General features: G+C 40.3%; 1 protein-coding gene across 1 annotated transcript; it reads left to right on the forward strand.

Annotated features, from left to right (window-relative positions):
* Positions 1-2,960: 2,960 nt before the first annotated feature.
* Positions 2,961-56,681, forward strand: LOC104409472 (metastasis-associated protein MTA3-like; the record flags this gene model as incomplete). Its single annotated transcript, XM_010019349.1, has 10 exons — positions 2,961-3,019; positions 5,604-5,728; positions 6,800-6,951; positions 7,737-7,959; positions 15,842-15,928; positions 21,226-21,372; positions 32,395-32,426; positions 39,346-39,500; positions 43,975-44,002; positions 56,660-56,681. Coding segments are annotated over 10 exons (1,020 nt in total), but the record flags the coding sequence as incomplete, so codon positions are not given.
* Positions 56,682-72,089: the final 15,408 nt, after the last annotated feature.

Raw genomic sequence — 72,089 nt, forward strand, 5'->3', positions numbered from 1 at the left:
TTGCTTGTTAATTATCTTTATTTCTTTGTGTTAATTAGCTGCGCTGTGTCAGGTATAAGAAAGGTTTCTTTGTCATAATTGCTACTAAATGTACCTATAGCTAAAGGTGATGATTTAATGGCAGTGGAGGTGCCGCCTTGACTTCAGAGAATGTTCCCTTCAAGGCAAGGTGAAGGGAAATAGATGTGTTAATGTTCTCGGTGCTGAACCTCTCTAATTCATGCCTTGGGTGCCACTCTTGGTGATACAGCACTTACCGTGAGCACTACATGAGATATTATGAGGAAGGCCAGGTGGCAAATTCCACTGAATGTGATGTCCTCCTTACAATATTCAATGCTAAAAGACTTTTCAACAGGAAAAGGGAAGAACTTAGGTAAGGATAACTACATTACTGTACAGCAACCCTGTGTTCCATTTCCCTCTCATTTATTGATTTCCACTGTTGAAAACAGTACTATCAAAGGGAAATGTTAATTTCTTGGGATGTTTGTCAGTTGATAGTCATCACAGAAGTTCTTAAAAAGAAACAGCATTCAGTTTCAAGGGTAATTGATTCAAAGTGGTAGCACCCGGGTGAAAAGCTGGATTAGTGTAGCTTGACCTCCCCTACAGTGCAGTCTGTAAGACTTGTTTGAAATAGTGACTGTTTAAGATCAGCTCAGCTTCCAGCCTTTACACTTTACCTGTTTTCATCCTCTGATTTTCAACAGGCAGAGGTTTAATCTCAGAAATGGCACCTGTTTGTTGATAGTTTTGTTTCTGCATCCTTTCTTCTCTTTCGGTACTTAAAAGTTGATAGGTCAGTGTGAATTCAAGCTGTAACGTTCTTTTTTGCTTGTAGAGAGCAATGTTAACCACAGTTTTAATGCAAAAAATAGAGCTTACACTGAAAGAGCGTTGTGTGATTGTTTTGTAGAAGGCAGTATATCATTTGTTTCGGTGTAAATAAAGGAGGAAAGCAATTGCCAAAATTGCATTCCTTACAAGCCCCATGCCAGTGCTAAAATGTAATTAATGTGTATAGTCATTTCTCACTGACATAACTTCTTACATTTTGACAGTGCTTCAGGGCCACTTCCCCCATTTATTTCTCTTCATGGAGTTTTTCACATTGCTCTGGTGATCTCGATAGGTGTGCAGGGAGATTTATTCATCCTGTTGGAGAATGGGACCAGTCTGTTACGAACCTCAGTGGAGCACATTACCTGCTGACCCGCAGTCTCGGGTGCTTTTTCATTTGGAAAACAAAGAAAAAGGAGAGGGTTGTGGAAAGCCTGTGGTCTAAAGCTTTCCACTTGAGTGGAAAGAGTTCACTGTTGAGACCTCTTCCGCTGGGGCTGTGAAATGTTCTCAGGTTGAAAACTCAGGTTATGAGACTCGGTGCATGCTGCTGCTGCTGCTCCTTCTGTAAAAACTGACTTAGAGCATATCACCTCTGTGATTTTGCTATGGGCCTCTTGAAGGTAGTGCAGTGGTGCTGGGGAAAGACTGCAACTGCACTGAACGTAGAAGTTGCTTCTGTAGCTCTGAACACAACGAGGCATCTGTGAACAGCAGAAACCTGAATGGAAAAGGGCTCTTGTACTGCGTTCGAGGTGGCATGGACTGCTTAGGAGTCTGTTTGTCATGAATTGCTCCTCAAAGCTTGAAGTGTTTATAAATGTGAGAGTTATGGTGATGGATGGCACAGAGGCAGCTTTCTGAAATGGGAAAGAGATGCTGTTTCCATGAGGAGGCTTACCTGGGGCTGCACAAGGGAAACTGGTACCTGCCCCTCGCCTCAAGGCTCAGGCAAGAGGCTCTGGGAACAGAGTCTTTTGCTGATGACTTTTCTCAAGGTGGGGAATATCTTCCTGGATTGTGAACCTTGCAAAGACTGGATATCAGAAAATAAAGAGAATAGCAGAGGAGAGAACTGGCTGTTGTAGGAGAAACGGAGGACTGACTTTTAGACACCTGATAAAGAAAGAGGAGATCTTGACAGGCAGGCAGGTAGTGTTGATTTCCTACCACTGGATATCAACATCCCTCTAATTTTCCCCCCTCTGTAATAAAACTGCCCTTGTTTAAACTCCTTTTCTTCGATCTTTTTTTTTCCCCTCCTTTTTTTTTTTTTAAGCAAGTGAACAGAAGTAATGATGTCTTGAGTATGGGTAGAGCAGGGAAATAGTGGGTTTTCCTTCATCTTTTATATACAGACAGATGTTTCAGATAACCAGTGGACATCTGAACTCCATATATATTGTGCCCATTGCTGAAATACTTGTCTTCTTAGTTACTTGTATAATATAATGGTGATAACTAGACCTCAGCATTTTGGAAGTTAGCAATACTACCTTGAGTGCAACATGTGTTGAGTTTGTTGCAAGTATGAAGAATGTAGTAATTTAGGAAACTCACAGACTGTCTTGATAGTAGCGTAGCTGTCCTGCTGCTGCTGTTCCTGAGCTACAGTTTTAATGGCACTTAATGGAAGTAGATGTTTAGTTACTTCTGACAGACAGTGGTCTTGACTGTTCTACTTCCTTCTACTGCTTGTAAAACACTAGCCTCAGGTTGGATGTAGCATGCAAGACGTATTGAGTTACATGACTGATGAGAAACTCATCGTGTGCACTTCCATTCATTTATTTTCTACTTACTCTGCAATGAAGGTTGGCCACAATGTTTATGTAGGTGTAATCTGCGTATATTGTCATTGTTGGGTTTACAGTTTTGTTGTTGTATCTGAGGCCTGGGAGTTTCACTGGGGAGGACAGTGTATTACAATTTCAGACTAACAATAAAAATAGAGAACCCATTTTGCATGGTTTTCATCTTGTAGAGTTCTGCACTTGCTCTGGAGGCTCTTGTGGAATCATAAATTAGAAGTAGTTTCACGATGGATTGTGTGCAGTTTTATGAAATCTTGTATTTGAATGTAATAAACTATTCTAATGTGTTAATTTTTCAACTAGAAACGCCTGAAAGCAGCTGAAGCAGAAAGCAAATTGAAACAAGTATACATCCCCACCTAGTGAGTATAATAATAAAGTCTTCTTGTGGAAGGATATACAGGTAAAATTGAACCAGTTACATGCAATTATGTGCATGATATTTTCTTAGTTGTCTTTTTAATTGTTACTTTCTTAGTATTTGTTACGTACAAGCAATATATAGAGATACAGTCAGAAAATGACAAGCTCTTACCGTGAGTGAAACCACTGTACTTCACTGAGCCCTTTGTCTTTGACCTACAAACTGCCTGGTCTGGAATGGTGAGAAGTTCTACAAAGATGATCAAGTGCTGTGAGGGCTGCTGATGTGCAAGAAGGGCCTTACCAGTTAAAAAGCAGGTTTTCCAGAACAGTTGCTTTCAAATCCATGTAGCACAATAGCTCCTATTTGTGTAAATGCAATATTTCAGAATAGAAGCAGTTGTTAACGTAGTTACGTCAAGTAAAATGAGATACTTTCCCCTTACAGTTTTATCTTGCTGATACAGTCTGTTCATCAGCTAGAGACAGGAGATGTTCTGGCTGTAAATTAAAGGTAGCTAGTACACAGCCTCAAATGTTTTATCTTTGACCAAGTCTTATCAGTGAAATTTGTTTTCTTCTGAGGGGGTTTTTGGATTTAAACTCGAAGCTATACTTGCTTTTGTTAACGTGTACTTCACAGAAACAATATATTTCTCTTTCATATTCGTAATTTCCTCAAGATTACGAGAAAAGGTTACAGATGATGTTCTTTTAAGCTTTCTGTGGGTATATTCAGTTTACATATATGTGAATTTACCATTGTTAGGAGTGTTCGTATCGTGGAATACTAGGATACCAAATGAGAGACTTGAAAAATCCACTGTTGTTTTTCAATGACTTGTAGAAAATGCATACAATAGAACTTCATTTCCATATTTCATGCAGACTTTTCTCTCTTAAACAGATTTAATAACATAAACAGCAGACTTATTAAATTCATTCTTTTAATCTCATCTCTGGAGAAATGTGAGTTTGGAAGCTCAGGTCTCTAATAAATGATGCCATTCAAAAAGAGCTGAAGCATCTAGTTATGAGTGTTCCCTCATTACCTCAGGGAAGTGGCTGCTTTAGGAAAACTGAAAGATGCTCAGTCTTTACAGAATGCTTTTTCAATATAATTTCTTTAGTCCATGTGGGCAGTTCAGGACTTCTGCCAATACTTTTTCAGTAGGGACTGGTTGCACAGGATGGCAAAACCTGTTTGGAAAATGTAGGATTTTTTATCTTTCTTATTGTCTTTTGTCCCCTCAAGACAAAATCCCCAGTTAATGGTATGAGGGTGGTAGGACTTGTCAAGTCTTTGGTAACTGTGCAATCTGGGGCACTGGTAGGCAAATGGATTGCTGCCGCTCTGCTTCAGGACTGCTTTATTGTATTTGAAATCTGAGTAGAATTGATTCTCAGAGCTCAATACCTTTCTGAACTTGATCGTGAGGTATTTACTGTAGAAGTAATGTTCTGTCTGCATTTCCGGTGAGTCCCTTTTAATTCATAGCTTCTCTGGAAGGCAGCCAAGCAACAAATCATAATGTGAGAGATGTAATCGTGTCTTGATCCGTTCTCTTGTACCTTGAGTCCAAGGTACTTGATAAAAGGGTATCTGGAAATTGTGTCTCTCACTGGATGTAGTGAAAAAGGAGATGGTAGGAGGCAGGCTTACTGGCATTTGGAGCAGAGACTTGGCACGCCAAAGGTTTCTTCAATTACTCATTTTAACTAATCTTGAATATATTTTAAGGCCACCTAAAGTAATGAATAATTTTGGGGTCAAAATGTATCCAGCCATGCATTGTATTGAGAATGAAGTTTGTCAGAGGGTAACTAACACCCAGAAAGTTGGAGTTTGGAAATATTGTACTTAACCTAGTGAGGAGTATATTGATTCTCTCTGAATTAAATGGCCTGTAAAGTCCTTCTTCACTGAAGTACTAGTAGGTAAAATAATACAATATAACTAAAAGAAGAAAATAATAAAAAGGCAAATCCAGTTCTTCAGCCTGCTCTGAAAGTAGTTTAGGACAGAACCCAGGCAGAACAGCCTGATGTTACACTGGTGAGCTTTGCCAGGGTTATAGACATGCAGCTGGTGGAAGTATGTGCTGCTGCTTGAAATACGAGGTATCAGAAGTCCTAACCATCTCATGCCATTTTCTAGGATGGACAGCCTTGTAGTATTGCAGGCAGTGTTACTACTCCTAGTTGTTACACTTCACCCAATGTCCATCCAGCTTCACCTTGTAACGACTTATTTCTTGACTGGAACCCCCTTCTTAAACTGTGCGCTATGTCAGGTATTGTTAATGCTTGACCTGACGCTTGAGCTTTCACTGGCTTGCCAAGTAGCTCAGACCATGAGAGAGCATTTCAGAAAGATCTAGGAATTTGAGCATCAAAACAGCTCTTCACATAGTAAGTCTTTGACAGTGCTGAAAATACAAGAGGAGTATAAAAACCAGCCATGTGGTTTAGAGCAGATTTTACAGATATTGTTACCACACATCAGAATTCCAGAATTAGATTGTTTGTTTTCATGTTGACTAAAAGATTGGTAAAAATCAATTTTATTCTTTTTTATTAAAGCAATAAACCAAATCCTAATCAAATATCCAACAACAATGGGAAACCTGCTGCAGTCAACGGAGCAATGGGAGCCTCATATCAGGCACAGGCGTCACTAATAGGTCGGGCTTGTGAAAGCTGCTATAGTAAGTAAAGTTTTCTTTCTTCTTTGATTGTAATAATTCAGTGGGGTTGGCTAATATTAATCTGCACTGGTTTTAACAACTTTGTGTGCTACAGAGGATAATTTTCAGTGACTTCAGTAGCAGAAATAGCTTTTAAGTTAGAGCCATTTTCAATATAGTGATGAAATGTCAATATTCAAATGCGCTTTATGATTTATTCTTTTTTAACAATTAAGAAAGCTGAAGCAGTAGAATATGATGGCCCTGATAAGTTATTCCTTTCCCTTCAGAGTACTAAATTCAGTGTTAATTTTGGTTCTCCTTCGAGGCTGCAGGGGTTTCAAGTTGGTTTGCGTGACCCTGTTGGACTTCTTGAAATAACAGCCTTCAGCATAGGTTATATGAGAGTGGATATTAAAAAATCCAGGAATGGCCAGACTGAAAAAGCCTTCACATTCCATTGCTGTGGCTGTGGCTGCCTGTCTCTCAAACAGGAATTAAATTAAAACCTTTGTTTTTCAAATCACATTTTTTTCAAGAAGAGTTTTCTTATGAAAGATGACAAAAACAAAAGACAAAAGGTTAAATTGTCTCCTGCAGAGTCTTTGCATGAGATAAAAGTACATCTTCCATAGACTTCAATAGGAGATGTGCTTGTCCTTTTCATATGGAGATCTTGACATATAAGTACTCTATATGACTTGAGCAAAAAAACAGATCTTAGTTAATTCTAGTAACAAGCAACGTAATAAACCTGGGTAAGATTAGAACTAGTAGAGGATTTACAGGACATTTTTGGTAGTCTGCTGGAGGAAAATGTCTTGGCAATATAAAGTCCTTGGTTCAAAATTAAATAGGGAAGCACTTTTGAAATTTCCATTGCAGTTGACTTCTGGGGTGCCTTTGTAAAACATAAATAAACAAAAAATTCAAGTTCTACTTCCTCCATGTCAAATGTATTAAATACCTATGTTATAATGCTTTCCTAATGCCATATATTATGGCCATATACACCCATCTATTACATCATTTGGCTTTATTATGTTGAATGTAGCATGCACCAATTTACCTGTGCTGTTTTCTTCTCCTTAGCTCCACAGTCTCACCAGTGGTATTCTTGGGGTCCTCCTAATATGCAATGTAGGTTGTGTGCATCTTGCTGGATTTATTGGAAGAAATATGGTGGCCTGAAAATGCCCACACAGACAGATGAAGATAAATTGTCTTCCAGCCAGCCTACAGAGGTAGGATTGTGTAGATAAACATTCCTAGAACGAAATGCAGGGTTTTCATGAGACTGCTGTGGTTTTAATATTTAATGATATGAATTTTTTATGTATGTGTTCAACTTCGATATTACAACGCTCAGTTTCTTAATCCTTTTCCTGTCTTTATTTCCCCTTGTCTTTATTTGACTATTAGATCAACAAACATTCATTTCGAAAAATTGGTGGACAAATGTCATCTTGTCAGTCAGATGGTGTGTTCCCTCTAAAATGCCATCTAGAATGGCATTATATATCCACCCACAATAGAATCATAGAATCACAGACAGGTTGGAAAGGACCTTAAGATCATCCAGTTCCAACTCCTGCCACGGGCAGGGACACCTCACACTAGACAATGTCGCCCAAGCCCCTGTGTCCAACCTGGCCTTGAACACTGCCAGGGATGGGGCAGCCACAGCTTCTCTGGGCACCCTGTGCCAGCGCCTCAGCACCCTCACAGGGAAGAGCTTCTGCCTTAGATCTAACCTGAGCTTCCCCTGGTTCAGTTTGAACCCATCACCCCTTGTCCTGTTGCTCCAGTCCCTGATGCAGAGTCCCTCTCCAGCATCCTTGTAAAGAAGAGTTCTCTTTTTTACAGCTTCATACATAAGCCCCAGTGCTTACACACGCTACATTATACATGCTTATACACGCGATGGTGTATATATATTCAGCCTTGTGAATTGATCCAAGTTGTGTCATTTTTAAAGTTGCAATTCAGTGTATGTGTTCTGATTTGTTGTTTGGTGTTTTCTTTGTAGGAATCCCACGTTCGGACTCACCTGTCCCGGCAGGCCACGCAGGGAACTCCAGTTCGTAACACTGGGAGCCCAAAGTCGGCGGTGAAAACACGTCAGGCTTTCTTCCTTCACACAACGTGTTGGACAAAACTGGCCCGTCAGGTCTGCAAAAACACCCTGCGGCTGCGGCAGGCAGCGAGACGTCCCTTTGTCCCTATTAACTGTGCTGCCATTAAGGCAGAATGTAAGATGTTTTTTTAACTCTTAGTTCTGTGTGCTGTGCTTCCCACCCATTTTTTTTTTTGCCTTTTAATTTTATTTTCTTTTTCAATAAACATTTCTTGTCTATACACTTTTGCTTTTTATTTTTCTTTTTTCATTTGTCCAGCATATCACCAGTTCATTGAATCAAGTCTGGCTGCCTCCAACAGATTTCAGGCTGGGGCAAAATTCAGATGAATTAAAAAGGGGATAACTATTACCTCATTCACTTACAAAGAATTCTCATTTATAACAAATCCGGGGCAGTGAAGGGAAATCAGTGCTGTGACATAAAAACCGTGCTTCCTACTAGGCAGTGTGAAAGTAGTTTGCTTTCATATTGTGTGTTGATTCTTTCGCTGAGCAGAAAGCATAAATCTGTACATGTTTTACTTTTCCTCAGTGGGGTTGGTGAAGGATTAAGGAGTTGAGGATGCAGAAGAGTTTAAATCTGGCCTGTAATCCAGCCCTTACTTGCTGTGGTGATCAGATGGTGGTGATAGCCATGATTATTATGACATCATAGTTGCATCTTTGTTTCTTTTTGCCTGTTGCAGTTTTAACTTTCAGTTTTAAATAAAACTCTATATTATGTTTGTTCTTTTTGTAGCCAAAATAGAACTGATAAGTTCACTAGTTACGGATTGTTCTCTTTATGTGCATATGTGTGTAAGTTCTGCTGCGAAGTCACTGCCTATTTCAGCAGGTTTTGTGTCTATGCTGAGAGCGTTGTTTTACTGCTTGTGCTGTCTGGTTGTGTTTCCCAGACTTTCATAGATGCAGTTCTTGGAGCAGACACTTGGTATTCCAAGATGAGCTGTGCTGGCTCATCATACTGTGAATTGTGTTAGAATTGAAGAGACCTTTTTAGAATATTAGATGATGGGTTTATAACCATGTTTACTAGATTAAGGCTAAATATTTTCCCAGCATATTTAACTGGGATGCAGATGATGTCAGTGTTGATTTAAAGAAATTTACTCCATGGAGGCTTAAGATCTGGTTTTGGGTAATTATTTTCCCCTTATGTACTTTAACACCAGGCATCCTTCACATGCAAACTCTTGACCTACTTCTGCAGTCATCCAGAACATGGGGACTATTTCTGTTTGTTGTCCTGGTCTTCAGTTGTCCTGTTGGCCATTTTCTTTCTTCTTTCGAAGCTATGTAAGTCATGAGCAGCTTTTAGATATAAGGAAATCATATGTCCAAGTGGGTTGTACTTTATGGAAGAAGTGTGTCTAAGGCTGGACAAGGATTATATTTTAAATCCTTAATACAAAATAGGAGGAGAGGTATTTTCTGAAAGAATTGCACCATTTAATGTGTGTAATTGGCACTGATTTCTGCTGAATCATGGAGTTCCCTTGAACCTTAAATCTTTTTTTTATCCTTATCCCTGTTTTTTCTTCCTCACTGCACTAACTCAGTTTGAAAGAAGACGAAGCTTTAAGGAAGAGAAAAAATAGAAGGAAAAAACCAGTTATAAATATATAAATAGCAGAAACCAAATGATACCTAATTTAACTTGTGTTTGTGTGTACATATACATACGCACACACACTCTGTTGCTGGCATTGTCTCTCTTTGTGGAATTGTATAGTGCTCTTTGTTGTTGGCATATCCTTACTCTAGGAAGGACTAGGAAGTAAGTAAATTTAAAGATAAAACTAAAGGTTTTCTAGTTTTGTTCTTGTACTTGTATCTGCTGACCTATGTTGAGTGCACACTGTAGTTTTAATGTTAGAACTAAATAGGCACTCTCCTCCTGAGAACACCTGGATCCTTTCCTAAGGAGAGCTTGATGCAAGTCATTCTTAAATCATTTCATATTTAAATCTTTTCATTTTAAAATCTTTTCATTTTAAAATCTTTTCATTTTAAAATCTTTTCATTTTTTGTTGAGCTGCTTCATTAATGGTGATAATTTCAGATGTTGAATACCACTGAATAATTACAGTATTGAATGAATGGCTGTTGGTGTTCCGGAAGTGACAGCCATTCTTAGGTAATAACCTGACCAGAGTGACAGGTCACCCATGATGTGACATGGCATGAGGTGGTTACAACATCCAAGAACTGATTGGGGATTTCTTTTCCATGTTGGTGTGCTGAAACTTGAATCTAATGACTGCTTAGCTGCTTTGTCAGACTCGCCTAACCCTGTGTGTACCAAACCAGTGCTTCAAAACGTAGCTCTATATTGCAGTAGGCACCAGACCAACACTCAGAAGCCTTAAAATCTAAAGACAAGGGGTGGTAGCGCATACCAGGTTTTATGTTGTCTTAGTCTTACGCAGTTTGTTGTAGTGCCAGGTTGTAAATGAAACTCATTCCCAGCTCTGAGAAAGTTGGGAAAAGCCAAGTGAGCTGGCTCGTAAAGCAAACTGATGTTTGCATTCCACCCAAATTCTGCAGGTACTTCTTTTGTCTTGGAAGAGCATGGAAGAGAATCATAGGGATAGAATGCTCATCTCAGGCTCAACTATCCTTTAGGCAAAACGAGATTTCAGAAAGAAAACATCTTTATTATTGTAATTCCACCCACAACAGCTCTTTCAGCCCATTATATCCACTGGCAGAAAACAAGGCCCTTTCTATGTTCTTTAGTCATTCAGTTAGTGCAGATACTTAGATTTTTCTCCTTAATGAGCCACGTAGCATGACCCCTGCTCTGATGCCAGCAGGAGCTAGAGGAGATGATGCATTGAATCTGGGGATGGCCACCAGGAGGTTGAGAGGGCATGGTGTTTCCTGCTTAAGAGCACAACCTATCATGGAAACTTCAAACCTTGTTCTGCCTGGAGATAATAGACTCGCCGTAGGTGTTGGCAATAAACTTGTCTGATGGATTGTTAGAAATAGTTAGAATTGGTGAACTGTTTCAGTAAGAGGAAATTCTCATGCTCTAATTTAGGCAAAATACCTTCTTTTTAGTTTCAAAGTTAAGCAAAACTACCCTGACTGTGGAAGGTCTCTGAATTAGAGGAAGCCAAAGTGGGCATTCTTCTCCAGGCAGTCGCTGGGAAGATTGGGTCTGTTTCCAGCTTATGAGCATGTTGATGCACGTGAACCTTCTTACTTCAGCACTGGAAGGTTTTTGAGGGATCTTTTTCCCTTGCTCAGATACAGTTTTACCATTATAACTCTTACATATTAATTATAGTAATTTAAATTTGGGTAACTGCACTCCATCTGTGTAGACGTGATTGTCCAAATGTTTTCAGTGGATGCTAATATATGATCTGTCTAATACGGCTATCTGGAAATGGGTATACCAGTCACAATCAAAACTAAACATACCTTTCAACCTGCAGATTTAATAACAAGTTGGGTGCAGCACTTGCTTCTTACAGGCTGGATTGATAAAGACAAGTGAAAATTAAGTAGAATATGCAAAATCTTACTGATCTGTCTTGTAAGCACACAGCCTGTGTTTTACTGACATCAAACTACCCATTCATCTGAGGTGAGTAACATTTACGGGTATTAGTTCACAAGCACTGTTTTCCATCCTTGATTTTGATAGCTACAGAAGATGTTTTGGCTGCCACTGGGATGAAAATATTTTCTCTGCTGTTGTCTTTGTATACAGTTTATGAATACATTTTATTAGCCAGTAAAATAATTAAAAGACTCTTTCTTTCACACTCTTGCTCTCTCGAAGTTGTAAGAAAAATACAATTTGGGGAATACATAGAGCACAGTATGTTTATTATCTGAATTTTGATAAAGAGATGATGGAATGTCAAAGAGGAATAACTCTTCACATCGGTCTAAGCCTTAGAGACCTATAAACCTAGTTTTTTAAAACCGGGAAATCATTAAAACCCCCTTTCAAATCTAAAAGAACAAGCCTCATTCACTGTCATCTTCTCTACAACATTCCTGACTTCATTGACCTCTAATACCCACAACAGTCATCCCTTTTCTAGGTTAAGAACTTGGTCTGTTTAGAACTATGTGAAGAATCTGTTTCCCACTGTGGTTTGTAATGTTGTTCCCTGGAGTTTTTCTAGTTGTACTGTATCCTCTCTAGGGTTGTAGTACCCCAGGTTACAAGCACTTCAAGAGACAGGTCTTTCATAATTTTAGTCTCACATGTTTTCTATTTTTCTATCACAATTTGTAATACTCTTGATTTTACTCTCAAGTGACCACCCTTCAGTATTGTCTTGATGTTTTTAGAACGCTGTTAACACTGACTCCATGGATTTTCTTCTGCATGGTAGTGGTATAGAACTCATCATTCCATCTGTACATTAGCCTTTTAGCCCTTTTTGCTGGTGCTGCTGATGTACTTTGCCATCAGTTTTAGCTTATTTATGCTCAGGGATTTCTTATCAGGAAACTTTAGCTCTCTGATCACCTCTTTTCCTGATCTTTTAAATGTTGAGCAGCACAGATCCTCTGGGGATGACACAGACAATTAATTCTAATCCCTGAAGAAAACCCTTCTCTTTTACCTTGGGACACCTCGACAGTCTGGTGACACCATTTGTTAAGAGTCATTTGAAATGCCATGTTGGATGCCGGATCAGCTGCATGTGTACATGTCACAATTCCTTCAGAGGGTCCTGGAAGATCTGTGGCACTTGCAGTTACTGGTTTACAAGACATATAGGTAGGAAGGGACCTCTGGAGGTCTCTAATCCTATCCCCTTCATGTTCGTGTGCTCATGGGCCTTTTGTGCAGGTGAGATCTGTGTATCTCCCAAGGATGGAGACTCCACAGCTTCCCTAGGCACCTCTTCCAGTGTTGGGTCAACCTCACAGTAAATAATCTTGTCCTTACATCTAACAGTGATTTTCCATCTGCCAGCTTGTGTCTGTTGCCACAGACAGAAATAGTGTGTTGTCCTATCACTGCATACCTCAGAGAAGGGTCTGGCTGGGTCTTCTCTGTGCTCTGCTGCTCTGTTGTTACCGATGGCCATCAGGTCCCCCGTTTGGGCTTCTCAAGGCTGACCAGACCCACTTCCCTCAGTCTCTCTGTGTGTCCTTGCACTCCAGACACCAGCTTGGTGTCTCCGATAGCTGGACTTGTTCCAAAAGCATCTCTTGTAGTGGGGATCCCAGAACTTGACACAGGGTCTGGACATGGTTTCCTGCAGTTGTCCCTCTTGTTGCAAGGTCACACCACTGAATAATGTGAGAGCATTAAACATGTTTTCCCTTTACAAGGTCTTTGTTGGCTCCCTTCGTGTTTCTACATTTAACTGTATGCCTCTATAAATAGCTCAACTGTTTTGCCAGTCTGCAGACCTACTTACTGAAGAATGTTATCACACTTGTCATGTTTTTGTTCTCTTGAAACAAGACCAGCTTAAGCACTAGTTAAACACCAGTAGAGTACATGCTCAGTGATTCCCATTTGAATGAATTACACCTTGTCTGGGTAATCTGTTTTTATTCATTAACCAGTTTGTTTTGTGGTACTTCCTGTGGACACTTTGATGTGACACAGTTCTCATCCTTCCCTCACCAAGGCGTGTTGGAACTGAGCTGCTTTATGTTCTTCTGCAGTGAACACTGATGTAAAGAATGTACTCAGCTTTTTTTGCCATGACTTTGTCTTGCATGTTGTCCTCACACCTTGATCATCTCCTATTGCTACAGCACTAGCATACTTTCTGCTTTTGATATCTTTGAAAAGATACATTATCAAATATTATACTCCTTTATTTTAGGGTTGGGTTTTTTTCTCATAGCTTCCACTATTTCCCTGACCTTCCTGAGGTTTTCGTTGTTCCTGTGGGAGCCCATATTTGATTTTAGGACTTGGTTTTCATTTTGTTTTTCACAGCTTCTACCTAAATTTTATGCTGTGGTTTTACACTTGAGAGTGATACACAATCCAGCTTTGATGGTTCTCCTTACATAGTGCGTAGCGAGCATAAACTGTGCGACATCTTCTATGGCAGTACCATATTGTGGGTTAAAGTTTGCTGCTGATAAATGTATTCAGCTGTTTTAATAGGTAGGTGTGCTTTGGGATACCCACCCAGTACCTTTGGTGAACGTGCTTTGCCTCCAGCATGGAACTTGTGCTCCCTTTGCAGTCTGTACTCTCAGTCAGCACATTAATACCTCATCATGATTCAGTGGCTTTTTTTAGAGCACAGACATGTAGATGGAAAATTTTCTTGCTAATTACTTCTTAAGCGATGCTTTACTGCTCCCAAAGTAACTCTAAAGTAGTTACTGCTTAGTCTGTGCTTATTTTACTAAGAGAGACAGTGGAGACACATCATTCTACTCTGTCACTTAAAACATTTCAAGTGTTGTGGAATATTACATCTATTCCAGGCACCAGGTTCAGTGTAGTTTTTGATACTGAGAACAGTATATTTTGTTATTAAGCTAAAATAATCGAGTACTTCATGTACTCAGCATTGGGGCTCTGGAGCCTTTGGGCTGCCCAGACACCAGCTAGTGTTTCCAGAATTTCAAGTAAATCCCTTAATATACTGAAATGAGCTTTGCATTGTCTGCTGCATTGGAAACATCTGTGAACATACTGAAGTACTTATTTCAGTCATTGCTGTGGTTTTGTGACCAGTATGCTTTTTGCACAGAGCTAGATAGAATGTACAGAGAGATTGCAAATTGTCCTGTATAGTGTCTTCCCCTCTTCATGTAAACGTGTACTCCCATCTCGTGTGCTGGAATGAAGCAAACAGGAACATTTTGGTAAGACACAAGGCAGAGACAATGTGGATTTACAATTGCCATCATCTATTTAGAATATCTAGTTCCTGTAAATCTTGTTAGAAAATGCAGTTCTGCATGTGCTTGTGTGAAACCTGTACAAAGGTGAACATTCAGGTATGTATATGTGGGAAGCAATCCATGTGAGAGAATTCGAGAGCTACAGAGGCAAACCTAGGAATGCAGTTTTGTACATAACAGAATACCTCTGTTCTAGGGATACTGGAAGCTCTGCATGGGGATTACTTAAGTGCTTTTGGAAGACATGTAATGCAATCATTCTGAGCAGTTTAAAGAGAGAGAGCATAGTTCCAGGAGTCTTGAAACTATTTACTGAAGCCTAGTGAATTGTGAATTTTTGCCTTACGTTGATTGACTCCGCTGTGTAAGCGAGAACTTCTTCATAGTAACACTTACATGTTTGGGGCATTTAGACAGATTCTCTACTTATGTATCTGCAGTGCCTTCAAAGGTGTGAGCTTCTAGTTGCAGCAGCACATTTAAGGCAGTTACTGAACTACTTATTTTCGTTGACTGTCTTTGAGACCTTTTTGCTTTGTGAGACTTGGTTACAACTGACCACTTTGTTCAAAAGTTGATAGTAAAGGGTCTTTTTTGGTTGTTTGTGTGTTGGGGTTGTTCTCGTTAAGCTTCATCTTGCTGTGATAGCCCCTGTGTTCTCTTTTACTCAGGATTACATGAATCGCCACACCAGGTGAATAAGACATGACCAAAATCAGTAGGCTCAGCTTTAAATTCTTACATCTGTATTACTCCATTTATAGCCAGGCAAGCTTGTAGAAAACAAGGAAGAATTCAATGTAAATTATGTTTAATTTACTGCTTTTATGAGCTGATTTTATTTTAATACTCATGTTTTCATGTTCCATTTGCCTGGCTGACTGTCTCCAAAAAGACTTTGTAAGCAAAAATTGCCATCACATTTGTGTTACAACTTAAATTAACTTGAAACCAAAAAAATAACATCAGTTGCATGAATGAGGACCTGGCCTGCCTTTAAATATCCATCATTATGAGCATTGATGGAGGAAAAAGAACATGTGCTAAAAGGAAAAAAGAGATTTGTGGTGTGTCCTAATTCTATTTGTGATGTTGAAATATTGAAACTGGGTTTTATTCTTTAAACTCCTCAGATGCAGATCGACATTGTGAACTTGCTGGAAATCCTCTGAAGATAAAAAGCACCAGAAAACCACTGTCATGTATTATTGGGTATTTAGGTGCGTATCTGCCTTCAGAGAACACTCAGTATATACTGAGACTTGAAAATCTTATACACATAGAAGGGGAGATTAATGCTTTTAGTAACAAGCAAACTATAAAGTTAATAAATGAATGAAAGTTCTGGTCCTCTCTCAGTTGCAGAACTTGGGGGATGGAGGCAGAAGCCCTTCTGCTGCTGGCTTAAAATGACAGAGTAAAACCTGGTGTAATTTAGAATGTGAACATTAGTCTTGCAATCTAAATGAGTGGAAATAAGCATTCAAATTAGGGAGAGACTCGGTATGCTCAGTGCTGCTGTGCTGTGCCCCTTGAATCCACTTGCTACTAGTATTCCTGCGTGCTTAAAAGGAGGAGACCTCAGTCACGCTAAGGCACTGATCTTTTAATCTGATGATGTGATTTTAAAAGATGTAATGAAATCAGTGCTGAGATCACAGCCAACAGGACAAGGAACTCGTGTAAGACAATGGGGAGAGGAGAAATCCTAGGAATTTGTGGTTCCTTATTAAAACAAAAGTGAAAATTGTCCTTTTTGCAAGGAACTACCACTGACTATAAACATTCACACAGGCATGTAAGAGGTGAGATACCCCAGAGGCTTTCTGTTAATCCTCAAATAGAGATCAATCCATTGATAGGGAAGCAGTGAAGTGTATTAATCCCAGTGTACATCAGTGAAGCTGAGAGTAGAGCTCAGTCTAGATGTTTTGCTTGAGATTTCAATCAACAAGAGGGGTTTTTGTAGTAGAATAAAGGGAACAGCAACAGTCTCTTGACTTGTTGAAATAGAAATGAGCTGTTGATGTGGTGGTAACTGTTGTTCCAAAACATCGGTTTTAACAAAATCCAAACTTCAGAAAACTGGATAATGAAAAATTGATGCCAGCTCTCACTGAATGTTGATTCTTCCTGCCCTGGAGTTTGAGAGAACAGCTGGTGATAATTCCTACAGGCATCCCAGCTGTGTGCATTGCATATGTTGTCATTGGGCCAATGCCAACCTCATGAAGTTCAACCAAGCCAAGTGCAAGGTCCTACCCCTGGGTCAGGGCAATCCCAGGCACAGCTAAAGGTTGGGCAGAGAAGAGATTCAGAGCAGCCTGAGGAGAAGGACTTGGGGGGTGTTAGTTGTTGAGAAACTGAACATGAACCACTTCAGTGTGTGCTTGAGCCCAGAAACACCCGTGTGCTGGGCTGCATCAACAGGAGTGTGAGCAGCAGGTGGAAGGAGGTGATCCTGCCCCTCTGCTCTGCTTTGGTGAGACCCCTCTTGCAGCACTGTGTGCGGTGCTGGTGTCCTCAGCGTAAGAGGGACATGGAGCTGCTGGAGCAAAGCCAGAGGAGGCCATGAGGATGATCAGGGGCTGGAGCACCTCCCGTATGGAGACAGGGTGAGAACATTGGGGCTGTTCAGCCTGGAGAAGAGAAGCTGCGTGGAGACCTCAGAGCAGCTTCCAGTGTCTGAAGGGGGCTACAAGGATGCTGCAGAGGGACTCTGCATCAGGGACTGGAGCGACAGGACAAGGGGTGATGGGTTCAAACTGAACCAGGGGAAGTTCAGGTTAGATCTAAGGCAGAAGCTCTTCCCTGTGAGGGTGCTGAGGCGCTGGCACAGGGTGCCCAGAGAAGCTGTTTCTGCCCCATCCCTGGCAGTGTTCAAGGCCAGGTTGGACACAGGGGCTTGGAGCAACCTGCTCTAGTGGAAGGTGTTCCTGCCCGTGGCAGGGGTTGGAACTGGATGGTCCTTTGGGTTTGGGTTGGTCCTTTCCACCCCAAACCAGTCTGGGATTCTATGATTCTATGTGTATGTGGGTGAAGGTTCTGTAGATTAACAGTGCAAAAATATACCAGGTACCTGTGGAGTCTGCTTAGCATTTGACTATGGGAAGTTAAGGGATCCTACTACAGTTGAAGGCAAATAACGCATGTTCCAGGGGTATGAAGTGTGCTCAGTGGAGTTAAATAGATGCATCTGAATTAGTTGTATGAAGTTGACTTGTTTGCCATTTAGCTTGGGTTTGGTTTTTTGTTGTTTGCTTATTTATTTGGGATTTTGGCCTGTTGCAGTGAATAATTGATGCTGGCGTGATCCTCCTCACAGAATCTGGTGTCGTAGATTACGCAGGAGTCATTTGTTTTCCTTTTTCAAATGCCTTCCATGCCATTCCCACAGACATTTATTAGCAGACAGTTAACCTTGTGTCTCAGGGAAGCGCTGCTTCCAGCCCTACTGGTAAGGCAGGATTTCAGTGCCCTGCACACCCTGGGTCACTGCTTCCCTTTATCCCTGTTTTGCTTCCTAGCTGCCAGTTCCACAGCTGAGGTAGGTTGAGCATTAAGAGTAGGCTCTGTCCAGTTGAGAGCTGGGGGTAATCCCCTGTAATCTCTGCAGTCATTGCTGTGCTTTACTAAGCAAACCCCCTAAGGTGCAAGCCCTTGCTGATTGAATGTCCTATATTACCTCTGAAGTATGAGGAAACCAGACTAATGTTTCCAGCTGGGATGCATACTGAGGAGATGAGATGAGAGAGGGAGGTGCAGCTGCTGAAGCACCTCTGGAATCCAGGATGCTTATTTAAGTGGCTAATAGGAGACTTCAGCTTCCCTTTGTTTGCTTTGGACTTTTGATTCATTAGTGGAAATGGGAGCTTTTAGAGTTGTTCCTGCATTTGCTTGTTTGAGGCTGCAACCTGGTCTTACTGAAAGGGTTCCTAATGTGTTGTTCAAGTGTTGCTTCTTATCTGTATTTCAGAAGTGCTCATGCAGTCTGAATCTGGCCAACTGGTTATTTGTTGTGCAGGTAAAGGGGTAATATGGGTTATTTGGAGTTCTCTGAGTAAGCAGTGAGGAGATTTTCAGTGAAGTACTAGACAATAGAACAAGGATCAGAGCAGCAGCAGGAACTAAAAGAACCCTAATTACTATTATTCCATAATACAATAATACGATAGGATAATATAATTCAAGCAAAACCCTCTGGGGTGTGATGAAGCAACTATTAGAAAGTGCTAATCTAAAGCATGCAGTCTGGATGTGGAGGACAAGTGAGTGTAAGGGTTAAAGATCCCCACAGGAACGGCTCAATCCATTGGAAAGTGGTCTTGGCTTGTTTCAGTTTGTTTCTAGAACCTTTACAGGAGAGCTTGGGGTGGCTACTTTCCTCTAGAGCAGAGGAGAAAGGACAGGCGTTGTGGTTAACTGATGGAGGACTAGTGACCTCCAGCTGAAGGAAAGTCCAAGTAAGGAAATGCTGATTTTTAAACTGTTTGCTCACCCTAACAATATAAAATCACATCTCCTGTTCGCTGTGGACAGAAGGATTTATGAATTCTTATATGTTCATGCAGCTACTGGGATGATTGTGATTGCTGCTGGAGCTCTTTGGCAAATAAGATCATATCTTAGTGGTGTTAGCCCTGAAAATTAACCATTTCCATCAGAAAATGGGAAAAGATTGCCAGATGAGCGTCTTAGAATCCTAATTCCAGTCATCTTTAGCAAACAGTGCAAAACCTTTCTATTTCAGTTTCAAGTTTTGCTTCAGCAATCAGTGTTCATAACATTAAGCACTGCCTCTGATCCCATTTTAGTAAGAAAGCGAAGTAGAACTTGTTCTCTACAGCATGGAAAATGGGTGAGTGCCTGGTGTTCCTAAATTGTATTGCATGAAAAGCAGATGAGTAATGTGGTGAATGGCAGTAAAAAGCTCTCATCAAAGTAAGTGGTGAGAGGATGGGCGACCTCAAACTTGCCCTCACACGCACACCCAATACTGTACCATAGCTCTGCACTCTTTTAATACCTGCCTGTGTATTATCCTAATCTATTTGTTCTTACCTGACCCTCTTGAAGCATCTTGGATGAGGGTGTTCATGCTTTAAGAGCATGACTCTGAGCTCTGACCAGATCAGTGGTTAACAATTAAGCAAAGTCTCTTAAAATGTGTAGATTGTTGGTGTTGTATCCTCCTGGCTTGCTGTTCCCAGTACAGCCAGCCAAGCCACTGTGGCCATCCTACTTAATCATGGAATCACAATGGTTTGGGTTTGAAAGGACCTTAAGATCACCCAGTTCCAACCCCCTGCCATGGGCAGGGACACCTCACGCTAAACCATGTCTCCCCTTTAAAGGTTATCACGACTTCCTATGGCAGCCCCAGCCAGTTGCTAGTCAGGGTGGGTGGGCTGGTACCTGCAGGCTGCCTGTGAAGGCTTGCCATGGGGGAGCCTTGGGTCTCCGACTTCCTTGTCATTTCTGAAAGAGGAAAAATCTACTGTTGTGGTGGATTCTGATGGCATGCAATGGTTTCTGTTTCTCTTGCTTGATAGCTGTGAATGGCAGAGGCTGGAGGGCTTCCTCACTGGATCATCACCTGGCATCGCTTCAGATTTTGCATATTCCCAACTTCTGTGCTATATTTTATAAACAGAAAAGCAGAAGGAAGCACTCTTCAGGAGGTGGAAACCTGCGCTACGCATGGGAAAGTGCTTCAGTTCTGCCTTCTGATCTTACTCCCCTTGGGCAGCTGAACCTCCTGATCCCCCCCCACCTCTGCCCTTATGTTCTCAGCTCAAGGGTCTCCTGCTCTGCCCTGGGGAGAGACTGGGCAGTGAGGCTGCCAGTGCCTCACAGCCTGCGTCAGAGGGAAGGGACCTGCCTTAGGTCTCTGACTTCCCTCCAAAGCTTGGGTCTGTCTGAAGTCACCTGCAGTGGTGGCATTTTGAACCTGAATGTGTGATAGGAATAAGTTAATGGGTTCCGCAGATCCCTGGTGCAGCACAAGTAGACTCTACTGAGGCTTCCAATTGCCACTTTTATCTGGCAGATGACAGAAATTTCCATACAGCTCCATCAGCTTTTGGCAAACAAAGCAGCTGCCACCCTGACGTGTGCTGGCCAGATGCACTTCACTGCCTTTACTATAGCAAAATGCTTTGATTTGCTTGCTAAAACAACGTGTAGGTGTGTAGCTCCAATACAAACCTCAAAGGTGTAGGAAAATGTAAACAGAAACCTATTCCAGATTGATCTGTATTATCTCTTCAGCCTCTGAAATCCTCACGCATCTACACCATAGTGCTAACTTGTGCAATCTAAAGTGAAATAGATCTTCCTTGCTTGGAGGTATGAAGAATTGTTATTTAAGGTCCTGTAAACACACTCATGCAGAAGAGCGTGTTTCTTTGCTTTCACTGGAAATTGAAATGTAAATTTAGTATGTTGGATAGATGGGTTTTATCTATTTTTTAAATAAATATGTCTCATTTCTCTCTCTGTCTTTTGTCTCAAATAGAGATTCATCCTGCAGTGAAACCAAATGTAATCAGGTCAACACCAAGCCTTCAGAGTCCAAGTGCAAAACGACTGCTTGCACCCTCCAGTCACTCTTCATTAAGTATTTTGGGGAAAAGAAACTACAGCCATCATAATGGCCTTGATGGTATGTGAAGAAATAGCAAAGAAATATTCTTTAAGTCTCTGAACTCTGGGCCTGAGATGCCATTAAGTAAGGTGGTACAGACCAACAGTAATGTAAGATAGGGACAGCATGCCTATAGCGTTGATTCTTACTGCAGTGAATGGTGGTGCTTATTCATTGAATGTGGGTATATTAATGCCATCTCTTAAAAAAAACCCCTCCTTTTAGCATTTTTCTTACTAATCTTGATATAAAAGGACAAGAAACGAATAAATTTGGTGAAGACAGTGATGCGACGTGTTTTATTTTGGTTTGTTGCATTGCATTTTGATGTGAAGAAGAATTTTGCAGATATATGCAAGACTTTTGGCATTACTCCATGTGGAATTGCTTGGTATGTACTGGACCTCCTATTTACAGCCAATCTCTTTGCTAGCATGTGAGTTCTAAACTTAGTCTGAATTCTCAACAGTGAGATTGGCAATAGAGGGAAAATAGCTGCTAACATCCAACGACCTTTGTCACAGACTCAGGTAATAAGGACTGGTGGAAGGCAGAGCTCCATAGACAGCAACTGTCCCTGCATTTCTACCACTCGTGGAGGAGAAAGCAAAAGGGTGTCACAGAAGTAGAGGAGAGGCTTTTCCTGTACTCTGTGCAGCACCAGAGATGATGTTTAAGTCTCGTGTATTCAGCCATTTCATTAGACTGTGCTGCAGAGGGAGAGCAAATATGAAGCTGTGCAAAAGCATGATGGAAATTTGTGGGTAAAGCTAACTTTTCTCAAATAGCCTTTGTTTTTTGTTCTGAACAATGACCGTGTTTTACTGATTCTTTCATTAGTTTTTATTTTAATCGTTACCCAAACTAAAGATTTTCAACTGTGAACAGTTTTACCTCATGTTCCAATAAGAGGAGAATCCAGCAGGACATACTTTGTTTGCACTGAAAAGAAATGCATGCATTGCTGAACTGTCTTCCTGTAAGATGTAACTTCTATAAGCTATTACCTTATTTGTTCCGTAATTGAATGAGGTTGTTGAGATTAGAAATCTCAAAGAAGTTAGGCTCTGAAACAGACTGTTCAGGGCACAATCAGCACAAAAGAGGTTTCATGCTTCACAGGATGTGGAAATGAGGTAGGAATGAGAGGGACTTGCCTTTTAGACAAGTGAATAGTAATTATATTGCAAGTAGAGGAAGAAAAACTCAATCCATTACCCATCATCTTCTCATAACGATTCTGTCCTTGCCAACACTCTTTGTATTTTGGAGTGAAATTGCCTCCTGTACGTTTAATAACACCTAGATAGAAATCACCACATACTTTGACAAAAGGCAGGCATTAAGAAGACAGGATTTCTTGGACCTCTGATCAGAGATGCAGTAGGCAAATCACATGCATGGGTGGCCACACAAGCTATTTGGTGGACCAAGATGACATCCATATAACTTGTACTTGGAAGAAAGTGATGACATTAATAGGCATAGCCATAAATGTTGAATTTCTACTGCAATCGTGGAGTGTGAAGTCCTGCATGGATGGTCTGGTACTTGCTGCATGGGAATGTGAACAAAGGCTGCTTCCCCCCTCCACCAGTGCTGGCTGTTAGCCTGAACTCTCCATATGAGCTTTAAGTGATGAATGACTTCCACCTGGAAATAAAGATGATCTATTTCTTCTGCAGAGAAGGCTGTAGCAATACGCTCGATGTAAAGGTTATGATGATGTCCCTGTAAAGGAGAGAAGCTTGAAAGTCTTGAAAACTTTCTCCTACTTAGTACAGATTTTATCTTCAAAGTATAAAACCAGCCATTAGCCACACTGATTAGATTGGATCAAACAGCAAACTGTGCTAAGGCAATTTGCACAAAGTAAAATCTAATTTGATAAATCAGTATTGATAACTGTAATTCATTGCTTCGGGAGGTAACGATTGCTGCTTATCTCTTTCCTGTGAAAACATAACTTACTGGAAAGCATCTATCCTAAGTAACTGAAATCTGTATTTTGTTAGCATAAAATAACTATTTTAGTATTTAAAAGTGGCTGTTTGGGTTCTTATCCTGGCTGCTCTCTTTAATTAAAAGCCTTCAAAGTGTAAATAAAATGCAAAGAAAAAGCAACACACCGGTAGTAATGATACTCAACAGCACAGGTCTTCTGTTCCTTTTGACTTAAACCCAGTTATTTTTAATATTTACCATTTAACTTCTCCTCTGGTTATTGGTAAATATAAACTATTTTCTCTCTTTTTGGTTTTGTTTTGTTTTGTTTCTTTCTTCTGTGATTTATCAGCTTCTCTTCAGAACATAGCAAAAACTCGGTGAGCAGCTCGACTTGGGGAATGGTGGTTTCTGTGTAGTTGCACTGACCATGGTGCACTGTTTGTGCAGTGAGAGGTTTTGCCAACTTCTACAGGTGTCTGTGTTATACTGGAAAGCCTTTTTTTTGTTCCAAAATGCTATTGATTGTTTCAGGGTGTATTGCATAGTATCAATCAACAGGACCCGGAAAACTATGCTATGGAGATGATGATATATTCTGTCTTTACAACACATGCTTCAATGCAGTGAGCAAACAAGAGGGAGCACAGTGGGCTTAGATTAAGTCTTATCTCTTGTTATTTTCATAATCTTAATGTTATTGCCATAGAAATGTCTGAATGTTCAGGTTTGCTTTTTTCCAACAGTGTTAGAAATTTGTTGTAAAGAAGCCATATAAATATGTTTAAGATAGATACACAATAATTGACAGCATTCAAGTAAATGTCATTTCGGCTTGTGCAAATGGATATTTAGATTGGCATATTTAAAATCAGCCTTCCTGCCTAGGTGAGCTGAGTGCCATGTGTTGTTGTTAAAAGGCAGAAATTTGTTATTAACAAAATAGTAATTACTGGCTCATAAATAACCCAGTGCAATGTGGAAATGGCACTTCTTTGCGCCTGTATGGGGGAGTGGGAGGAGATTATGACAAGTTAATATTTGTTGTAATGCTTATAAGAGTGATAAACAAAAACATTGTTAGCATTTCTTAGAGAAGCCTTGTGTTGGCTTGAGTCTTGATTTTTGGCCAGTGCAGCAGAAGCTTCCCTTTCATTTTATTATGGATGCATGTCCAGCAAAAGTCTGGTGCAACTGATTGATAGTGTTGAGGGAGTCTGTCATTTTAGACTGCTGTTGCTCCTCCCAATTCCTCCTTTTATCTCACCAGAAACGGTGGGATTTGTGCCCTGATATCTTGCTTATTAACTCATCTGCGTGTCAGTCTCTTGTGGCTGAGACACGTAGTTGTACTTGTATGCATGAACCCATGTGTAAGTCAATAGAGAGAAGTAAAATTGCACTGCTTAAGCATTGCCTATTGTAACTAGATAGATAGAGGAGCCTGTAGTCTGTGTCTTTTACTGTAGGAGGAAGACTTTTTCTGGCTGGTCTTAGAGAACTGTTTTTCCTTTGTATTTTCAAACAACAGCAAATCTGTCCTTCTGTAGAACGGGATGAAAAATGCCAGAAAGCTTTTCTCTTTCACAGTACTTCAGGGAGGTGTTGTGTAATATGCATGCTGGTGCTTTTAACTACTCTGAGCTGTGGTTATGTAGTATACACAAAAGACGGGATTGCTTGGGCCTCTGCTCACTCTTTAAAATAAAGTCAGCACAAGATACTTAATTGGTTCTCATCAGTGAAGACAGTCTCCTTCGAATGGAAATATTCCATCTACAGAAAATCACGACGTTGTGAAATGTTTCGTGTATCCCATTTTATGACTGGAGTTGATGGGAAGTTTTAGGTGTGACTGTAAAGTGCTTTGTAGGTACTTTGAATCTGAGCTTTAAACTACAGTGTCTGAAATTATTCCAAGCAATTACTTTCACCCACAAAGCTGCTTAACTGTGAGCAACAGTACATCCGAGTAGTCAAGTTTCACATCAGGCTATTGTTTTGGCAGGGTGAGTAATGATAATTTTCCTTATGCTATTTGGAAACATCAGGTAGGGGGATTTTACATGAGTATAATCTCTGTCAGCTGGCAGGGATTTCCGTACTTTTACATGCACCAGAACCAGAATATCCACAGGATATTCAAGATATTAGTGTCGTTAATGAGGGACAGAAATCAGTCTGTGCCTGTTGATACCATTTTCATGACTTGTGGGCAGAAATAAAAGAGCAAGTTGTTCATGGCTGAAGAGACTTTAATCAGCAGCCCTGATCCTCCTCCTCTCTTTACCTGCTCAGACCTTTAATGCTGTATTTCAGGCTGAGATGTCCTGATGTCTTCAAGAGGACTCTTTCAACAGTCAACTCTCTGTTCATGAATATACTGAAGTATGCAGCTGTATCTAAGAATGAGACAGCAATTTTGGGGTCTGTTTTCCTAGGAACCTGCACATCTCTGGCACAGCAAGAAGAGAAGGTGACAGGAGCAACTGGCAAAGGGAGAAAGACCTCAAAAACATGTACCTTTTTTCTCAGATGCTATTTTGGTCAATCCTTCTTTCTCTGCTTACGACTAATAGTATTGGCTATTGAGGAGGTAAGCAAGGAAGGCTGGCTTATATTTCACTCCTATTTTTCCATGGGGAATTTGAGACTCTCTGTTGACATACACGCAGCTTAACTGACAAGTAGGGAGACTGGAGCCTTTCCTGTCCCAGGTTTTCTTTGAACAGAGAAAACCCCCATGGCAGGAGGTTGGAACTGGATGATCTTAAGGTCCTTTCCAACCCAAACCATTCTGTGATTCTATGTGGTTCATCATAATTATTTTCATATTACCCTCTGTGGAAGTACATTGGAGGGAAGGAGTTTTCACTGTAGGATGGAATTTCTCAGCAGAGGGAGTTGTTTGTTCTAGCTTTGTTCCTTGGTATAGCCAGCGAATGCTTTTATATACTTGGCTGTACATCTCCTACTGAAAAGTGTGCCCTAGTATCGATGGAAATTTGGTCATGGAAAAAATGGTGTTGTGTTACTGTCATTTACTGGAGGAGCAGTGAACTATGAAAAGGGTCTTTATGACTCCCAGTTATTTCTAACATATATCACTTGGAGCCTTTATGTCATAAGATGAAATGCTTTATGCTAAGTCTTGTCACGCCTTTTTATACAAAGCCATTAAATCCGTCTCTGACCCTTCAGTGAGTGACCTAACAGTGTTTTACCTTTGAGTTTTGAAGTGTGCACTAGTATCGATGGAAATTTGGTTATGGAAAAAATGGTGTTGTGTTACTGTCATTTACTGGAGGAGCAGTGAACTATGAAAAGGGTCTTTATGACTCCCGGTTATTTCTAACATATATCACTTGGAGCCTTTATGTCATAAGATGAAATGCTTTATGCTAAGTCTTGTCACGCCTTTTTATACAAAGCCATTAAATCCGTCTCTGACCCTTCAGTGAGTGACCTAACAGTGTTTTACCTTTGAGTTTTGAAATTTGCACAGAGTAGCCAGTTTGTGGCTATTTTCAGTGTACAATTGGAAGCAAGCATTTGAAATATTTAGCAGAAAACTAAAACGCTTGCATTTCTGTGGTCAGGATGTTCACTTGCTTTTGCACAGGTACAAATGATGATATGGAGATGATGAACTAATGACAACTTCCAGAGCCCAAATTATGTACCTGGAAAAAGACATGGGCCTGAATTACCTCATAGTGTTACTGCTGACATTGTCAGTCATTTGTAGAACTGGGCTACTACATCTCATGTTTGTACGTCTCAAGCATCTCAAGCCATTATTTTTCTATTTTAAATTCTGTTTTGTAAAACAATGTTTTCCTTCAGTTCATTTACAATGAGTTGTCTTGCAGTGACAGACAGTGTGTGGCCATTGTTTGCCTACATTGGATTCACATTATAGTTATCTCCCAAATATTTGAGGTTGTTTGATTGCAAAGAAGAGTCTTCCATTCTGTGTCCAAAGACTGCTCAGACTGCAGAGTGTATTTCAGTGGGCAGAGGTACACAGTGTGACTTCTCTGTGGTGAATTTGGTGACAGGAGGACCTGGGAGGAGCCAGCCCATCACCATAGCACAGCACTTGGTGTGGGCTTTTCAAATAGAGACAGCAATTGCTTTGATTTTGCCAAAGTCAAAACACAGTTTCCATTCAACTCTACTTTCCAGGCTTCCTGCATCTAAGGGTGCAAGTACACTAGAAATTGAATAGGTTTTTTTTCTTTTCTTTTATTTCCTTTCTCTCAAAAATGTATCTAGATTGTATTTAGGTTTTTCAGGCTTCTTTGCTTACACTTATTCACAAACCCCACAAAACCATGAGTTTGTGCACCACCTTGAGCGTCATGCACAGGTAATGTGTGTGCATGAAGCGTGCATGAAGTTGCAGTAACACTGGCTTTTCTGATTGGCAGAATAAATCAGCTTTTAAACCAGCAAACAATACCACCACCACTATAATTAAGTTAACGTTTAAAACACAGTACAGATAACCAGAACCCAATTCCTGGAATCACTGCTTTTCCCTAGTATTATTCTAAAGAATTAAAGCTGCAGAAAGAGAATCCTGTTTGTTGGGTAAAAGGATTAGCAGCGTATTACCTCAGGAATTATGTGTTCTGGATTTGAGATCTGGCGTTCATACTTTAAAGTGCTTCTGTGTGTGATTACTGTCTTGTAGGTTGATTATTTTTTGTAAGCTGTGATTACAGAGCAATAGTTCTTAATAATTTCAATGCATAATGCAATAGGGAAGCCAACTTCAGCAAGTGCTTGGGCAGTGGAGCCAGAAAGATTCCTGTGTCTGGGGAAAATGCTTTGTGATCATTTTGAACATTTGAATTTTGAACATTTTTGTGCTTTTTCTTTTTCCCATCTGTGTATTGTTTCTCCAGTGTTTCAAATTTCTGTCTTGGAAGACTAAGGGTCTCTCTCAAATTAAGCCAAAGTCATTCTTAGTATGGTCATAAGATACACACACATATAAAACTATTTTTTTAAATAATATTTTGTAGCACTTGTTCTGTTGCTACAAACTGGTAGGAAAAAACCCAGTTATGTTTGGTTATGTAAAATATTCATAATGCAGATGGAGAAGGCATAATGAAAGTCTTCCTTTCTCAGCTTATTTCCTGAAGTGGTCCATCCTGGGTGAAAAGTTTCTTTATAAGTCTTGTGCACTGTGATGAGCTGTGAGTGGCACTAGGATTAAACACTGCTGCTACTGCCTGGCTGCCTTTACTTTCTACATGTCTAAATGACATTCTCTTCAAGCATATTTATTCTGGAAGGTTCTGAAAAAGGACACATTTCACCACTACTATTGTTGGTGGCCTCATTAATATGGAAGAGAAAGATGCATCTCAAATAAATTTCCTATCAGCAGAACTAAAGAATAGCATATATAAACATAACTATGAACAGCTGAAATAGGGCTGGACTGGTATTAACGATGTTATTTCTCTTCTGGTTTGAAGAACTCTAAAGGGAAAATAAAATATATATTGCTGGTGGATAATAGGTAAACTCAAAATATAGCTGGCACCTCCCTTAGTAGTGCACTTCTGATTTAGCCTTAGATGATTTTACAGTGGGAAATTTCATAGTCTCCTAGTGCCTGTAAACAGGAAGAAACACTTCATTGTTCAGTATGGTTGGTAAAGCAGTTACTTCTAATGTGAGAAAATGTCTTTTTACTGCTTATTTCTATTTGAGCTCAAATAGATAAGTTGCAGAAGGAGCATATGAGCATCCGAGGCATTTTCTGCCATAAGTGCATCGATTTCTTCACAATCACAAACTTCTAAGCATCTTGTCAGTACTGAAGTTGCATTTATGGTAATTTACTCACATCTCATCACCAGAACGCCTTGTTAGTGATGTTGTCTGACCACTTCTGTTTAAAGTGGAGTAATCCCCTTTATCTCACTGGCCCTAAGGGGAGAACCATCCTGCATCCTGGAGTTTCCTTTCTGCTGAAGAAGTGCAAATACAAATATTGCCTTGCACATAGTCATTTGCTTTAAGAACTCATTTATAAAGCAAGTGCCCAACTGGTGCCACTTTCAGTGAAATTCAAGTGTAGTTATTTAAATTCCCTGAGGCATTACAAAACTTGTCAGATAGAGCTGAAAACCCAAAAGTGTATTTCTTTTGCGTTGAACACCAAGACAGTTTTTAGATAGGCTCTGCTGCCCTCAAGCTGCGTTGGAGGTTGCATTGGTGGGCAGACCTTTTGTAAAACACAACTGTTTGAATGCACAATGACTGCCTTTTTAATTGGAAGCAAGAGCTTTTCTTCCTTAGTTGCCTTAATTAAAAGCAAACTTTTCCACAGGATTGGCTGGGGTGTGTTCATGCATAAACGTTGGTCAGAACCCTGCCAAATAGGGGTTTAATTATTTTCTGGAAGTAATAAGGGTCTCGGTTCTGAGGTTTGAATATGTGGGTATGCGAGTATGTAAGATTTCATGCTGTGCAACAGTGGCACCTTCATTAGTAGTCTCTGCCAGATACTATTTTGACCAAGTACTTATTAAACAGTTCTTTCTTAGCTTTTTATTTATGAATATACTCAGGTCTTCGTAAAAGATGTTTGGCAACTTAGATGATATTTTAGTATCTACAATAGCAATAAAAGCTAAGAAAAAGAAATCAGAGGATGTTTTTATTGCATGAAGCTATTTTATATATATAGATATAACAGTTCTTCATTTTTTGTTCAGTTTTATGAACAGGTTATCAATACCCTGGAGCATATACAGCTGTGGGAATTGCATCAAGAGTGTCTGCAAAGTATTCTTCAAAATATGCTGTTTAACAGCCTTGGGGAACATCCAGCCGACCTCAGGTCCCTTCAGGGAGATGCTCTCACTCAGTTGTCTGTGGGACTGGGAGGGGTGACTGAGTATTTTGGGACAATCATGGCTAAGCATAGTTTTTATAGATTTGGCATGGAAAGCATAGCACCTGTGAGTAAGAGCCAGGATTTTATTACTGTGGTATCTGAATATAAAATGTATGGATTTCTGGTTGTTCACGTTGATCTTTTTTGGGGTGACTGGAAGTGCTGTGTAATGTGTCTTCTCCATATTTCGAGAGAGAAGCAGCCCCATCCTTTCAGTTTAACTTGATCATTCTGCTCAAGTTGAGGATTCCTCATAGGAAATGCACTTGTGCTTCTGGAGATAGGTTGGCTGGGGGGTTTTATTCTGGGTAGTTTGACTTACAAACAGGGCGAGTCCCTGTCTCAAGAGTTACTCAGGTGGTTGTACCTCCATGGATGCAGTCTCTGGGTTTTCTCAGGAACATTTTGGTCCTGAAATGTTCTTCACTGGAATGTCAAAAAAATAAACAAACTTGTAACAGCAAAAATAACTTCACTGTGAAGGTAAAAATCAAACAGATTAGAGAGTTCTTCACTTGACTGTGGTCTTCTCTTGCTTTATAACAGTGCCAAATATATTCAGGTATAAGGAAACAGTAGGTTGTCCCAGTATTCCGTTTTTATACTACCGGTTGAAAACATGCCTGGAGGACTGGTGACCTAAATGTAGTTTTATCTATGATGATTTTTGTGCAGAAGAAGAGAGGAAAAGGGCGCTGGGAGAGGAGCTCACAACTAAAATATTGGTGGGTTTAGGTTGGTTTTTATGTTACAGAACTGTTATTAATGGGAAGTTACTGATATTTATATTTTATTTTGTTTTATTTTTTAATTAGATTTATAAAAGATGAAGACTTGTACAAATGGAAATTAGATACAGGGATTACTGAACATTGGATTGAAGTTTTGAAATGGTTTGAGATGTTTAAAATGGCTTGTCTTTGTTTCCATCAGTGATTAAACTATACCTTCAGACTGGTTAAGATGACTTTTCAGAATGAAAGAAAAACAGCAGTTTGATACAGTTGTTTCAGGAAAGGATGTGCAGCTCTTCTTTCTCATGTCCTTGGAATCTCTTTAATACTACTTCCAACAATAACAAAACCCCTGGAGAATCCTTTGTGTAAGTGATGCCAGTTGGGAGCCCCATAAGAGTCACAATTTGGAACCAGGGCAAGAATAACCCATTTTAATTATTGTACATTTATCTCACTTGCAGAATTGAGACTCTGCAGATCCAATGCATGCAGAACTGGGGACGTTTTAACCAGAACTGCATGTAGTGTTGCTAAATGGCTTTTCCTTAAGAAGTCTGTGTATTATAGCTGATGCCTTACCCAAATTCTTGAGCAAGTCTGTAAGATTCCTGGTAGCACTATCTTGCATGTTAGAGATCAGCAGTGAACTTCCTTGCATTTCTTTTTAACAGGTTGGAAGGATGTTTAGTTGCTTCCAAAAAGAGCACGTCTGTAATATGACAACTATTGCATTTTAAAGCCAAACAGGTTGAGATTTCTGTTCTTTTGGGGGGGGTGAGCAAATCTAATCTAATTTAAAGAGCAGGGTGAAATCAATGTTCGCTGTTGGCCTAGTAGTGTTTCCTCAGTGATATTATATCAATATAATGGTGTGTTCAGTTGACCGACTCCTGATTTATCATGTAGGAGAGAATAATTCAGATCTGTGGTTGTTACGCTTCTCAGTAGACTTTGTCAATTTCAAACTGAGAATCCATCTCCAAATTCTCAAAAAGGATTGTCATGTTTTAATAGAGCTTTTTCAAATGGGAATCATAATGGAATTATGCTGATGCTATTTGTATTTTTTCCCCCTGCAGAGCTAATCCCCCATGTTAAATGATGCCGTATGTTAAAAGCAAAATGAAAAATACACTTCTTCAACCATGAATTATGAATTATTGCCATTTTCTTATATTTGTCTGCAGAAGAGGATAATTGCACAAAACAAATGAGTGTGCAGTTCACAGCATACTAGAGTGTGCTGTGTGTTTTCAGGACCTGTGATGATCCTCATGCTCGTTTCATGAGAAATCATTCCAGTCTTTGCATTTCTGATGTATTCATTGTTGTAGCTGACATGCAGTATCTTAGCCTTCAGGCAGAGCATCAGAAAATAGGGCTTTTATGGATAAAGACAATACTCTAATCCACTGTGGTTCTTTTGTTTTCCAGAATCATCCAGCCATACAACAAGAACAATAATGGTAAGTATAGAGGAGATTATAGGTATCAATCAATCTATAGATAGGGGTTTTCTTTTGAAAACAGAATAGATATAATAGTATACTAAGTTATTGGCATGATTTTTTATGAAGTCCAGTATCACTGTATAGATAAAATGAGTCTGCCACTGCATTGGAAAAAAATGGGAGGTTGAGTAGCTTAAGTAGTAGTGCTGTTTTGTGAGTGCTTTTTGATGATGTCAAATTAATGTTGATTGATAAAAACTCTTGCATTCTATGTGTATCGTATGTCAGAGCACATTTAATGTTCAAAACAACAGCTGAGTAATTTCCTATGAGGCCAGGTTCTGACTTTACCTTGAGTTTGATAGTTCAGGTTCCAGAAAGAGAGGAGTTTAAACAGACAGATACATCTTCAGAAGAGAGATTGAAAAGTTCTGTGCATAAAAATGTCATGAACTTAAGTGTCTGTCTTGGGTTTTTATAGGGTGGCAGGTTTTATCAATCTCTGTTTCAGACTTCTCATAAAGTTAGATAAAGACTGAACAAAAAGTCACATAAAGAACACTTTTCTCTGACTGGGAATGGTTCATGCCTGCCCTGTAGATACTTGGTGAGAGGGCTCTCCTTTTTCCTTTTGGAAAAAGACCAGTTTTTGAGGCAAGTTTTGAACTTTCGGACTAAACCCCAATAAACTATGATGTGAGTTTGTTGGTTTTTATTCCTACAGTTGTCAGGGTGTCCCTTCAAGTTTATTACCTCTTCTGTATGTACAACATCTGTTGGACATGTACATTCCCACACAGATACTTGATTCAACAGAGGACAAAGGGTAAATATAGTTCATTGGCTTTAACATCAATAGTCATTAATAATCCAGTGCAAACGGATAATAAAAAGGTAATGACTCAGGGAACAGAATTTCTCTTCACATCAAAACATGGCCAAACTTTAAAGGGTTAAGAGAAAGGTTTTTAAATAACATAAATTCTTGAGGTTCCTGTGTTGTGAACCTCTCCAAATGTCTCTGCTGACAACTCAGACCACTCAGACTAATGTTCTGCAGTCAGTGTGCAGTAATTGTCCATTGCACTTTATTTAAGTGCAAGTAAAAGTAAGTATTCTGCTTAGTATGAAAAGGTTATAACAGTATGCCCACTCTTCTGTGCAATTAAAGCATAACTGCGTGTGTAATGGAAAATTTCATACTCTCCAATGAGAAGGTGGAGTATATTAGTAAAGCCAAAAAATATACTATTCCTTACATTAGAAACAGTATGAGATTATCTATTCAGTACAGGCAAAGTAAAGCAATACTGCTGAGATCCATTTGTGAGTGACTACTGCAATAAGGAATTACTCTGAAATAAAGTCCCCTTTTTCTGACTGATTATGGTTAATATAACAGAGGAAAAGTCAAAGCAGAGTCTTTGGTCAGTCAGAATATGAGAGGTGTAGCAGCAAATCTCTGTACTGCCCTGGATACTTTGGTGTAAAAGAAACTTTTGTCTTACCAAGGCAAAGTATTTGAACTCCCTTTAAGATGCATTTATAGGTGGTGGAATAACGTAAGTCAAGCATTAAATCTGATCTTGTCTCTGAAGATTCAGATTTCAGTTAAAATTAAAACCAATGAGGAACAGAGTGTACTTTGCTAAGGAGAAAGAGGTGCAGTTGTTCTGAAGCCATTACAAGAATTCTTCTGTATTTAAACACAGCGATGTCTCCCTGGGTTTTGCTCCAGTTTCTTGTTCATAAACATAAAATCTAGAAATATGTTTAAGTTCTCTTTGAGGGCAGGGAAGGCGGGTTAACTATAAAAAATGAATTTCCTGTTATACTGTGGATGGATGCCTTGGTTAGGCTTTCATTACTAATTTGTTAATGTATACAAGTAAGTGTTTACTTCCAGATGCGGCTTTTAAAGACAAGGTTTATTCAGAGGTTAGATAGCCTTAATGTAACTTCCATGAAATACAGAGGCTGTAAACACTGTCGTATTTTAGCCCAGATGCTTTGGAAAGTCAGTTGTCTGGTTTTTGTTTGTTGGTTTGGTTTGGTTTTTTCCCTTGCATAGACAAGTCATCGACTTGGATTTTCAGTGTTACATCTCTTCTGGGTGTTTTGTGAAACATTTGAGAGCAAATCAGGAGTTTCAAAAGTGATACTTGTGCTGACCAGTTCATTTCTTCTATATGATCTGTTGTTGGAAAGTATTTTGCTTTTAAATAGCCTTCAGGTTTCTTAAAAGAAATCCTATACCCAAAATGAAGGTGTGCCTGCATGCTGGTATTCAACATTTGCAACTCCATGCTGTGTGGAGGCTGTGCTTTGCAATTCCTGCATTCCTCAGATCTCTACGAATTTAACTAAACCAGGCCCAAACCTTCATGCTTATTAGAGGTATAATACTAATGCCTTTGCAAATAAGAACACTTGAGGTGTGGCAAACCAGAATCAATACATGAGCAATATCAACATCAATATGATTTAACATAATTCAATTGAATTAGGTCAATGCAAAATATATTCAACCAGTCAATATGGTTCAATCATCAATTTACTAATCACCTGAGCATGCCTGATTTCTTCTAGTGATTTTGTTGCTCTTCATGTAGTGACCTGCTTTTGCTTTGAGTTTGATTTGATTTTTTTGTTAAAGATGCAACAAAAATTTTAATTTGCTAATTTAAGGCAATGGGGATGGTTTTTTCTTTTTGAAAAGATAGGGAAAAATGAAAGAGATGATAAATTCAGGTCCACTTCGGAACTGGTGATAGTCCAGTTAAACATTCTTTCAGCCACAGCATAAAGATTCACCATTACTTTTAACACTCTTAACACCTTTTGGTGTTATGTCTGTATTTCAAAGCTGGATTTGGATTTCAGATTCTTCAGTGGGTCTCAATGAATAAATGCTTGGCCACTTCCATGCCAATACAAGTTGAGAAACTTAGAGACAGGAACCTCAACTGTGACTTGGGATCTGAGTCCTGTTTCTGAATTTGTACAAGATTCCTCTCCTGGACTTTCCAACATCCTTCTTAATACCTTTGTGCTAGTGAGGACAGATAATGAAGATGCAGTAAGTTGCCACTTTAATACAGGGTGTTTGTGGAGCGTCTTTGTAGGTGTCTTTGCAATAGTATCCAAACTTTGTTGGACTGGTAGCTGCCACTGCAGCACACATCATGTGTCTAGTCATGCTATACAGCTAAACTGTGTTTCCCAGACACTGCAAAGCTTTATGCTTAGTATTGAAAGACCTAATTTACAGTTAAGCAACTGATTGAATTAGTAACTGTGCTGCTACTTGCAGAAGATTTGACAGAGAAACACATCCTTATGTAGTTTCTTCATGAAAGGGACTGTTGCATCCATCAAACATTGGAGGCATCTCGGTTGCCCACTTGGAAATGAATGTTTGTGTATGGAAAACCCATGCCCCTGCCAGGTGAGTGTTGATGAGCAGCACTTGCAAGCAGCTCTCAAAAACTGAGCTGTGTTCCAAGCCTGTGAGGCAAGTCCCTGAGAATGGTTGCATCCAGAGAAAGGTTTTAGCAGGGGTCAGGGGAAGCTGCAAAGACATTAGAACAAATGGTTTTGCCATGAACTCCTCCTCGCTGAAGACCTTGAAAAGATTGACTTTGGCCTCAGAGCTTGCTGAGGATGTGTCTGCACCATGAAGACCTCCTGTTCAGCAAGTGAAACTCTTCCCAGAGAGAACTCTATGCTGACTTAAATACTTGTATTTGTTGGATGTAGCACTGCCTGAACCAGAGCTCCCTTAGCCCTACAAGGTTTTTCTTTCACCATTGTTTTTTACACTCTTAACACCTATTGGTGTTATGTCTGTATTTCAAAGCTGGATTTGGATTTCACATTCTTCAGTGGCTCTCAGTGAATGAATGTTCAGCCACTTCTATGCCAGTACAAGTTGAGAAACCTAAGAGATGTTTTTTCTTATGATGTCTTCTGGGCATACAACAATTTAAAGGCACATACCCTCAATGAACATACCTGGATTGAGACGAGGAAAAACTTGGGAGGAAAGAGTCACTCAGGATTTGTCCCACATGCAGCTGGCAAACGCTGGGTAAAAAGCTCGTGCTGCTTGGGTGCTGCTTTGTGATTTGCCACTGATGATGTGGTTTTGTTGCAGTCACAGCATGGCTTATTGGTGATGTCCACAGTCAACAGTCAAAATGGAGCTGCTGATTGCAGTGTTCTGATGAATCCATTGGAGCCTTCTGCATGCAGGGGTTTTTTTTATGAACAGGCCTTCTGTGGCAGTACAGGTAGTATTCCTGAGGCTTCCATAACCTTCCTGGCATAACTGTGTGCTAGACATCATCCTCCTCATTGGAAAAAAAGCATTTAACAAGTACTTTGTGTGAAAGTTCATTTTGCTCTTGGTGTTGAAGACAGTGGCATTGAATGCTCCTTTTTATACACAGTGGTAAATATATTTTTTAGAGGAACTAATGAACTGATTTTCTACTCAAGAGCGTGAATTGTTTTAATTAACTAGAAATTAAAGATAATGTGGTCCCTAGCACAGACTGGAGAACACTGATCTTATGTGCTCTTGTCCTGAAGTGAAATGTAATTAATTTCTTCAAATAGCTTGAAAGGACTAGGGGAGAAAGGAAAGAAAGAAAAAATTCTAACTAATATGTTGCAACACAAAGTAGATTATATTGTGACCCTTGCACCATTTTCTCTAATGTTATCTCTTGCCTGGAATAGGAGTTACGGTCTAATACGCAGACAAAATTGAAGTTCAGAACTAGTATTGACATCTGTCTCTCACAGGGGAAAAGGTATTATGAAAAAGCACATACTTTTTCCACCAGGCTTAACTGTTCTTCAGCGTTTATGCCGTAGAAAATAGACTCTTTGTACCTTGTGTGTTTCCTGAACATTTTTTGCCCGTGCATGTTATCTTGAGTGAAGGAAGCATTCAGTGGTGTGTTAGGAAGGAGCCTGGGAAAAGAGAAACCATTATATTTGATAACTTAAACCCATTTCTGACTGGGGAAGCAAGCGAAAAATTGCCATCTAAGCCTTTAAATGTTCCTCTGTAACGTATGGCACTGGCAGTTGCCAGATAAAAATAACGTGTGAAATCTGATGTATGACAGTGTTCTCCATGCATGAATTCTTACTCCTTGAGCATTATCCACTTTGTACACTAAAGAGATCACCAGTGAAATAGCTGTATGACTGTCTGATTTCATCCAGACTCTGTATTTGATCCTATATTTATTCTAACAGCTGAATTTCTTCTAGTAGCATGTCCTTTAGTTCTTCCTCTCCACCCAAGCCAATACAAACCAATATGTGAAAACCAAACTGCAGTCTAGACAGTGAATGAAAAAATGGAAAGAATATCTAGAGGGACTATAAAGATAGATTTACAGCCCTATGTGCAACAGCAACTAACTTCACCTATAAACCTTGTTTGTCTCTAAGGCAAAGGAAAATAGAATAGCTCGAAGATAGAGTTACATATGACTTAAATTTCGTGTCTTGTTTTTGTCTGGTTTTGTTACATCGGGTCTAAGGAATCACAGAAGAGATTGTTCAGTCACTTGCACTAAAATAATGCACACTGGAATTTTTAATCAAATGCATAAAATTTTTCCTACTGGATGGAGAAAACTGTGGATTGGAGTGGGTTGAAACCTGTGGCATAATGTGAACATAATGGATTGAATATCAGCGTAAGAATTATACAAAAGAAATGAGGCCCTTGATTATTAGTTTGGGCTGTTGTGGTTTTATGGCATCAGTTAAGAGATCAGGTTTGTGTTCTGTTCTGCTAGTCTTTGTGGGTCTGCCAGCCCCTTCCTTACTGACTGTGGAATTGGGCCCCTCATTAGAGGGTACTCCCAGCAATGTGCAGCGCTGTGTGTGTTTTAGGAATGTGACAAAATGCTACCACTAATGTGGAATACCAGTATTTTCACCAGGAAAATAGTACCTCTTCCTAAGAAAACATGATGCTGAATCCCTGTGAGAGCGAGCAAACTTCCATCTTTGTATAATGTCTTTGTAAAATACCTATTCCAATCAGTGTTATCAGTCCTGCTGCTAATCAGTTATGTGGGAAACAAGTTTTGAATTGCCAAGATTAATATATTTGTCATGGGCTGTTCTTCCAAAATGTTATCTATGTATGATACAGAAAACGTTACTTCCGCTCTCTTCTTTTCATGTATCACAGAAGGCAGCTTTCCTCATTAGGTCTGAGTACTTCTCATTGCACAGTTATTCCAGGTAAAGGTTTAGTGGAAAATGAATGCATTGCTTTATGTTTAATGTTATATGTGTTAAAGTGAGTGCAGATGCGTAGTAGTCAGCTCTAGTAATGACTAGTGGGTAAACTTAAGAACCATGGCACTGGCAAGGTGATAGAAACCTTTGTTATTCTGCTTCTGTTTAGGTGAGCAGCAGGACCAAACTGCTTGTCTTATTCAGTGACTTGTATTTGAAAAGAAAAGCAGAGTAAGGACCTATGAAGTGAGAAGTATGGATTTTTTTCAATTACATTAATGCCATACTTGATGAAAAGAACAAGTCTCATTTCTCATTGGTTGGGATGCTGGTTTTTTGCTCAGAAAATATGAATTGTCTCCTAAAATCAATGGGTTTCTGTTGCAGAACTGCTTAGTTCATGGCATTAATTCAGGCCTCAATTTCTCTCTGTACAAAATGGCATTAGCAATAGTTAGTTTAGGTTTTAAAGGGCTCCAAGACCTGTGGATGAAGCATGTCAATGTGCAGAGGGTGTTAACTGGCCCGCAGGTACTGGTCGAGGAAGACTAGCTGGTTTTTCAGAAGGGTGCTGTGTGTAGGGTGCCCTTTACAGGAGAGTTAGTTAACCGAATTATGCTTATTCTCGGGCAAATATCTTTCCCTTTTACTATGATTTCAGCATGCTGCTCCCCATGTTCATATGACTAATGGTAAGGCCTTGCAAGCCAGTGCAAGTGCCATTAAGACAAGCACCATTCCAGTGATCAAGAGACAGAGGCAAAATTGGCTTGATGCTTCAGATGATGGTTTCTTTATAGCTACAGAAGAGACCAGGTAAGAGAATAAAATCTAAGCAGGGAATGAGGCTTCACTGAATATGTGTTATTGATCCACTATTTGAGTAACACCTTTTGACATTACTGTTTGAGGTTTTGTTACAGCGAAGAGCAATGTTACAGCAAAAGATAAACCCGACTTTGCGTCTTGTGCATACTAATATTATCAATATTTCACTAATAGGACTTATTCAGCCAGGGCTACTTCTCTGTGGCAAAGATTAGAACTTTTTTAATTGTTATTAAATTGCAGTTCATATACAATGAAGAATTAGGGCACCTGTGATCATTCAGCAAAATGTAAATGCATCCATAATGTAGGTTACACTCTAAAATACTCAGACCTTGAAAAATACATAGCACACAACAGAGAAATGAACAGCAGATAGCATCTTTTCCTATTATTTCCTTTAAAAGCAATGAAGAGGCTCATCTTTTTCAGTCTTTCATTTACCTATATTAATTGGTAAAATCTAATGAGTTTTTGCTTTTCTGATCAGAGCTTGGTATCACGGAAGAGTCACCAGTTTTCTGTAGGCTCCTCTGTTCTGTTCTTCCCCTGTTAAGATCTGGCCATTCCCTGCTTTAATTCAGACTAAGACAAGAAGCTCTAATCTACTTTTTTAAGCTGTGGTTGCTGATCCTGTTACTTAAAACCCTTTAAAAACTTGCTTAAGTGGGGCATTGATTATGGCAAGTAACGTCAGACTGCTCCTCACTTCTGTGATGACTTCAGAAGCCTGGAAAAGCTGGTAGTTGAGCAAAAATGTAAATAATAAAATGAAGGGAGAGAAAGAACAGATGTAAATGTAGAGCTAACCAGGGAAAACGTGCTGCATATTTAGCCCTGTTTGTGGTAGATTCAGCTAGAGAAGTCAAAATACTAGTACGTGACAATTTGGTGGTTGTTTCAAGATCAGTTCAATATGGCACTTCATTCTTCTTTGGATGTGACAATTCAGAGAGGATTCAGGTAGGAGGATGATGAGCTCTTAGGCTTCTTATATGGAGCCCAGATTGATAGCATTCACTATTTTCAGATTAGTTTGATGCAAAGAGCTTAGTAGTATCAGACTAATCCCTAGTGATTGTACTCTCAAAGTGAGACTGGAAACCTTCTGAAGCTTTAGAATTTGCAGTGTATTTTTTTCCCAGTTATTATAGAGAAATGCCTGTCAAAGGATGAGATGAGTCCTACACTGACAGTGTTTGTCTGTCCCCACTGATCTCGGGGGTAGCCCAGACAACAGGCCTAGACTAGATGTTTAAATTCTAGGTGATGGAAGTAGGGTAAGATGAGCCCTGCCTTTGCAAACCACTCATCCATGATACCCTTGCCTGTTCCCACCCTAGGAAATCCTCCTCCCCACTCCCATGGCTGCAGACAACATACCCAGCAGCAAGGCAGAACTTGCACTGTCTCCCCCTCATCACCCATGGTGGTGGGTAAACAAGAGGCTTAGTCCTGAGAACCTTGTGGCTGCTGCCCTCCTCCAGACCGTTAGAAGTTGATGTTAATGATTTAAAATTGCATGGGGAGCATGGGGCAATCAGACTTCATTGATACCTCCTCAAACAAGGTGCCTGGAAATACCACGTAGCATCACTGGATGCGCAGCAGGGAATGCCCAGGGGCTGGTGTGGGTTGAGCCCCACCAGTACAGCCGTTCCCAGCCTGACAGGAGCTCACCCCATAGGTTCAGTCCATGTGCATACATCTTGCGTGACAGCAACACACAAGGAGTGTTAGTGCCTCTCACATTTATCTTCAAACCTGTAACTAATGGGAGACAGCAACTTTTTATCCTTCGAAGCTCAGTTTCATGTGAAATCTTTTCCTTCTCTCTCACAGGGCTTTTCCTTTCCTATTTTTAATTTTCCTTTCTTTTTTTCCCCTCATCCCCATTGATCCCCCTTCCTTTCTTTCTCCTTTCTGACTTTTTCCTTTGATTCCTTAACTCCCCCCACTATTACTGCAAGATTATTTAGAAGAGACGATGTAGCCCATTCTCCTTGGAGCTCTCACTTGCCTTCAGCCTTCACAGCTCGAAGTGGAAAGCACTGCCTGGTTCTGCTGCTAGGAAGGCACTGATGCCCAAGATGACAAATTAGGGATGAAGGAGGAAGAGGGAATAGGCACTAGTCCCTGACAGCCAGCCTGTCCTATGATAGGAGTTCATGTAGCTGAACACAGCCACGTCAGAGTTGAGTGCAATGTAATTGGGATGGGAAGAGATTGAGGGAGGAGATGTTTGTGAGAAGGCAGCGCGCAGTTTATCCAGTCCTGCCTCAGGATGAAAGAAGGGAAATAAAATCAAAAGATCCATTGCCAATTGGCAGTGTTGGGGGTTTAGATCTGATCTGAACACTCGTCTCAGAAATAATCACCCCAGTCAAGGGAACAACTTGTTCTTCAGGGCATTTGTTTTGTGCTGCATCGGCATCCAGTCTGTTTTATCCTGTGTATTTGCTCAACTAAAACTACGTGGAAGACAGACACATGCTAATTCCAGCAAAAGGGGAAGGATTTGGGGGTATAATTACAGCCTGCAAAAGTGTAGCTATTCTTCAGTATAAGGTTTTGTTTCCAACAGTCCACAACAATTTTCCCTTCTCCATCCTAAACCAGTTTTGGTTTTGCAGTGAATTAGTGTTTAAGATGCATATTTCTATAAAACATCAAGCAAGGAGTGTAGAGGGTACATTTTCTCAGACATTTAGCTAAAAATTATACTACAAGAATTGGTTGATATTCTCTGAGGAAAAAAGTGTAATATTCTTGCTGCTAAGCTAAATGAGGTGCCTATTTCAATGCTAACCAAGCCAAAGATGCATATGAGCATTCTAAATGTTATTATCCATCACTAGATAAGGTGAATATATGTATTTATGCCTATAGCTCTATTTTAGAAGACATTTTTAAAGAAATTAGCATCACCTTTCCCCCTTCTGAATTTAAGCAGCAATCACATTTCTCCAGTATTGATTATGAGCTATCTAATTGCTTACAGATTTGAGATACTTGCAGCAATGGATGTTGAGGGAGCTAAATATTCAGAGCAGTGAAAATTGTGTCATGTAAGCTTTCCAAGGTAACCCTTGGAGTTCCCCTGGGATTTTATATCTAAGTTCAGCATATCTTCAGAGTAGAACAGGATTGTATTTTATCTCCACTGTAATGTGCATCCTCATACATTTCAGCTTCGTTTTGAAGTTGTAGCTATTTGGTGCAGTTTCCTGCCCTATTGGGTATCAGTATCAGCACATCCGGGGAGAAATGCCAGCATAATTCCCATTCTATTCCGAGGCCTCTGCAGAGCTGGGCTGTACATGAGCACAGTGCTGAGCCCCAGTCATTAACAGTCCCTGGCCAGGCTGGGGAAGGGACAGAGTGAGTTTGCATCTGCCTACATGTTAGTGCCATGAATGACTCGCCCATATGAATTTCCTGATTAATCTATATCTCTATCTATCTCAAGATCCCCTTCCTGAATACCTGTGAGCATGCTCAGTGCTCGCAGTGGATTTTGCCAGTAACTGAAGATGTCCTCAGTTCTTTATGTTGAACTTTCTGGATTGACCATTTTCTTATTTTCTTTAATAGTACCCTTTTTGAAAGAAAAAGAAATTCTCATTCCTGGCTGTGAAATAACTTGTTGAAGGTTTTATGCTGGCGTGCAAACAGATTTGCACAACTCAGTGAAGAAGTGACACTATAAAGAGCCTTACATTTATCATTGCTCATCAAGGAAGTCTCCCTATTTGTTTTTAATAAACTTAGATATTATTTCCTAGCATTAAGTGCATGCTTTGAGCATCAACGTAGTCTCATAACTATAAAATAATTTTATTCAGGAAGTTTTACTAAATCACCTTTACTATAAAGAAGCTTTCTGGGTTTTATTCCCCTTCTGTCGATGAGCTGTGACGTGAATTCTGTTGTAGGCCCTGTTAGAAGTTAATGTGGAATATTACTATATTGTGTAAAATTAAGTTCTTATTCTGAAGCACTATTTTGGGAGTTTGAGAGTAATGGGAAAAAATGGACAGTTCCTATTATGGTCTCCAGAAGTTTAATGAAAATGTAATATATCAGCTTAATATCTGTTTGGTTATCTAAAACATGATCTATGAGTTAAATCAGCACTATAGCTGTTGGATGTCAATGGAAATGTATCTGTTGATTAAAACTGTTCATACCAGTTCTCAGGAGGCAGTATGCATGCAGTTCCTATACACATGCTCTGTCCATATCAGAATGCACGTGCATGCTGATGATCTTACCTGTATAGGGACAGCCAAAACACTAGAAAATGAGAATTTCTTCCAGCATTTGCATTATAATAAATGTGTGGACATGTTTGCCTGAATGGGTTATAGCAGCAAATTCCATATGCTTTCCCTTCATGGGCCAAAAAGCATATTTGTATATAGAACTGCAGATGAATGACTCGATGCTTGTTTCCTTTCAGTGCTGAAGCAGTTAGAAACCTTCTCACGGTAAGTGCAACTCCATTGGGAATGAGTTAACTGCAACTGCTAAAATTAGAACGTGATCTTTAGCTGTTACCAGCAGACGTTACTTCCTTTTTGCTGATAAAATGGTTTGAGAGGCATCCCTGTGGCAGCAGTATATGGGCAATTCCATATTCTTCACTTCATGTTCTGTCTCCAAAAGGAAAAGCTTCCCTTTATTTGTTCAGGTGCTACATGAGGATATCAAAATTGCTGTGATAATTACCTGACACCACTCGTTTTTATTTATGCATGTCTCATAGCATACAAAAAAAAGCTTGAAACCCAAAGCTGCATGTTGAGATAGAAGAGAATGTGAAGCTGACAATCAGCTGCAGCAAAACACTGCATCTTGCCTTGCTGTCAGTGGTCTGGTTCTTTTGCAGAAGTGGGGGACAGCCATGCTAGTGCTGACAGCCCTTGGTGCTGCTGCACACAGCGCTGGCACTCTGCATTGTGGCTGTGTCAGTGTAAACCCTCACCTGCACCTTTAAAAGCAAATTGGAAACTTGGGTGAACCAGATGTCTATGAAGAGTTGTGAACAACCAGCCCTTGACCCTTCTGCCTCCCACATGTTTTAATCAGTGCTTGGACAAGGTCAGGCACAGTGTTTGAGTTATCACTTGTAGCACGTTGCTGGGAGGAAAGGGAAGAGTAGGTAAGTCTGCAGTGCTCGGGTGCAGGTCTACATCAAAGTCAGAGTTCAGTGCTAATAGCTCTGCTCCTTTTGCCTCTTCACATCTGCAGTTCATATCCCAGGAGTTCATAACCCATCGCGATGTTTATTCTTTCTTTTTCAGTTTTCCCTGTTTGTGCCCCAAAAACAGTATTTTTAATATATCTGTGCAGGGATGACCTCTGCTTTTCATAAAGATGAGGCAATTTTATTTGGGATCCTGGTTTTGAACTTCACCATACGTGGATCCAGGGCATAGTGCATTTTCATGTCTTACCTGCGTGGCACTGTGGCCATTAGACCCCAGCCCTGTAACCAGCTGCGCAGAGATGCCTGGCTGCATCCCTGCAGCATCAGCTGCAAGCCTGAGATACGCTACATATGACCCTCTAACCCAAACAATCAGTCTCTGAGGATCTCATTTTCTGGTTCCTTTAATTCTGCTGTATTATATGGTTGTCATACATCTGCAAAAGCAGGAATTACAGAATACATCCCTTAGAATGACGTCTAAGCCTTGCTGATGGGGTTGCAAGTATCTTATCGATTGACTGCAGCTGAGTACAGGTGAGCTGACAACCATAACCAGTCACTGGGCCGATGTTGCATATGGGGAATTTGGGAGGAACTGTCCTTGCTATGCTTTAGGAGCTGTCCTGTTTAGCTGGTTACTGTTCACAGTGGTTACTTATTCATGAGAGTGAGTAATAGTTTCTGTGAGCTGTTATGTTGGCTTTATTTCATGTGGACTCTACATGCTCTGTATGAATGCTGCACACTGTTCACACCTTATAAACGATACTGCTCTGAGCTCTAGCTGAGGTACTGTGATACAGAATTGCAACCAGCAGTGGAGAAACTCGATCATAATCTCTTACCATTTGTTTCTCATTGAGCACCTTTCATGGGCCTACAGGTATTTTCTTTCACTGTTTATCTACATGAGTTTTTCCTCTGGCTCCTTTTACAGTACCCATTAAGTCAAAGTAACACTACTGTGATAATGCAGTGGTTTGGTTTTTAAAGCAGGATCATTCCATGATGATAAAATCAACTCGTTCAAAGAATATGATTTATTAGTGGTTTTTAACTTATAAAAGGAATAGTAGATATATACGTGGGAAACATGTATGCAAGGAAACCCAAGGTTGTGCCATTGGTAAAGCTGGTGGGTTTGAAGAGCATATGGTGTTATGAATTTTGCTTTCAAAGTCTTCAAGACAAATGAAATACAGCCATTCTGGCTTGGAGCTATGTATTAATCTTCCCACAGGTTAAGATGAAGTTTCAATGACATTGTAGTAAGCTACATGGAGAGATGTTGCAGTGGTTGGGATGCTTACCTGGGACTTGGGAAAACATGATTTCTTCCATGGTCCCTCAAAGACTTCCCATGAGACCTCAAGCAGGTCTTTCAAGTTCGGATCTTCAAGCATTTAGATGCTTGATTCCTCAGATCAAAACTGACAAGGTGCCTAAATACTTTGTTGGAGAGTTGGAGGCAGCTGTCAACGTACCCTCTGTTCTTTGCCTGAAGAATGAGATGAAGAGTATGTTGTTCTTTTCAGGGCTGTTGCACACAGGGCAGGTCAGAAGCCTCACAGGGGATCTTCTCTCAGAGAAAACATTTTACCTTTACTGGTAATCACATCTGCCCCTCAGGGGTCCAGAGGCTGTTGACAGTTGTGAGTTTCAGAGGGTATTTCCACTGATTAGCAGCTGAAAACTAATCAGTGCACAGCTTCGGTGGTGGCCATGGGGAGACGGAGGCGAAGAGCAGATGGTTGCAAATGACCTAGTTACTGCTGCCTGAAAAGTCACACTGCTGCACCCTGTGAAATAATCTTCTCTGAGCCTACGCTGTTGTGAGCACGAAGTCAAATGTGCTGCCTCTCCATGGTGGCTTAGATACCAAAGTGCATTTCGCAATGGCAGCTTAGGTAGGAGTATGGCTGTGGCTAATTGGCATGACTCAGCTAAAGAGCAGTGGCACATTTAAAGGTGTTACTCAAACACTTGCAATCTTCTCTGCTCCCTTTGGCCGAAGTCATTTCACACTCAGGCAGTAGCTGCAGAGCATTTAGATGTTTGGGAAGGGAAATATTTCTGGAAGGAGACTTTTTGCCGAATTTTACTGTCTTGGGAAACTCACGGGGGAAAAAAACCCAAATGAAACTTGGGTATATAAGAAGTGCATTAAGGATTGTCTTAAACACAGGTGTTGGTGGAGAAGCTCCTGTATAAATGCTGAAGTTTTCCATAAGCCTCATTCACGTTGTCAGAAATTCCAGACCCAATTCACAAAGCTCTCAGATGGTGCCTGACTCCCACTGAGTGCAGCCTGTCAGCTGGAGTACATCACATAGTGATATACCTTACATGTCAGATGTTAAATTGGAATGTCAATGCAGTTCTTTAACCTGTTTCCTTACAGTTCTTCATGAATTTTGAATTTCCTGAAGTCTGGTTGTCCATTTCAAAAGGTTTTCCATCAGACGCTGTCTTTTGTAGAGGATTTCATGTAGCTGAACCCAGTCCTCTTTACAGAATGATTTAACTGAAGGTTTTAGCGCTTTGCTTTTTGTAACCTGCTGCTCAGCTTTTTCCTGAATCCACATTCCCAGTGGGAATGTGTCATCTCATAATATTTGATCATCTTCTATTGTGGGAGTTAAAACCAATTTGGTTTTGAACAAGAAGAAATTTTTGTATAAAGTAACACCTGTGTATGGGAAGCCAATGTCTCTTTTGTAGCCTTGGGGAACACATAGAATGACAATAAAGATGCTACCTTGTCAGACCAACATAGCTTTCTGCATTTTAAAGTATCATAGAAAAGATAAAGACAAGATTAATTATAAAATTGTAACCTGTAGTAAAGCCAGAGTAACGCTAGTTTCACCATTCCTATGCCTAAACCATAGAGGTTTATCACATTAAACCTCAGCTGTTGATGCCTGTAATCCTCAAACACTACACAGTCTCAGTCTTGAGAGATCTGTTCCTCTTTTTACAATTCCTGTGCCATGTGAGCAATAGTAACTTGTAGAAGCTGGATACAGGGTTAAGAATTATTTCATCTGAAAGCAGAGAAATACAGAGCCATAATGTACATATAGATAGAGAAACTAGGCGAGTCCTGTGGTGAGCACACTGTTGCTGAAGTTAAATAGCAAAGATGATAAGACTGTATTGTGGTGAATATGGTCAAAAACGTAACATCAGTGATCCTCACAGTCTTAAAATTCACACTGATCTGCCCACTAACTTTCATTTATAAGTTGTCCTGTACTGGATTCTTCATTTTGAATTACAGATAGAGGACTTAATTCTGAACTAGTCTATATTTCAGTGAATGTATTTAGTAATTTATTCCTATTCTTTTCCTCTGATTGTTTGGTTTATTGGGGGGTTTTATTTTGGGTTTGGGTTGGGTTTTGTTGTTTAGTTGGGTTTTTTTAGCTCACTAAAAGATGACCCTTTGGCATCAATTTAAGTAAGGCTGTGGAAAAACAGATGTTAATTTACTTCTTTTGTAAAGAAGCTTGCAGAAGTAACTACATAGGCATTTAAAATGTAAAATACCACAGGAGCATAATGACTGTGACTGTGAAAGCCAGTCACAGAGATAACTATCTGTTCTTGTCAAACATCTAAGGAGAGTGGCTGGCTGCTTTCCTTACTTAAGTAACTACATAGGCATTTTAAATGTAAAATACCCCAGGGAGCATAATGACTGTGACTGTGAAAGCCAGTCACAGAGATAACTATCTGTTCCTGTCAAACATCTAAGGAGAGTGGCTGGCTGCTTTCCTTACTTGTTCTGTGGGTACAGGCTAAAACATTTACCTGACAAAACACAAGTGGTGTTCTAGTGGAAAGAGCACAGATCCACACTTTAAAATCCCTCTGTTACTTGGTGTGAGACAAGTAATTTATGAGTAGTTCCACCTTTTTGTCTGTAAACTTGGGTAGCACTGATGTGTATATACCTACTCCTAGGGATTAAGCAAGACCTTGAGATGCTGACATGAAAAGTGATGGCCATAAGAATGAAGAGGGCAGATTTCTGATCCATAATCTGCATCAGGGCTTCTGTGTGTAGGGTAAGTGCTGATTATGGAAGAGAGGATGGTGTGGAGCAGAGCCCGGGGGACAGTTTTGTGAGGGCAGTTTTGTTCTCCAGCTCTTTCTGGTAAGACCGATTAATTTGATTTTCAGCCTTAGCTTAATAGCAAGTAGCCAGAATGCCAAGAAGCTCCTGCAAAGATACTCTATTGGTGCATAGATTATTCCAGGAAAAGTATATGCATAATTGATAGAGAGGAAAAATGCTGCCTTTTTATTTTTTTGAGTCTCAGGTAGTATTATAAACTGTAATAATTGTAAACACAATGTCCAGGCCAAAACCCTCCGATGAAATTCTAGCTTGGAGTAATTCTACACTCAAGATAAAATTCTATCAAACAAGGTAAAGAAAGGAATGAAAATACTAATCAAAAGCCATACAAAAAATTGTGTTGAAACAGTTTTCCTAATACATAAAATACTGAAGTTGTTAAGGTGGAACAACAGCAACAGCAACAAAAGTCTCCCTCTATGGAGCATGTAATAGAAAGTTTTCTGTTATCTGACTTAAATAAGTATATTTAGTGACCGCAACATTTCTGAACATTTCCAACATAGAATTTAATGTTGCTGGGGAAACAGCACTTAATGCTTTGAGCCCAAGGCCAGAAACAGAAGATTTATATTCTGAACATTCTTACCATCTTAAAGTATGGAATGACGCTGTAATTGTCAATTCATACGCAAGATGTTTGGGGAGTGGTTGAAAGCAGCACTGTGCTCCACTCTTAGCCAGCTCTGTTGCATCTTCTCTGCAGTTCTTTGCCTGTCTCAGGACAAAATATATGCTGCCATGTGGATGTCATCAAAATCTGGGAGATAGATAAACTCTCCAACCAGAATGACATCGCTCCACCTGTCATGCACACGGAGAAGACACAGTTCACAGCTGATATACCTTTATTATATACATATGCATCATAATGCTGTGAAATGCCCACCCAATTCTCATTACTCGCTGCACATGGTAATGTGGGTAGGTAAGACTGTGTGTGGTGCAGGCGCTGTGAGTTGGAGGAGTGGTCTCTGGGGTCGTGGTGGTCATTTGGGGAGAAATACCCCCACTTATTTTATTCATTTATGGCAATCTGTTAGTTAAGGACATTGGAATGTGTTTTTTTATGGCAATCTGTTAGTTAAGGATATCGGAATGTGTTTAGTCCTTCCAATTAACTGCATGTTCTTGTTTGGGCTAATTTATGACCCTGAGACGCTCCTCGAGCTGTTCTGTTTTGCAACGGTTTACCTATTTTCTCAGGCCTTATCAACAGGAGGAAGGCGTACATTGGTTTAAAAGAAGATATCTGGTCCTCTTGTTGCATGCCTTCCTTATCTTGAGAGTCCTTGTAGCCTTGTCCTTGACTATGTCTCTATACACAGTGAAATACTTGTTTAATTCATTATCATGGGCAGTATTTTCATCTAATAGTGGATGATGTTTAATCAATAATACACAGAGTGGCCATCCTTCTGCAGAAGAACTGGATGGTAATGAAGATTCCTGTGGGTAGAGTATAAAGTCAGGTAGTGCAGGAATTCACCCACAATCTGCTGATACAGTTGGAAAGAATAAAGAGGTTGCTTTGATATCTTCTGGTGGCTGTGCCTGTGAGCTGTAGAAGCTCCTTGCTTTCCCAGGGTGCCTACGTATGGAGAAGTCTGCAATCACCCTGTGTGTGCGTTCATGGGGAGGAGAGGTGAAGCAGCTCTTTAACAGAGGAGGCTTCATGCTTTACAGCCTCTGAAGTGGCTGGTAGCTAAGGAGAGGATAATGAATTTCAGATAAGGCTCAGGGCAGCTCTCCCATAGCTCAAGTTACAAGCCTGGTGAAGCCTGAGCCATTGCTTTGTTTTAAGGAATGTGAATAATTTACTTCTTACCCATTCCAATGAGCTATCTTTGTTAGGAGTTACTGGTTCTAATTCACGTTTTGAAGCTGGATGCTGTGGTGAAACACCATAAATCCAAAACCAGGTTTTTCTCCATTCTTCAAGGGGAAAACTGCCTGAGGAGCACAGCTCTGTGGTTGCCTCTGCCATAGTCACTGCTGTGTGGGGTGTGAGGAGATACCATCCCTGCTGGCTTAACACAGCTTCACTCAAGACACGGGGCAAGTCATAGAATCATAGAATATCTCAAGTTGGAAGGGATCCATAAGGATCATTGAGTCCAACTCCGAGTTCGTGTTGCACCAGAACTGATGCATAATCATTTTTGTCCCAGCCATCTGCAGTATGTAACTTTTGTCTCTTGGTGGTAAATACCAAGCTCACATTGGAACTAGGAGGATAATTTCGCTGCTGATTGCTAAGGTTTAGATTTAGCCATCATGTGATGACTGCTGTATGTGACAGCATCTATTTATAATGTTTCTTAGGGGTTAAAAGTTTCTTAGCATTCAACTGAAAAATGAATAGTAATGCTGAGAATAAGGTTCTGTGCTTCTGTAATTCCTTCTCTCGCATGTGAAACCACATTAAAATATTAATGAAATATGCCATTTCGGGGGAAATGAGAGCATGGAAAAACCTGTGGAATGACGTGATTTTTCCAAAAGCCGTGCCAGTTGTTTGCAGCAAAACTGGATATAAATAATCTCAGTAACGGGTCTGGTTCCTGTTGTTCTGGGTTCCTAACAATGCACACAAAGAGATGGTTTCTGCCCCAAGCAGATTTTAAATCAGCAGTAGGTAGAAAGAGACAGAGAGGTGGCTTGTGCCATGCAAGAGGTCAAGCAGGGCACAGTCATTGAAGTCTGTACTTTAAACACTTGGTGTGGATTTGTCCTCCCAGGTAAGAAAACACTCAAAAGCCATTATTTATTGCTTTATATATACACATAGTAGCTGTAACCTGTTGCTCTGAAACACAAACCATCAGAGATGTCCTCGAGGTGGTGCAATGCTTGAAAATGCTATATAAGCTGTTTAGGAAGATCTGACACAGTAATTTGTAACTGGTGTTTCTATAAATTGTTCTTCATAGAGAACAGTTTTGCTCCCTAAATATCAATACCAAATTGGAAGATAAACACCAGCAAAGGAAAATATTCCCTTGCTAGGAGGAGAAAAATAAGACAAGCTCTTAAAACATTTAAATGGTGTTGGCATGTCTACAGCAGCACCTCTTTAAGCTTACGAAGATTGTACTGCTCTGTCTGCCATCTGTATGAGTTCTGTAATGCAGCTAAGTGGCCCATGGCAACTGCTTTCCAGTAGCCTGATGTTCATTAAACCACTTCTGATTTGGTTTAGAAATGAATATTTCACAAAGGTGCTTATATTTGAAAGGTGTATCAGTGTCAACCCCCTTCTGCCTTTCAGATATATTTCTCCCAGTTTCTGTCACTTTGAGGTTAGATGGAAACTTTAATGGGGTATGGATATACTTTAGCCTCAAAGTGCTGAGGGGGATTAAAAAAAGGCAAACCAAATAGTTAAATAAATACTTCTCCTTTCCACACAGGTAGAAATGTAGGAAGTGCTGTGAGTCAACCAGTCTCTCTGTAACCAACCCGTCAGGTTTTTAAGGACCTGTGCTTGCAGCTTCATCCCAGTTCAGTTCTTTCTGAGCAGGCAGCACTGCACACATTTTGGCCTTCCACTTTGTTTAAAAGCCCACTGAAATGAATAGAATCCCATCAGCATCCTAAGATAGCGCCCCTCTTGTAATTTAACTCACTGAATAGTTGCAGTGTACCTCTGCCTACAGGAAGCCCACAGAGAAACGAGTGATCATTGGGTCTCAAAACACCCAGGGAATGGTGGTTGGTTTTTTTGCTGACTGGCCTTGAGCTTGCCCTGGAAATTCACATTGCACAGAATTTGCATTACCCCAATGCTCTGGAAACTTCAGGAACCTTTGTCTCGAAGGCTTCCTTTTTGCTGTAGTTTTGCTCTCTGGATGTCTTGACGGTGAGACCGATTGCAAGTTTCACATAGAACTGGTGCCAGAATGCAAAATCCTGCCTTGCTTTAGTGACTAAAACTGCACTTGGCACATTTAAGTGTTGTTTACAATTGGCAAGTTGTACCGGAATACTTCACCCCAAAAAGTAAGTGTGTGTTGGGGGTGATTCCCCTTCACAGGGAAATGTTTGTTTCTTTCAGAACAAGGTTTGATATCTGCTAAAATGTCAGTGGGCCTTTGCGTGCATTTAGTTTTTCTCACAGTAAAACCTTCTGCTGTAACTTGAATGTATTTTGAATTACTTCTGAAGTACTGTTGGTGTAGCTGAACAGACCAAAGTCACTGTAGTCATCACAACTCTGAGTCTAATGCAGAGGAGGTAAGACTGATGCATAACAATTTATATATAGAAGCAGTAACAGACAGATATGCCCGGTATCAGGAGAGCTAAAGCAAGTAATGCCTTTAACTCCTATTAGAAAAGGCTTGAAAAACACATTCTTGACTAACATCAGCTAAAGGTCCCTTTCTTTATTTTATTCAAGCTTAAAAATCAATCACTGCTGTTTTAATGTTTGGCATGGGAACTTTGAGCCAGCTTTACAAGTGAGAAACTGTGTTGCCAGCTATCCTATTCCTGAGAAATCCGGACATAACAGATTAGATAGGCTTGTGCTTAACTTTACCACATGATTAGCTACATGGAGGTCAGTTGGATCCTGAGAAAGGGTTGGTGAATTGAAGTGGTTTGCCTGATTAAATTTAAGCATGGCAGGAAAGCCCTGTACAACCTAACTATTAGTTCTACCCAGTAGGTTCCTGTCTGTGTAGGAAACCTGCAAAGAAAAGATAGGTCTTAATAATACGTGGTGCTTATGCACATTTCCATATTTCCCTGAATAGGTGCCTGGGGCCTTGCATACCTTTATCCACAGTTGCTGTTTGAAGTATCATGCAGACATAAAGAATTTGTCTTATTCCTACTTTAGCAGCAGTGCATCACATTTGACATAAAAATGAGCACTGTGGGCTTTATATACCAATCACCTCCTATAAGTTTGATTCATGCTCATACCTTTGGTCTCAGGAGAGCTAGAAATACTTTAAAATACTTTTTAATTCGCATTTCAAGTGAAGTCTGTAAGCATCAGACTTCCAGCACTAGTACAGAAGTCAAAGAAAAAGCAGGGGGAAATGGCAATTACTCTTTCCTATTAACTGCAAAAGGATGTTGCTTACGCTACAGATATTAAAGCCATTTACTTGCCAGTACTGAATAAAAGCTTGCTGTAATTAAGACATATGGCTGGTATTAACCAAGAAAGGGACAGGAAATTGAACATTAAAGGTGACTCTGCCCTTAATTCACTGTGGCTGGGGGAGGGAGGAGAAATGCTATGAGTGAAAGGGCGACGACAACCTTATCTTTGAATTTCCTGCCTTTCATCAGCTACTATTACGACCTGCGTGTTTAAGTGTTAAAAAAAGCCCTCTGAAGCTTTATAAGACCTGATCGGTACCTCCCAGCTAAATACAGCTTGACTGTATTTAGTTGCTAAGTTCTTCAGTGTAAAGAATCCATTCCCTCCACCTTCTATATGGTTTTTGCAGTGAAAAGAACAGTTTCAGCTTTTAGCGAAATGGTTGTTTAAATATTGCATTTAATGAAGTCAGTGGAAATTTCCATCCTTCCAGTAGTTCTGAAAGGCTGTATCCCAGAAAGTGAATTTCTGAAGCATTTTCACAATCCTTTTTAAATAGAAGTGCTGGATTGTCTTTTTAGAGTGCATAGCAGATTAGTTCCTCATACAGTCTATATAGAGCTACTTTCATTTATACTAAGTGAGGAATTAACTCTTTTTGTGGTTTGCTGAATGGAATAATGTGATGACCCCCCTTTTTTGTTCTGCCTTCTTCATGCTAGTTTTGAACCAGTATTTCATGAGAATAACTACATCTTTTGGTTTTACTGTCTGTACGAAATAATCGCAGATTGTGATCACAAAGACTTTGCTGTCCTTACACTTGGGGTCAGCTGCAAACTGCTTTCATTAGTAGGAAACTCTTGGCAGTTTATGAAACAGCTATATTAAAAATTCAGAAGGGCGAACAACTATCTGATAGTTCTGTAGACCCTGGGCCTCTCAAGTGAGCAATGACCACGTTCGTTCTGGGAATAAATACCAAGTTTTGCCATGAAAAATATCAAAAGGGATCCCGTTTTGTAAGCTTTTGCTGGAATGATTGTCATAAATAATCAGTGTGGGTAATGGCTCCTGTCTGTTCATATGACTTTATAAAGCCTACCTGTGTCAGTATTTTAGAAATAGATGTTTTTACCATCCTTAGGTTCCATTTCTATCATCTTACCATTCTAGAGGGTATACAATATCTTGTCAATCAGTTTAATACCTTCTTATGCCTTATTTAAAATAACCTTGTAAAGTAAGCACTCAGTAAGTTTGGGTCTCTGTGGGGTTGTATGAAAAGCTTGAACTTTCTGGTGATTCCTTTAATTTTCTTCTGTTGTACTTATTACTGAATGATGCTAAATCATTTGGTATCCCAGGCCATGAGATGCCAATGACATCGTTCTTGCAGCCAGCTAAAATGAGTATTTCTCTGCATCTTTTAAATCTATTAACCAAAATACAGGCTGCCTTTTACCTTTAAGAGCACAGACAGTATATTCTCCTGGGTTTTGACTTTTTGGTTTGTCTTGGATTATGTTCTCTTCTGTGGCCCTGTTGTTTAACTAGAAGCTTACATGCCTGGGGAATATTCAACCAGTAACAAAATAGGTGTTTGCAATTTAATACACGTTATTTTATTCTTCAAGAGAATCAATTTTGAGCTGATCCTGTATTTTCAATGCCATGTGCCACCATTTTTCAGTTTCAGAGTTAACAGCCCATTAAGATGAAAGGGACAAAGCACTTCTTAAGTTACCATCTCAGAGCCTCGATGCAGGCAGCCACATTATCACCCTGTAGTTTGTAGTCAGGTCACGGTTGTCAACTAGGAAAGTTTGAGTTAGAAAGCCTGGTCTCATTTAGTGTTGGAGGTCCTGGTTTGCCTTAATTCTTTTCCGATAAGCTCAAAATCTCTGTAATTTATAAAACTACCAAAATGAAAGCTGGGATTCATGACTTGAGTGAATTCAGAAAATAGGCCATTTTCCAGTGACGTCTAATGTTCGGGAGTCTGCCGATGGAGATGGTTCTTGACATAGTCCCTGTGTGTCATTTTGGTGTTTTCTGATACCCTACCCTAGATTGTGATTACTGATTTATAATAGTAGAGAAACAGCAGTTGGAACATAACAAAGCTTTTAAATTCAGGATTAACTATCCTTGGATGTGTAAGATTACAATACAAACAACATGGCTGCCTGTAGTTAATGTTTCATTTATCATCTAGAAGTCTAAAATTGAAGTGAATTTACTGTGCCTGAAAGGCACTAGTACAAAAAGCCCAGAGATTCAAGTCATACATAAACTGCAGAATTGATAGAGTGTGAATAAGCATTGCTCCCAGTCCATCTTCTACAGAGGTAACAGCCACTTGGGTGCTAGTGAGGTTCTTCTGTGGTCCTTCATTTCTGTATTGATATCGCATGTGAGGATTCATTATTTGAGTATTCTGGCCCATGATTTCATATAATTAAATCTTATTGTCCAAATATTGCCTGACACCAACTCGCTTTTCACTGAGCAATTATCAGTTACTAGTTGGAGACACCTGTGAACCATCAGTTGATGGACAGGGCTCATTCTCGTTGACTTCAAGTCCCTTTTCCATGAACTAGACTTCCTGCTCTGGTAAGAGTATTTATGTTTGTTACTAGCTCTTGAGCAGTTTTCTGTTAAAGACTGAGATTTATCTCTTCTGTTGTTTCTCTCTTCTTTTCCTCTTTCCCTCCTTACAGAAAAATCCGTAAGAAGTTCACCAGGTCACAGCTGAAAAGAGCTTCCAGAACACCTTGTTCTCCAATCATTGCAAAGACAAAGACTCTCATGAACAATAGGCAGGCACGAACAGAGCCAGGAACCATCACACACTGAAGATGTAACAGCATCAGCACCATAATCACGTCAGACTCATGTTTAATTGTGAAGGCAGATACAACAGGACCTTCCACATCTTCAAGACTGTATGGACAGATTGTGGTGGGGTTCTGTGTTCTGGGCAGGATCCAACAGCAGCCCTTGTTTCCCCTTGTCTCTGCAAGGGCTACTTCTGGTTCACTGTGCAGGCCTGTCCTGGATTGTCCTTCTATTTCCTCCATTCCCAGTCATCAGTATTGGCTGGTCAGGGAGGGGTTGTTTGCACTGACCACACTGAAGGAGTATGGATGCAGAGTCCACCCACCACATTTGTCTATGCCTTTGAGTGGTTTGATACAAAAATATGCAGCTTTTGAAACTATTGCAGTGTCTTTAAAGCAGCATTTAGTCTTGAGGGATTTGTGTTTTCAAAACCAGCTGCAAACTTTGGGTGTTCATATTTTTCAGTATTGGCTTGAGTCACTTTGGATTTGATTTTCTGAACTGCTGAGCATCCAGAACCTGAAACGAGGACAAGGAGTTGTTCAGCAGTTCTGAAACTTAGATTGAATTAGGAAGTGCCCATAATTAGTGGCCAGATTTCAAAATGCTTTGGTTCAAATCCTGCAAAGTATTACATGTGGCAGTGAACATCCAGCTCGACTAGTTGCATGTGTAGGAACTGGTCCTATTGTCTGTATATTTGCAAGCATCCACCTAGTCCTTGTATCTTTTTGCATTTCTTGAAGCCTATTCTGAATAGTGAAAACCAGCAGAACGCAATCCCAGGAAAACATGAAGAAATAAGAGTATTTCCTATTAGAAATGTCTCTCCACAAAATAATTTCTACATTTTTGATATGCCTGGATAAAAAGATGTCTTGCATAATACTTCGAAAGTCATAATTGTAAGGCTACAGGTGGATACTTACCATGGAGAGATGATGTGCCTTTTGAAACTGCTTGTAGGAAACTGTCAGTCCTCCTGAAAGTGGGAATGGCAACAGAGGCAGGTCTTTTTTCTACTCAGGTACTTACAGGTGAACAATCTCTGCCCTACTTTGACATTCAGAGGCAACCAGTGTGTAGCACTGCTGTGCGAGCCTAGCTGGGATATGTTGATGGTCTGAGGCAAGTTGTATCCTTCAATAGGCTTGGTTTCCATGTGGCTTTTTAAGAGCTGGTCAAACACTGACCACGTCATAGTAAGCTGAGATGAGCTTCAAGACTTTTTTTCCCTTCTGTCCTTACTAGGTATCCCTCACAGATAGGATAGATGTGAGGATTTCATCCAGTTGTGGATGTTCACTTGGCTCTGTGGTTAGAAAGACAAAGATGTAAGTGGTGTCTCAGACCTGGGGGTGATTCCACCTCCCCTTTGCCATGTGATTTATGGTTTCCACTTGGAAGAGCATCTGTGATCTCAGCCTAAAACAAGCCATACTCTCTGTGTAGGATTTTGAGCGTTTGAGACAGTAACCCAGATGCTTCTTCAAAAAAGAAAGCACCTTGACCTCCTGAAGGGACTTGATGGTGATTTTCCGGAGTGATGGATCCAGGTCTTGTCCACTGTCCTTCACCAGCAAGAAAAGGGTGAATATGAAGGAGCGATTATGACATGGAGTGCTCCTAGTACCCTGAGCACCCTAGTGAATGTCACAGTTTTGGACTCAGTTGGAGAAGACCTGGGATTCATCTGCTCACACCTCTTCCCAGTAGCCGTTGAAGCGTGCAGCCCTAGGGGTCTCTTCTAGCCACAGGATCTGCTTTTTCCTTATAACAGGAGGGCTTTTCATCAAATAACTGAGTGGAGACAACCTTATTAGTAAGAATTGCCTTTATTAACTACCACATATGGAAACACCTTCTGTATAATAGCTTCCTCGCCCATTAAAGTACAGAAAACATGATTATTCAGCAATCTGTTTGACTGAAAGTATGAAAAACATGAACAGAAAGAGCTTTGTCTCCCTCAGGCATCAGTGAAATCACATACAGCAGACTCATTTTCAAAGTGTCATTAGTTGTAAGGTGGTGGGTTTTTTACCCTGCCTTATTAAGCTTGTACTCAAATTATTCCTTTCAGTTAGTGTGCTACGGTGTCTAGCCAGTATTTGGTAAAATCTCTGTGTGTTTCTGCTTTTGACAAAGGTGTTGGTGTCTGTAATAGTCTGATGTGAAGTCACTTCTTCTTTCCCTCTGAGGAGGGAGCTTGGTAACACAGCTCCCGGTTATGCAGCCAGCTGCCTGATATACCATTATCTTTTGCATCAAGTAGCCAAGGTAAGGTAGAATCCTTCTTTGTAGCTTCAAGCTGAGGTGCTTCATCTGGATACACTGGAAATAATGCTGTGTCCCTGCCTGGCAGAGTCATTTCAAAGGTTGCAGTAGCTGTCCGTTGGGGTGGATAAGGCACAAGGAGGCTGCTGGAACAACTTCTGCTCGGGCTTTAAACTGTTTCACATACAGTTACAGAGAGACTTTCCTTGCCCTAAAATGCACAGAGAAACTGCATGCCACGTACCACACCTTTGTCTTTACCTGCTCTCTCGCTGTCTGACCTTTCCTGCAAGATGCTCTCTAGAGGTGGATATAAGATTTACTTGTGAATTTCAACTGGACGTGTTGATGGAAGATCAGTTGAAGACGTGTTCCTGCTTGGTCCGGGCATAAATGCCTACGTTGTTGTAGGCATTGTGACAGTCCTCACCACAGTATCCTGCAATTCCATGCTTTCTGTTGAAGCTGTTTGTGAGCAAAGATGACACATTTCTGTGTAAAGTGTAACAGCATATCCACAGCAAATCGGAGCTCAGCACTGTTTTTATCAAGCTTCCCAACGTAGTTATTTTAAAACCAGCTAACATGTATCAGTCATCAGCAATGACGCTGAATATAAACATAAACCTCAGAAGCAAGGACAAGAAGTTTGGTACTTACCATGGATGTGAGCAAGAGAATCGAGGCAGCATCAGCCCCGTATTTGCAATATGATTTATTTTCCAGTTAGCTAAATAGAAATCTACCTGAAAATCTGCCTCTCCTTTTACAAATATGGGGCTAAAACCCCATACAAAATGCATGGTCTTTTTGTGTCAAGAGGTCTCATATATAAACTGGAAAGATATGTTTAGTATGACCATATTGCTGGTTTCAACTATATCGCTGTCCTGCTCTCTTGAAATATTTTGTATATTGTTTTCAGATTATTTTTAAAGGCCCTATTTAGTGTTGGAAGTTACAGTTCTGTAGGATGGAAAAAAGAGGTTTTGAAATAGTTGAGACTGCTTGAAATGTGTTGGTGATGTGAAAACAACATCTTTAAAACAGTGTTTTGATTAAGGGCAAATATAGCCTTCATTTCTGTGGTCCAAACCTCGCAGTTTGTTATGAAAAACTGGGTATTGAAGCTGAAATGAAGAACAAACAAGCAGAAGAAACGGTGAATCTGCCCTTACAGAATGTGCACTTTTTATTAAAGTCAGATATATATATATTTTTTTTTTCAAATAAATATAATTTCAACACAGGTACTTTCCTAATTCTGAAGGCTTAAATAAAATAGAATGGCTGCATAGTAGTTTCTGATGTAGTCACAGCAGAACATGCCACAGCCTTTTGCAGAGACCACTTAGAGTCTTTTCAGAAATACTATATTGCATAGTATGATGTAGTGGACACGGTGTCTTTATATATGTGCACTGCTATGGTGATGGGAGTGTTAGAATCCTCTGGAAATCTCAGCAAAACAATATTCTCTTTTAATTTTCTTTTGAAGGTCCTTTATATAAACCCGTGTCTTCATAAGCCAGAGTGGGTGTCAAGAGATCTGAGTTTATATAACTGCACAGTGGAATTTTTTGGAGTAAGTCAGGACTTTTTTATTCAAATGTTGCACGTTTGAGGGAGGAAACCTAATTTTGGAATACAGGGGGTTTGGATAAGAGTTTTGAGGTTGTACTATATAGTGACAAACAAATCTGCAGAATATGCTCCTGTTGCTCATAAAGATGTAACAGTTGGTATTGAAATACAGGATTGATTCAATAAAAAAGAGAAGCATTAAAGAGCCGTCTTTTTTTTAATTCTGTTGTTTAGACCAAAAGTGAATTTCTCAAAGGAATGGTAAAACTGGGAAGCTCCATGTTGAGTGTTTGAGGATGTGGAGCACTTCAGACTGAAACATAGTACTATTTGGTTTGCATTAAAGTGTCTTTGTGTACGAACTTTGTGACTCTTGGCCCTTTTTGCAGGAGATGATTAAATTTCGGCATGGACATTTGTCATCCTATTTTCAGTAGGCTATTGAATGATCAAGAGGCTAAAAGATGATGAGCTCTTTAATCTGCAGTAGAGTTAAGGACACATTAGATTAAACGTGGATGAGGAAAGAGACTCGCAAGTCAAGGGGAGAGAGACATGAGATATTGGTTATTGCATTGGAACACCAGAAAACTTCTTGGGATTGAACTGGTATCTGGGCAAAAGGACTCATATTCCACAAAACAATACTAGAAGTTAGTCTCTGCTGCACTGACCCATCTAAACTTTGCAGGTTGATATTAATGTCAAAATCTATGTGTGTTTTTAGTTCGGTAGCACCTAGAACTTGTGGCTTCTATGTGACTATGGGGCATAACCTGAATTCTCTTCCTTACTAACGCCTGAAGTAATTTCCCCAAATATATTGGATGGGGTTTTTTTGCACAGGAGGAGAATCAAAGGGCTTCTGAACAGAAGTAATGGCTGCTGAGGATGTGGAGCACTTCAGACTGAAACATAGTACTATTTGGTTTGCATTAAAGTGTCTTTGTGTACGAACTTTGTGACTCTTGGCCCTTTTTGCAGGAGATGGTTAAATTTCTGCATGGACATTTGTATTTTCAGTAGGCTATTGAATGATCAAGAGGCTAAAAGATGATGAGCTCTTTAATCTGCAGTAGAGTTAAGGACACATTAGATTAAACGTGGATGAGGAAAGAGACTCGCAAGTCAAGGGGAGAGAGACATGAGATATTGGTTATTGCCAGGAGATGATTAAATTTCGGCATGGACATTTGTCATCCTATTTTCAGTAGGCTATTGAATGATCAAGAGGCTAAAAGATGATGAGCTCTTTAATCTGCAGTAGAGTTAAGGACACATTAGATTAAACGTGGATGAGGAAAGAGACTCGCAAGTCAAGGGGAGAGAGACATGAGGTATTGGTTATTGCATTGGAACACCAGAAAACTTCTTGGGATTGAACTGGTATCTGGGCAAAAGGACTCATATTCCACAAAACAATACTAGAAGTTAGTCTCTGCTGCACTGACCCATCTAAACTTTGCAGGTTGATATTAATGTCAAAATCTATGTGTGTTTTTAGTTCGGTAGCACCTAGAACTTGTGGCTTCTATGTGACTATGGGGCATAACCTGAATTCTCTTCCTTACTAACGCCTGAAGTAATTTCCCCAAATATATTGGATGGGGTTTTTTTGCACAGGAGGAGAATCAAAGGGCTTCTGAACAGAAGTAATGGCTGCTACTTCGCAGGTTTGTTCAAGGCAACTGTTTTCATGTCCTAATTCCCCCATCTGTCTTGGGGAAGGCAGGATTTCTATGGATTATCTTCTTCTTCTTACCCTCCCTCTCCCTTAAAGAGATCTGTGCAGATTCCAAGTAGCAGAAACAAAGTTCTTCCATGGTGGCTGGATTTATTTGGCAAGATGAGTTCCATTTTCTAGCACTTCTGGGAGAGTTGTATCAAGGAGGGGATAATCTCTGGAAGCAGTCCTTTGCTAGGGGAACTGAGGAAATGGGCATCTCTTTAACTGGGTTTACAAGGAATGTCAGTCAAAACAGAGGAGGACCAAGATACTCTTCACTTCCAAATTAGGACTGTAAAGCCCTTCCTTTGTCTAGTTGAAATATGTACTTAAGGGGTCTCTTTAGTCTCTGTTCTTTAGTTCACTGTAAAGGTATTGATCACACTTACAAGGCCTCAGCAATGAAAGGACATATACTTAAAGGTGGGGGTTTTTTTCCATTGCAGTAGCAATCAGAAAAAAAGGAAAAGGTGGTTGTTTGTTTTAATACAAAACTGTGTGCTGTCTGTTTGAAAGCAGAAGTTATTGGAGAGGGCATTTCACCAGGAGCTGAGTTCTTTTGGCTTTTGGTATGTGCAGAACTTTCATACAACACTGTCACTAGAACAGGGTTGGAACTCCGTGATCTTAAGGTCCTTTCCAACTGGTTTGACACGACGACACTTTTCCGTGAAGTCACATGCACTGACTTCATCATGGGCTGTTTTATACAATTAGAAACAAGCCAACGAGTGACTGTTACCATTTCAACTTAATCTAAAAGCCATTGGTGCCAAGACCAAAGGTCCTTTAAACATATATTATTTGTGTATACATAAAGTGTGTGTTCTTTATAAGATAAGCAGATGGATCTTTATGGAAATTAAAACTATTATTGCTAATTTAAATGATGGTTAAACCTAGACACCAGTCCCAAGCACTGTGTGTGGCCAATAATTTTTAAGATACACACTCCAATCAAAGTCTGCCTTGTGTAGCTGGGATGTTCCGTAAGGAGTAGAATTGGCCCTTGTATTATGTGATGACGACATTTATTTTTAAGTGGCTTACTAGAGTCTTGTAATGAATAAATTTCCTGCAGGAAATAAATCTTAGTCTATACTGCTTTGGGCAATAGAATGGGAGGAAGAGGATTAGGGCAGGATTTGATGGTGATTCTCTTCCTACCAATTTAGCAATTCGTGGCTGCAGAACTTCCTCCCCAAAGCTAAGCCCCAGGGAGCCTGGAGGAGCATGATGACTCCCTAATTTGTTTTGGGGGGGGTGTTGTTTGTTTGGGTTGTCCTGTTTTGTTTCTTTCCTTGCTTGCTAGCTATGTTATTACTCTGGAGATTTGCTCCTCAGTCATCTGAATCAATAATTTCATTAATGGGGAGAAAGCAGTTCATATCACCACCATTGGGCTAAAAGTGGCTCTTCCCTTAGTTTCTTCTTCTTGAGCACATAAAAGAACATCCTGTGTAACTACAGCAAAAAGGAATTTCACAAGGATTTACATGAAGCTAAGTAGTAAGTAAAGAGTGTACAACCTTAAACTGGCAGGATATAGCAGAATAGGACACTGAACACGATTTGCTTTTGTTACATGGGTATAACTATCTGTGACTGAAGGATCATTCTTTCAAGCAGTCCTTTCCATTCCAGTTCTCTGAACACTGCACTTTTGCTGTCTTCATCAAACTCCTCCCTTTGTGCTGCTTGCTCTGCAAAGTACTCACATATTGGAAGAAGGACCTACTCATACTTCAACTTGTCGGTAAGTCATAGGGGTAGACTGCAATGGAAATTTAGAGACTATAATACTGATGAATGGCTCCATGTTTGTTTTGTTTCCTTCAGTCTTGATTTTCATTAGAATTTGAATCTCTTTAAACACAGTGAGTCTAAGAAAGGTTATACTGAATGCCTTGAATCCTTATGGTATGCCTAAGGCAGTTGTGTTGCATGGTCTGCTTGCAGGAGCCTTGACTCTATCCTAGCTGTTAATCCTGCCCATTGCTTATTTTCCCCATTACTAACAGTGAGAGCAGTATTGATTGGCCTTTTCAAGTGGACTAGACTCCATCCTGCAAGTTCTATGTGCACAGTTAAGTCATGGTTAAATATTTTCTCCTTTTTTATGGTTTCTGCTTGCTCTCCTTCTTCTTGTACATGATCAGAAGGAGAGCTCAATGCTCCTCCCCTTTCCACTGTGTCTGGGTTTGGCTCAGTTGCTGCTGAGTGCCCGGGAGAGGGAAAGGCTGGATCACTGCTGACTGTCCCTTTGTGCACTGTGTACTGGCCACTACAAACCACAGCAATACTTCGTATTCTGAAATTGTAAGTATGGGGACAGCCATAGCACAACAGTGTCTTGTGGCTAAAGCAGGCTCCATGGCACTGTTGCATTTTGTAGTGTAATAAATGGTTCAGAGCGGCTGAGCCCTCTGGAGATGCTCCCTTTCCACTGCTGCGTAACTGGAATATGCTGCCAGGCCTCTCATTTAATGGTTTCTTTGGATCCCAGTGGCATATTTGGATCCATTTCCCTTCAAAGTCGCTTCACCAATGCTCAGGCACCCTAATCCTGCTTCGTTACATTTATTTTGCTTCCTTGAACCCCAACCTCTATGAATTTCACCTCACTTTTCAGAATGATGTCAGGGAAGATTATAATCAAGCTGTTATAAGCATCTAGAAGATTTTGCCTCTTCATCACTCCTTAATTTTCCAGTTTAGAGCCATTTTTATTCCATTACTCTTTCCTTTTCATCTTCCTTTCCATTGGTGTTTCTTTTACTGATTAAGATCCATCTAATATGCTCAGATATTACTTGGAATATGACATAGTCTTCAAAACTATGAATTTGTACCAATTGGGGTGAGGGCAGCAAACATTGGACATGGGTTTATAGCTCCATAATCCCAGATAGTGTGTTGGCCAAGTCATCAGAATTCAAGTCCAGATGAACATTTCAAACTGTCCCAGTTTCTCAGGTATTTGGAGCCAGTGGTTTTGTACTGTCCCTTCCAAAGACCGGGGCTTGCTGCAGACTTCCAATCTCAATGTGTTTAGCTTTTTTACCCTTCCTTTAGGCTTAGAAGAGTTGGGCTCTAGGGTTTGGCTCCACTGTACCTACAACATGCTTTGCCAGCCTGTAATTAGACCTGCTGCCTGAATGCTGAGTAGCTTTCTTCTGTTTACTGCCTGTGTGGATTAAATTTGAAAGATTTCAGTAGAAGAATACAAATGAAGTGACTGCGTAGCTCTGGATTTTCTTCAGCTTCCCTCGATGCACTCATGAGAATCAATTGCAGTTGCTTATTATTTTAAAATAGCAGTTAATTTGAGACAATCTGATTCACTAGCTCGTTTAATTTTGCTGATTTGATTTCAGCCTCCTGCCCATCTGGGCCAACCTACGTATACTGTTCTAAAGCCAGTGTGTAAACTCCCATGGCCAAAGTGAAAGACACTCAACCTGACAACCTGTCAGCAAAGTGCTGCTTGCAACAGTGTACTCCAGACCTCTGTTTTCTGATGAGTAAAATCCTCAGTGAAAGAGGGGGGATTATTCTGCAGTTAATTCTCGTTTGTGCTAGGAGAGAACCAAACAGCCTCTCCAAATCCCTCCCATTTAACCATTCAGTTCTGGGGATGTTCAAATCTGGTGACAGTGGAGTTGCACGGGCAGAGAATTGATTTCCTGAACAAAGCAGTTTATCCTATCTGGGGATGTGCTGAAGGAAGCCCACAGTCACCGTGAGAACTGTAGGATTAATCTCTATAAAGTCACATGAGACTTCTAGAAATGGCATCCTGGTCAAACTCCTGCATCTGTGCAAATCCTCTTGAAGGGAACAGAGAATCCTGAAGTAGGATTGTAGGCTAAGCTGTAAGCTCTCTGCGTTAGGGCTAATATCCTCCTGAATTATTAAAAAATGCTCTTTAGATTTATAGCTTTGTAGCAATGTGTGTGATATTAAAAAAATAAATATTAAAGAGCTCGTAGTAGGTATCAGGTCTTTTTATCTGGAGAGGGACTTTGGACAAGGGCCTGTAAGGACAGGACAAGGGGAATGGCTTTAACCTGCCAGAGGGGAGACTGAGATGAGCTCTTGGGCAGAAGTTCTTCCCTGTGAGGGTGCTGAGGCGCTGGCACAGGGTGCCCAGAGAAGCTGTGGCTGCCCCATCCCTGGCAGTGTTCAAGGGCAGGTTGGACACAGGGGCTTGGAGCAACCTGCTCTAGTGTGAGGTGTCCCTGCCTGTGGCAGGGGTTGGAACTGGATACTCCTAAGGTCCTTTCCACCCCAAACCAGTCTGGGATTCTGTGATTTAGTGATGGATGCAGGAGAGGATGTTGCTATTTTCTACAGAAGAGATGTGGTGTTACCTCATGTGAGGAAGAAAAAGATGCATTCTTCTCTGAACTGAGGGGTGGGTGAGGCATTGCTAGCTCCTAGTGGTCTCCCCACATCAAAATCCATGGTGTTTTCTGTTCACAGCTGTTTTTCCCTTCATGGCAAAAAAAGATAGGATAATACACTAAAAGGTACAGGATGGGGGTGTGTGATGAAACATTGCTTTTTTCATTATATACACAGAGGGAAGTTAAAATGTTATTTGTAGAGGATAAAGGTGAACTTTGCTCATGATTTTATGAACTACTTTATTGCACAGTTCTCTTTGTGCAAACAGCACTTGACACTCTCTTGCCTTTTGTTATTTCCAGCAGATTGGAGTCATTTGTTTTTTAATGCTGAACTGTGACAGAGCAGCAGGTGTTGGATAAAAAGAATCAAGATCACTTTCCGAATTTGTGCAAATATTTAGGGGGGATTTGTGGAGTCCTGTAAAATTCAATTAGTTTTGCTTCCTGCCTCCTTTTCCCTCCAGCGATTCTGGAATAATCTGTCATCATTTTCCCCAGGCTGGAGCTGATAGCTGGACCAGGCTGAGGCTGTGGGGTCGATGTTCGCTTTGCAAACAGCCATGCTGACTGAAGATGTCAACTGGGAATAGCTGGTTGCTGCAGGCTTCTGCCCTCTCAGCAGAGAGAGATGATGGGCTCTGCTGCTTCTGCTTTATAAAGTCAGAGGGACAGGAGTAGAGAAGAAGCTCTGATGGCCACGGAAGACAAATAGCTCAGGTCAGTAGCATCTTCAGCTGCACAGCTAGATCTGGAAGAGGTCATTTGTCCGCAGCCCAAGTTAGCCCCTGCATTTACCTAAGGAATTAGTAACCTTGCAGAAATAAGTAACTTTCCGTAAGGAGCTATTAAGGTATTGAAAAAGCAGAAAAGATGTCAAATTAATCAGTGCAATGTCATCAGGCGGATTGAAGCATCTAGGTATTCCTGGCTAATGTGATGTGTGCCTGTGACCAATCCAGCACTGCTGCCAGCGTCTGCTCCTTACCAATGCTGTGTTCTCATCTGTGCCTGATTGTGACCACTTTGTTCAATCACTGCTGATTCAGGAGGGTCTATCAGTCCAGCCAGGACTGGACATACATTAAACACTATCAGGCACTGAATTGCTCAGTCCTTTCTCTCTGTGCAGCTTGGGAAGAGCCTGGTTTGCTCAGAACTCAGCCTGCAGCTAGGGTAAAGTTCAGTGACATACTTGGTACAGTTTATCTGTTTGAAGTATCAAGTAATTTCATAAGTTTACCATAAACTAATATGTTAATCCAATACGATCACTGAGAAAGAAATAATTCTGTTTTCAAATGTTTCCACAAGGCAGTGTTGTCATGAACACAGATACTGAATTTCTGATGGCTGGTGCAGTGTATTTCCATGTCATTTGTAGCCGTGTACTTATATTCCTGTAATTGATTCAGCTCCTCAATAATGCTCTAAGTGACTGCAAACATGTCATAAATACACAGCTAAAAATTAGTATTGATTCTGAACAAAACCAGTGGAATAGAATTGTAGTGAAATGTGGCATGATCAGCAGACTCAGGTAAATAGGCTTTTCCTCCCGCTGATTTCTTGGTTTAAGTGCTGCAGAGGAAGAACATGTGTTTTGCTAATCTCATGAAAAGTTTATGGAAGTTGCCATTCATTTTTTAACTTGAGCACCATCTAGTGCTGATAGAAATCATTTATAAAAGAACTAGAAGGCCTGTTCATTGTGGCACCGAGCAGTAGAAGTGCTTTCAATGTCAGAAGGAAACAAGCACATCAGAGCCTAAGTCCTGGTAACTTTCAATACAGCAAGCTTCAAGTGAAATACTTTCACCCCGTCCCCCTTTTAATTTGTGCTTCGCTTAAACACTTGCTTGCACTTAAATGCAAGGAATGAAACACACAAAACCTGAGTGTGTCTAATTACCAGGTTAAAAATACAAAAATCAGAAATCAACAGCTCTTTCTTTCTCCAAATGCAAATACATATTTGTATATTCATGCCAATCTAAATGTGGAGTCCTGCACACTGCTGGAAGGTGATACCGTCTGCTCCACCAAAGTCTTAGCTTTCAGCTAAATGTCTCTTGGCAGATGTTCTTTAGATCTTGCCCAGACTTGGAATGTAGTCAGAGACGAATTTCCTCTGTGCCTGGATCAGAGTGGAGCACATTTATGAGAAGTTCAGTGTGCTGTTACTTTTCCCATTAGCGTTGCTTTGCGCAGCATGTGCACGCCGTGGGAGAGGCCCATCCATCATTACCATTGCTACTGAACTCCATTGCTGTTTGCAGTACGTTTTGCTTGCACCCGTGTTGCAGAGTCCCTCTGGCAGTAACTTCTGCCCTCTTGCCAGTCACCTCACGTTCCTCAGGAGAACAAGGTTTAGAACTGCTGCTGAGGAGCGTTGATCGTTCTCAGGCATCCATCACCGGTTGTGGTTCTGCTTCTTGCTGCAAGAGTGATGAGGGGAAGATCTCCTGCTCCAACATGTACTTGTAGGTTTAAAACCAGAGGAGATCAAACCCTATCATGAGACTTAAAAAAACCCCAACTTACGATTTGTTCATCAAATGATTCTTTTGGGAAGGAAAAGGAAGGGGATGTTACCAAGAGTTTGTTAAACTTTGGTGTTGAGAGCCTATACATCTTTTGCTTCCATTATTTTATGAAACAGGGGCTACTTAGGCAGACAGGACAGTATTATTTTAAGCCCTGAAATGAAAAGCAAAGCTGGCAGAACTACACCCAGAAATTCAAGTTTTTGTAGGACTAAGTAAAGAAGAAAGCTTATTTAGGGCATTTCTCAGTTCAAACAAGGTAGCAAGGATTCTGGGAATGAACATAATTGGTCTCAACAGGCCCATATGCTCTGGCAAACTTAAAAGCTCCTTGCCCTGAAATTGTGTTTCTATGTGTCCTGGTTCTAATCAGAAATAATTCAGATCAATAATTGCGTTTTTTCATGCTTAATAGCTGTATTTGGATAAAGCTTTTGAACTTGACCTATTATTTGCTGTCTTGCTGCCAGGCATCTAGTCTCTAATGCAGCACAAACTGCAAACCTTTCACTAAAGCCACAAATGAAATGAATGTTTGGAATATATTGTCCAGATAATGAGTGATAAAACTACATTATGGTGAGTGACCCCATCACCTGCAGCGAGTTGAAAACTGTTCATCACTTTGTATGTTTGAGAGCTGTATGCTGTATGATCTAGGGAACAGATTTAATACATGCTTGTTTTAGGGAGATTCTCTTACGGAGATCACCTTCTCCATCCAAAACACTTTTCTCCTTCTTTGGACTGTTCTAAGTAAAGACTCTGCAGTGTGAGGTGACCTCTTAGGCAAAGGAAGTTATCCCTTTCTAGCCATTTGATATGCTTTAGGAGTGAGATAATGAATGGACAATATTCTGGGCTAGAGAGAAAGGGATGGCTCAGGGGAATATCAGGTGAGATGACAGAAAATAGAGAATGCCAGACATTCGTGATCCCCTACTCTTATTAGTGTTGTGTTTACTGTCTGGTAGTTCTATGATGGTTATTTCAGCTCACATTGTTTTATCAATACTGATGATTGATTCGTAATAGATTAATTCAGTTTTTCTTGTGGAAAGGAAAAGCTTGCTGCAAACCAGATGTTGTGTCTGATCTGAACACTCATGGATAAACTGATTACAAGTGCACATACAAATGTGTGCTATGTCAGAGGCTTGAAAGCAGACAGGAACTGCTTATTTTCCCCTAAGTGGAAATATGCTGAAGAGAGCAAAAGTGAAGTGATTTATAAGGACTGTAAAATTATCAGTCTTCCACCTTACTTCCCCCACCACACACATCTCAAAAGACTCGCCGTCTCCTACATCACTAAGGCATGGTTTCCATTTCAGTCTTCCCAAAGTTCAGGCAGAGTTGTGGCTTTCTGGTATGCAGCATAAAAAATGGCACCAACGTAACAGTTAAGCATGTTGCTTCCAGCACTACTGGAGTTTGTTTGCGTACCTGAAGCACAAAGAGCAAAGAGAATTTGGTGGTGCAGTCTTGTAGAAAGCTCTGCTTCAGTGTTCTCCCTTTCGTTGTGTAACTCTAAAAAGTTCACCTTTTAATTCCTAGGTGTTTTAATACTCCTTGCACAGTCAGCTATTAGTTATCTGCATGGAAAAGAACCACTTCCTATTAGTGCATTACTGGCAATACAGGATTTCAGTATCTCACAGGAGATTGGCCTTTATCATTTGGAATATATATTGAGAGCTTTGCCATTCTGCCTTTTCATCAAAATTGTGATTTTTGGTGGGGTTGTTAAATGCAAGCACAGATCTGTTTTCTTCTCAGACATTCTTTTCTTTCAAGGGTATGTTTTTAAAAGCACTTAGACTTGGCTTAACTTCTTTCTTCTTCAACAGTAGTTTTGTAATACTTGAAGACCATTAAGCCTACTGCAAACATTCTTTAGTCCCCGACCCCTCCAAGAGTTTCTTTAAAAGACAAACTCAAACAGATGGGTGAAGCAGCCATCGTGGGCCACAGCATCACATGGGATGAGAAGGTGCGTTTGGCATCCCACCATGAATTGTGCTCTGAAGCCAGGCAGAGTTACCACCACTGAGCTCACAGTCTGCTTCCAGTGCCGAGGCCAGGGTCTGTGCTGCAGTGCTTGTGACAGTCCCAGTGTTAAGATGGGGACAATTAATTCCTAAAGAAAATGAATGAAGGGGAGAGCTATAGGTCTGACTCCAGTGACTGGGCAAGTCCGGGCTCCAGCACTCCAAGTTTCCTGTAGAACAACTGAAACGGCTTTGAGAGAGGTGTTCTCGGAGGCACAGTATAATTCTATCAAAATGGTGTCATTTTGCTGTCATTTCATTCTGTGGAAAAATTAGCAACTAGTCCTATTCCCTGATGTAGTCGTCTGTCTATGTGCTACTGATGCAACACCTCGGAAGTTAAGGAATAGGCTGAGCTCACTGAATTCCCATCTTTCCAGATGTTCCGTATTGAGATCTCATGAAAGAAGATAGACAGCCGGACTGAACGAATGGGTTGTCTGCATTTCTGGGTTCCATGGTTTTGTGGTTTGGTTTGTGGTTTTTGTTGTTGTATGTGGGTTTTTTGGTTAGTTGGTTTTTTTAAGTCCGGGAACCCCAAATCTTCAAGTATTTGGGGATTTTGGTTTTTTATTTGTTTGGTAGGTTGGGGTTTTTTTGGTCATTAGTGAACGCTTCTTTATGCCAGAGTCTGCTTGTTTCCATTTCCTCCCCTGATAACTAACTCCCAAGAGCAGCTCCCAAGAATACATAAAATCTTGTGGATTTTATAAACA

The sequence above is a fragment of the Nestor notabilis genome, unplaced genomic scaffold (genome assembly GCF_000696875.1).
Source record: "Nestor notabilis isolate BGI_N333 unplaced genomic scaffold, ASM69687v1 scaffold1328, whole genome shotgun sequence".
Lineage (NCBI taxonomy): Eukaryota > Metazoa > Chordata > Aves > Psittaciformes > Psittacidae > Nestor > Nestor notabilis.